Source organism: Amblyraja radiata, chromosome 21 (genome assembly GCF_010909765.2).
Source record: "Amblyraja radiata isolate CabotCenter1 chromosome 21, sAmbRad1.1.pri, whole genome shotgun sequence".
In the NCBI taxonomy this organism is placed as follows: domain Eukaryota; kingdom Metazoa; phylum Chordata; class Chondrichthyes; order Rajiformes; family Rajidae; genus Amblyraja; species Amblyraja radiata.
The window spans coordinates 5,277,656-5,349,744 of record NC_045976.1 but is presented as its reverse complement, the minus strand read 5'-3'; the positions used below and the strand labels follow the sequence as shown (position 1 = coordinate 5,349,744).

Genomic DNA, 72,089 nt, shown 5'->3' with positions numbered 1-72,089 from the left:
CTTTCGGCCCATCACGCTCATGGTAGCTCGCAGTGGGACAACCCAGCCAATCTCTCGTCCTTTGCCCTGATCTTGTCCGGTTCTCTTGACCCTTGGGTACAAATCTGGAAAATGGAGTTTCATGTGGGGAAGTGTCAGCTCACGCATTTCGGCTGGAGGAATCTAAAGGCAGATTATAATCGAAATGGAGAGAGAATGGAAGTGAATGACGTTCAGAGTTATAGTGACCAAATCTCAAAAAGCTAGCAGGCAAGTCCAATGTTAGTCATAGTGTGTGCAAACAGGCCCTTCTGCCCAACTTGCCCACACCAGCCAACATGTCCCAGCTACACTAGTCCCACCTGCCCACGTTTGGCCCATATCCCTCCAAACCTGTCCTAGCCATGTGCCTGGCTAACTGTTTCTTAAACGTTGGGATAGTCCCAGCCTAAACTACCTCCTCCAGCAGCTTGTTCCATACACCCACCACTCTTTGTGTAAAAGAGTTACCGTCAGATTCCTATTAAATCGTTTCCTCTTCACCTTAAACCTATGTTGATGGAGAGGAGGATGTATCGGGACCATTGGATACAGTAGACAAGGTTGGAGGAGGTGCTGGAGAACCTCTCTCTCCGTTAGGCCCCTGAACGGTGAGAGAGGAAGTGTTGGGGGCAGGTGTTGTACCTCTTCTGGTTTAGTTTATTATAGAAATACAGCGCGGAAACAGGCCCTTGGCCCCATGCCAACCAGCGATCCCCATACACTAGCGCTAACCTACACACTAGGGACAATTTACAATTTATACCAAAGCCAATTAACCGACAAACTCCTACATCTCTCGAGTGTGGGAAGAAAACGGAGAAAACCCTTCTGGTCACAGGGAAAATGTACAAACTCCGTACAGACAGCACCCGTGGTCAGGATCAAACCGGGTCTCTGGTGCTGTACCGCCACCGTGTTTGCAGGGGAAGTGAACGGGGACTGGTGGCGGGAAGAAGGTGAAGGATGTGCGATCTAAGAAGTGGTCCTTGCAGAAAGGGGAAGATGGGGAGGTTGTGTGGTCACCTCCCCACATTCCCACCCACCCAACCATATCCACACTCTTTCTCCATTCATCATTCACCACATAACGCATGTAACGCGGAGTAGACTTGATCGGCCGAATGGCCTAATTCTACTATGTTTTATGACCTTATGACATAACCACCTCCGCACGATCTCCACCACGCAACTGCATCCACATGGACCTCCCCTGCGTGGATTTAAAGCAGTGGTAAAAAAGGGAGAATCTGATGGTACAATGTACCACTCCCCCTCCCCTCCCATCCCCCGCCCCCCCGGCCTCAACTCCCCCAGCGCAACTGTAACCCAACACTCCCCATCCCTTCAACTAACTCCCCAACCTCTTCACCTCTCTACCTCCCACCACCCAAGCATCTACTTCACCCTTTCATCCCACTCCATCTTACACACCTCAATATCAACTGCCCAGCGTTCACCACTTGCCCCTCCCCATAGTTTATAAGTGATACGAGCTGAATTAGGCCATTCGACCCATCAAGTCTACTCCGCCATTCAATCATGGCTGATCTATCTTTCCCTCTCAACCCCATTCTCCTGCCTTTCTCTATAACCCCCAGCACCCATACTAATCAAGAATCTGTCAATCTCGATAAAGATACCCATTGACGGCCTCCACAGCCTTCTGTGGCAATGAATTCCACAGATTCACCACCCTCTGACTAGAGAAATTCTTCCTCATCTCCTTTCTAAAGGTATGTCCTTTAATTCTGAGGCTATGGCCTCTGGTCCTAGACTCTCCCACGAGTGGAAACATCCTATCCACATTCAATCTATCCAGGCCTTTCACTGTTCGGTAAGTTTCAATGTGGTCCTCCCTTCATCCTTCTAAACTCCAGCGAGTACAGGCCCAGTGTCATCAAATGCTCATCATGTTAAGACGATCATTCCCGGGATCATTCTCGTAAACCTCCTCTCGACCCTCACCAATGTCAGCACATTCTTCCTCAGATATGGGGCCCAAAACAGCTCACAATACTCCAAATGCGTTCTGACCAGTGCCTGATGAAGCTTCAGCATTACATCCCTATTTTTATATTATAGAGTCTTAGAGCCTTACAGCACAGAAACAGACCCTTCGGCCCAACCTGCCCAACCTGCCCCATCTACACTGGTCCCATATCACTCTAAACCTGTCCTATTCATATACCTGTCTAAATATTTCAATAGTACCAGCCTCAACTACCTCCTCTGGCAGTTCATTCCATACACCCACCACCCTTTGTGTGAAAAGTTACCCCTTAGGTTCTGAATAAATCTTTCCCCGTTCACCTTAAACCTGTGTCCTCTGGTTCTTGATTCCCTTACTCTGGGCAAGGGACTCTGTGCATCCACCCAATATATTCCTCTCATGATTTTATATACTTCTATAAGATCACCCATCATCCTCCTGCACTCCAGGGAATAGAGTCCCAGCCTGCTCAACCTCCGCCCGTAGCTCAGATCCTCGATTCCTGGCAACATCCTTGTAAAGGATCTACTTTCTATCACCCAAGAGCTTGCTTTGCCCACACAAGCAAAAGCCCAGCCCCTGGACCTTGCAGGACTGTCTGATTGTGGCTGCTTCTCAAATCTGCATTACTGCTCGCCCAATAATTCAAATCAATAAATTTATAGAAAATGCTGGGATTTTAGATTTAGGATTCAATTTGTTCCAATCACATTAAAAATGATCAGTGGTTTGCAACATTGATTCCACGATACATTTCCACCTGTAACATTGACTGAAATGTGTAAAGATTCATGTTTTATTAAGGATTAGCTCAAATAGAACACCAGCGCACAAATAAACAGGCCTTTGCTCACAATGCCTTTTAGGGAATAAAAGGACAATGGCAGAATCAGCGAATAGGGAATCAAATGAGGAGAGCATCTTCACCAGGTCTAAAGATTCCTTCCACCCAGGTGTTCCAAGGTAGTGAGGCTCCAAATGAAGTGCTGGCTGTAACGTGTTGTTGCACACCTGGATCTCCACAAAGTCTTGGATAAAGTGGTCGGCACGGTGGCGCAGCGGTAGAGCTGCTGCCTTACAGCGCCAGAGACCCGGGTTCGATCCTGACTACGGTGTTGTCTGTACGGAGTTTGTACGTTCTCTCCGTGACCTGCGTGGGTTTTCTCTGGGTGCATCGGTTTGCTCCCACATTCCAAAGACGTAAAGGTTTGTAGGCTAATTGGCCGGTAAAAATTGTAAATTGTCCGTAGTGTGTGTAGGATAGTGCTAGCGTACGTAGTGCTCGCTGGTTGGTGCAGACTCGGTGGGATGAAGGGCCCGCTTCCGCACTGTATCTCCAAAACTAAATGTTCAACATGAAAATACAAAGTTGTCAAAAAAACAAAATAAACTGAGCAGAAGAAACTGGATGGATGAGGGAGGGCACCAGAGAGCATTGTTGGACTAGGACCCTTACAGGGGAAAATGTCCCACATCCACCACTGTGGATTGAGAAATGAGATACATGTTGGTCAGAATCAAGGACAAGTGATGCCCAGGTCCTAGTAGATTCTAAGCTGGATCTAGGTTTGGAATTCAGGCGTCCAAATACTTGATTAGTACTGGGTGTCAGGGGTTGTGGGAAGAAGACAGGAGAATTGGGTTAGGAGGGCGAAATAGAGCAGTCATGATTGAATGGCGGAGTAGTCCTGATGGGCTGAATGGTGCACGGTGGCGCAGTGGTAAGCTGCTGCCTTACAACGTCAGAGACCCAGGTTCCATCCTGACTATGGGTGCTGTCTGTATGGCGTTTGTACGTACACCCCGTGACTGTGTGGGTTTTCTCCGGGTGCTCCGGTTTCCTCCCACACTCCAAAGTACAGGTTTGTAGGTTAATTGGCTTCTGGAAATTGTACATTGTCCCTAGTGTGTGTAGGATAGAGTTAGTGAGCGGGGATCACTGGTCGGCACGGACTCGGTGGGCTGAATGGCCTGTTTTCACGGTGTATCTATCTCTAAACTAAACTAAACTATTTCTTCTTTCTTGCTCTGGGGTGGAAGGTCTGCATTCCACCATCATTTTTTAAAGGTTTTGATCACATTTATCTCCCACGCAGCCATGTCTTGTTGAATGAGGATTAACAAGGCCGATGATTATTGTGGGGCGTGAGCTAGTTTGTAGAGTTGCATGTACGGCTGTACAGTTTGCCACACCTGTAAACAGAAAGCACAGTGGATCATAGTTCAAACAACATTGAGAATCACTTGTGAATCACTTTGCTCACTATCTGACTATGGGACAGAGCTGATGGAGTAAAACATTGGTATACGCCGCACCCATAAATTCATAAGTCTTAGTAGTAGAATTAGACCATTCGGCCCATCGAGTGTACCCCACCATTCAATCATGGCTGATCTATCTTTCACTCTCAACCCCGTTATCCTGCCTTCTCCCCATAACCCCTAACACCCGTAATAATCAAGAGTCATGGGTGTTTAATTGGCAAATACACTAGGAATTGAACAATAACATTCTAACTTGCTGCAGCTTTATAGGTACATTTACTGTTGGTTTGTTTTTATTTGTATGTGTGTATGCATTTGTATACATATGTGTGGGTGCATATGTATATCAGTATATATACTGTATGTACTGTGTGTGTGTGTGTGTGTGTGTGTGTGTGTGTGTGTGTGTGTGTGTGTGTGTGTGTGTGTGTGTATCCATATAATTCACTTCCTGTCTGCGTTGTATATTGGTTTTAGAAAAAATCAATATACAACGCTACCCAGTATCACTGTGATTGTTAGCCATCTTACTCAGTCCTCCCCCACTAAGCCAGCCCCGAGAATTTTTCCTATTGATGAAAAATAAATAAGTTATGAGTGTTTAAAAAACCTTGAGCTCAGCTGATTGGTCCTCTCGCCTGCCAATCACTGTGATGAAGGTAACGCCCCTTCCGGGGGGGGGAAGGGGGGGGGGGGGCAAGACTATAAAACCACGGATGCCTGGATGTCAGTCAGTCACTCTGCAAGATCGCGAGGGAGAGGCCACAACTGTCATTCTAAGCTGTGAATCAACTGAACTGCTCAAAATAGGACGTACATGATAAATGGTAGGGAATTGAAGAATACAGTTGAACAGAGGGATCTGGGAATAACCGTGCATAGTTCCTTGAAGGTGGAATCTCATATAGATAGGGTGGTAAAGAAAGCTTTTGGGATGCTAGCCTTTATAAATCAGAGCATTGAGTATAGAAGCTGGGATGTAATGTTAAAATTGTACAAGGCATTGGTGAGACCAAATCTGGAGTATGGTGTACAATTTTGGTCGTCCAATTATAGGAAGGATGTCAACAAAATAGAGAGAGTACAGAGGAGATTTACTAGAATGTTGCCTGGGTTTCAACAACTAAGTTACAGAGATAGGTTGAATAAGTTGGGTCTTTATTCTCTGGAGCGCAGAAGGTTAAGGGGGGACTTGATAGAGGTCTTTAAAATGATGAGAGGGATAGACAGAGTTGATGTGGACAAGCTTTTCCCTTTGAGAATAGGGAAGATTCAAACAAGAGGACATGACTTCAGAATTAAGGGACAGAAGTTTAAGGGTAACATGAGTGGGAACTTCTTTACTCAGAGTGGTAGCGGTGTGGAATGAGCTTCCAGTGGAAGTGGTGGCGGCAGGTTCGTTGGTATCATTTAAAAATAAATTGGATAGGCATATGGATGAGAAGGGAATGGAGGGTTATGGTATGAGTGCAGGCAGGTGGGACTAAGGGAAAAAAGTTGTTCGACACGGACTTGTAGGGCCGAGATGGCCTGTTTCCGTGCTGTAATTATTATATGGTTATATGGTTGTTATATAAGTAATTATTTTTCTCTTTTCCCCATTCAGGGAGCTCCAAGAAAATCTAGTCCGTTCCCATTCAGCTGGTATGTCCACTCCGTCAACGTTCTGCGGACTCTCCCACCGTTTAGTATGCTGTCACATTGCCTCAGTTATTTGCTGCTCTCTGTCCCCCAGGTGTGGGCAAACCCCTCTCACCGCAGAGATGCCGGATGCTGCTGGCTCTCAGGATCAATGTCCTCGCCAAGGGTTACAGTGGAATCTCCTTGGAGACCCTCAACCAAATGATCCAGGCCTTCAATGGTAAGGCATGTTTTTACTTTCCTAGGCTAGAGTACATCAATTAACATAGAAACATAGAAAATAGGTGCAGGAGTTGGCAATTTGGCCCTTTGAGCCAGCACCACTATTCATGGCTGATCATCCAAAATCCGTATCCCGTTCCTGCTTTTTCCCCATATCCCTTGATTCCGTAAGCCCGAAGAGCTATGTCTAACTCTCTTGAAAACCTATACTGGTTATGTATTTATGTTTGAGAAGGAACTGCAGATGCTGGAAAATCGAAGGTAGACAAAAGTGCTGGAGAAACTCAGCAGGTGAGGAGCGAAGGAAATAGCAACGTTTCGAGTCGAAACCCTTCCTCAGACTTGAAATGGGCAACGTTTTGGGTCGAAATACAGATAAAAGACTATGGATTTACTTGATCTATTCCCCTCTTGGTCGTATACACCTCTATAAGATCACCCCGCATCCTTCTGCACTACAAGGAATAGAGTCCTTGCCTGCTCAACCTCTCCCTATAGCTCAGGCACTCGAGTTCCGGCAACATCCTCGCAAATCCTCTCTGCGCTCATTCAAGCTTAACAACATCTTTCATATACCAGGGTGACTAAAACTGAGCACAATACTCCAAATGTATTGGAGCCTCACCAATATACAGTAACCCAACACGAACCCAGACTCCAGGGTTAGTTTCCAGCATACGGGATGAAGCTGTTCCTATGGGGGTATTTCAGCTCCGAGTAACTGGTGTTGATAGTACACAATGTTAGCACAGCCTCACTGACACTGCATGCACCCTGTGTCTCAGCGGTGGCTCAAAGCCCAGCAATGGACTGCATTCACGTGTGTAAATCTGAAAATAGTAACAGCCACTTGATTGAATTTACTTTAATGTAACGTTTAGTAACATTAAATGTAACTAAAGTAGCGTTTAGTATTGGATAGACACAAAGAGCTGGAGTAACTCAGCAGGACAGGCAGCATTTCTGGAGAGACAGAATGGGTGACGTTTCGGGCTGAGACCCTTCCTCAGCATTCCTCTCCAGAAATGCTGCCTGTCCCGCTGAGCAAACCAGCATCTGCAGTTCAATAGACAATAGACAATAGGTGCAGGAGTAGGCCATTTGGCCCTTCGAGCCAGCACCACCATTTAATGTGATCATGGCAGATCATCCCCAATCAGTACCCCGTTCCTGCCTTCTCCCCATATCCCCTGACTCCGCTATGTTTAAGAGCCCTATCTAGCTCTCTCTTGAAAGCATCCAGGGAACCGGCCTCCACCGCCCTCTGAGGCAGAGAATTCCCTCCAACACGTTTAGTATTGGATGTTTGCTTTAGTTTAGTTTGAAGATACAGTGCGGAAACAGGCCCTTCGGTCCACGCGGACCAGCGATCCCCGTACACTAGCACTATCCTACACACCAGGGACAATTTACAATTATGCCAAGCCAATTAGCCGACAAACCTGTACATCTTTGGAGCGTGGGAAGAAAATGGAGCTCCTGGAGAAAACCCACGAGGTCACGGGGAGAACGTACAAACTCCGTACAGACAGCACCTGTAGTCAGGATTGAACCTGGGTCTCTGGCGCTGTGAGGCAGCGACTCTACCGCTGTGTCACCATGCTGGTGTTGCGTAATAGAGCTATGTGCATCGTGTTGATTGGGGCTGCAGCACCTAGAATGTATTTTAGTTTAGTTTATTGTCAGGTGTACCGAGGTACAATTAAAATCTATTTGTAGTGTGCTATCCAGTCAGCGGAAAGACAATACATGATTACAATCGAGCCATCCACAGTGTACAGATACATGATAAAGGGAATAACGTTTGGTGCGAGATAAAGTCCAGTAAAGTCCAATTACTGATAGTCCAAGAGTCTCCAATGAGGTAGATAGTAGCTCAGGACCATCTAGTTGTTGACAGGGTGTTCAATTGTTTAATAACAGCTGGGAAGAGACTGTCCCTGAATCTGGATGTGTGCATTTCACATTTCTGTACCTCTTGCCTGATGGGAGAGGGGAGAAGAGGGAGAAGAGGGCGAGACTCATCCTTGATTATGCTACTGGCCTTGCCGAGGCAGCGTGAGGTGTAAATGGAATCAACGGAGGTTGGTTTATGTGATGGTCTGGGCTGCGTCCACAATTCTCTGCAATTTCTTGCAGTCTTGGCTGGAGCTGTTCCCAGACCATGCAGTGTGCATCCCGATAAAATGCTTTCCACGGCGCATCTGTAGAAGTTGGTGAGAGTTGTTCGGGACATGTCGAACTTCCTAAACCTTCCAAGGAAGTAGAGGTGTTGTTGGTGTGCTTTCTTGGCCATTACTTTGAGATGGGCAGCCCTGGACAGGTTGCTATAGACAATAGACAATAGGTGCAGGAGTAGGCCATTCGGCCCTTCGAGCCAGCACCGCCATTCAACATGATCATGGCTGATCATCCATAATCAGTACCCATTGGTGGAAGTAGAAGCATTGGTGTGCTTTCTTAGCCATTGCTTCAATATGGGTGGCCCTGGACAGGTTGCTGGTGGAACTAGTGCTAGTTGGTGTATTTCCTTGACCAATGCATCTATATGGGGAGTCCAGGAGCCAGGGTCCATGTTGCCTTGGGCAGGAGGCCAGCTGCCTAGCTGTGTATGAAGTACTTGCTCCCTCTACATTGGGCTAAGTGCCAATGTAGCCCAATGCACAGGGGCCCTCTCAATGCAGGCAGCCTGCTGCCTTCACACAACCGAGGGTTGATGCTGGGACATTAGAGCAAAACTCCCACTAGTTGGGTTAGCCAGAGGCAGTAGTTGAGGTAGGTACAACAACAACATTCATAAGGCACTTGGACAGCTACATGGATAGGAGAGGTTGCGAAAGATTTGCAGGGATTTGGGCAAAACACAGGCAAATGCAACTAGCTTAGATGGGTGATCTGGGTCGGCACGGATGAGTTGGGCCGAAGGGCCTGTTTCTGTTCCCTGTGGCTCTATAATGGCTATCAGCCACTGAGGCCCCACCACAGTGTGCGAGGATGGTAAAAAAAAACCAGTGTGCTCAGCACGAACTCGATGGGCTGAAGGGCCTGTTTCTGCACTGTGTCTCTAAACTAATCACAGACTCTCCGGGCTGTCTTTGTGATTGAATGAGAATGCTTTTAACATGTCAACCGTAATGTTAAGGAAATATCAATAAAGTAACAAATATTGTTAAAGGAATTAAAAGCAATAAAAAAAGTTAAATGCACATCACACTCAAAAACCATCGCAGACATTTAAATAATTGAAGAAAGCACCAGTCCCGTTTTTATCAGCAGCCCTTGTTCCAGTTGGGAAGATGGAGCACCTGGGGGAAGCCCATGCAGCCACAGGGAGAACATGCAAACTCCACACCGGCAGGATTGAACCCCTATAGAGCAACAGGGATGGAATGCTGAGACTCTATAAGGCACTGGTCAGGCCACATTTGGAGTACTATGAGTCATTTTGGGCCCTGTATCTGAGGAAGGATGTGCTGGCTCTGGAGAGGGTCCAGAGGAGGTTTACAAGAATGATCCCAGCAATTAGTGGGTTAGCATATGATGAGCGTTTGACAGCACTGGGCCTCTATTCTCTGGAGTTTAGAAGAATGAGGGGGGGACCTCATTGAAAATGGCAGAATAATCAACTTTAGGCTGTGCACGCTGTACGCAAGAAGACAGAATAATGAATGGCAGAGATAGAGTGGATGTGGAAAGGATGTTTCCACTGGTGGAAGAGTCTAGGACTGAGGTCATGGCCTCAGAAATAAGGCACTCTTTTAGAAAGGGGGTGAGGGGGAATGTTTTTAGTCAGAGGGTAGTTAATCTGTGGAGCATTGCCACAGAGGGCTGTGGAGGCCAAGTCAGTGGATATTTTAAGAGATAGACAAATTCTTGATTAGAACGGGTGTCAAGGGTTATGGGGAGAAGGCAGGAAAATGGGATTAGGAGGCAGAGATCAGCCATGATTGAATGACGGAGTAGACTCGATGGGCTGAATGGTCTAATTCAACTTCTATAACTTGTGAATTTGTGAACCCGGGTCTCCGGCAGTGAGTTTATTTGCAAAAATATCATGCTGCTGTTTGACTATCTCTGATTGGACTTTATCTTGCACTCAGCATTATTCATGTTATTTCCCTGTATCATGTATCTGCACACTGTGGATGGTTCGATAGTAATCATGTCTTGTCTTTCTGCTGACTCGTCAGCACGCAACAAACAGCTTTTCACTGTACCTCGGCACACGTGACAAAAACTGAACTCGAACTCGAAACACAAGAAAAATATGGTATTGAAATAGACACAATCTTTAAAAGTAATTGGATAAATGTGTCCAGTCCAAATGTATACTGCTGGCAGATACACAATGCAGGAGTTGCTCAGCGGCACAGGCAGCATCTTTGGAAAGAAGGAATGGGTGACGTTTCTTCAGACTAATAGTACGTCCTTTTATTCTGAGACTATGGCCTCTGGTCCTAGACTTTCCCACTAGAAACATAGAGACATAGAAAATAGGTGCAGGAGTAGGCCATTCGGCCCTTCGAGCCTGCACAGCCATTCAATATGATCATGGCTGATCATCCAAATCAATATCCCATACCTGCCTTCTCTCCATACCCCCTGATCCCTTTAGACACAAGGACCACATCTAACTCCCTCTTAAATCCAGTCAATGTGTGTCCCAGATAGAACAATGAAGTCCTTACTTGCTGCAGCACAACAGAATATGTAAACATACTACACTGTAAACAATATGATAAACGAGAGAAAAAAATCAACGTCACACACACACACACACACACACACACACACACACACACACACACAAAACAGACAATAATAGTGCAATAATAATAATAATGATAATAATAATAGTCTGTGGCAGTTCAGAGCTTATATGAGGTTGTGGCGTTTAATAGCTTGATGGCTGTAGGGAAGAAGCTGTTCCTGAACCTGGACGTTACAGTTTTCAGGCTCCAGTACCTTCTTCCCGATGGCAGTGGTGACATGAGAGTGTGGCCAGGATGGTGTGGGTCTGATGATGCTGGCTGCCTTTTTGAGGGAGCAACTTCGATAGATCCCTTTGATGGTGGAGAGCCGGTGATGGACTGGGCAGTGGTCACACCATTTTGCAGTCTTTTCCGCTCTTGGACGTTCAAGTTGCCGAACCAGGCCACGATGCAACCGGTCAGCAAGCTCTCTACTGTACACCTGCAGAAGTTCAAGAGAATCCTCTTCGACATACCGAATCTCCGTAATCTTCTCAGGAAGCAGAGGCTGCTTTCTTTATAATTGCATCGATGTGCTGGGACCAGGACAGATCTTTGGAAATATGTATGCCCAGGAATTTGAAGTTTTTGACACTCCAGGATTGTGGGTCCGGATCCTTCCTCTTCCAAAGTCCACAATCAGTCCGTTGGTTTTACTGCTATTGAGAGCCAGGTTATTGTGCTGGCACCATTTGGTCAATCGGTCGATCTCACTTCTATACTATGACTCATCGCATCTGTAATTCTTCCTACAACAGTGGTGTCATCGGCAAACTTGGTGATGGAGTTCGCACTATATCCGGCGACACAGTCATGGGTACAGAGTGAGTGGAGCAGGGGGCTGAGCTCGCAGTTCATTTATCATTCAAGCTGAATGATAAATGAAAGCTCACACTTCAGTACCATGTCCCTGCTACAACATAGCTTTAAGTCACCTGGGAAAATTCTTGACTCATTTCCCATGGCAGCTGATTGATACTCTTCCTAAATGTGATATCAGTAACAGGATCGGTCTGAGTCAGCATGGATTTACGGAGGGAAAATCATGCGTAACTAATCTTCTAGAATTTTCTGAGGATGTAACCAGGAAAAAGGACAAGGGAGAGCCAATGGATGTCGTGTGCCTGGACAGAAAGCATTTGATGTCCCACATCGGAGATTAGTGGGGAAAATTAGAGCACATGGTATTGGGGCTAGGATACTGACGGATAGGAAATTGGTCGGCAGACAGGAAAGAAAGAGAAGGGATTAACGGGTCCCTTTCAGAATGGCAGGTGGTGACTAGTGGGGTATCGCAAGGCTCGGTGCTGGGACCGCAGCTATTTACAATATACATTAATGATTTAAATGACGAGATTAAAAGTATCATAACAAATTTGCAGATGTCACAAAGCTGGGTGGTAGTGTGAACTGTGAGAAGGATGCTATGAGGATGCAGGGTGACTTGGACAGGTTGGGTGAGCGGTCAGATGCATGGCAGATACAGTTTAATGTGAATAAAGCATGCAGGCGCAGCAGGCAGTGAAGAAAGCGAATGGTATGTTAGCATTCATAGCAAAGGTATTTGAGTATAGGAGCAGGGAGGTTCTACTGCAGTTGTACAGGGCCTTGGTGAGACCACACTTGGAGTATTGCATACAGTTTTGGTCTCCAAATCTGAGGAAGAACATTATTGCCATAGAGGGAGTGCAGAGAATGTTCACCAGACTGATTCCTGGGATGTCAGGACTTTCATATGAAGAAAGACTGGATAGACTCGGCTTGTACTCGCTGGAATTTAGGAGATTGAGGGGGGATCTTATAGAAACTTACAAAATTCTTAAGGGGTTGGACAGGCTAGACGCAGGAAGATTGTTCCCGATGTTGCGGAAGTCCAGGACAAGGGGTCACAGCTTAAGGATAGAGGGGAAATCCTTTAGGACCGAGATGAGAAAAACATTTTTCACACAGAGAGTGGTGAATCTCTGGAACTCTCTGCCACAGAAGGAAGTTGAGGCCAGTCCATTGGCTATATTTAAGAGGTAGTTAGATGTGGCCCTTGTGGCTAAAGGGATCAGGGGGTATGGAGAGAAGGCAGGTACGGGATACTGAGTTGGATGATCAGCCATGATCATATTGAATGGCGGTGCAGGCTCGAAGGGCCGAATGGCCAACTCCTGCACCTATTATCTATGTTGCTATGTTTCTATTACCACACGTGGAGTATTGTGTGCAGCTTTGGTCTCCAAATTTTAGGAAGGACATTCTTGCTATTGAGGTAGGTTCACCAGATTAATTCCTGCGATGGCGGGACTGTCATATGCTGAGAGAATGGAGCGGCTGGCTTGTATACTCTGGAATTTAGAAGGATGAGAGTCCAGAAGGGAGTCCAGAACCAGGGGCCACAATTTAAGAATAAGGGGCAAGCCATTTAGAACAGAGATAAGGAAAAACTGTTTCACACAGAGGGTTGTGAATCTGTGGAATTCTCTGCCTCAGAAGGCAGCGGAGGCCAATTCTCTGGATGCTTTCAAGAGAGTTGGATAGAGCTCTTAAAGATAGTGGAGTCAGGGGATATGGTGAGAAGGTAGGAACGGGGTATTGATTGTGGATGATCAGCCATGATCATATTGAATGGCGGTGCTGGCTCGAAGGGCCGAATGGCCTACTTCTGCCCTTATTGTCTATTGTCTATCATGTACTTTGGCATAAAAGCATTTGTTGATTTCTGTCCAGTTTCACAAATTGATTTACTTTTTCCCACCTCTCAACTGATGAACTGTTATTTTAATCTTACAACTCCTTAATAAGTAAATGCAGAATGCATTCAAATACTCAGCAGGTAAGTGTGCAGAATGGGCTTGTGCATTGACATAAAACTGCTCCAAAGTAGATGGCAGATGCACGATGGCGCAGCGGTAGAGTTGCTGCCTTCCAGCACCAGAGATCTGTGTTCCATCCTACCTACCTGTGCTGTCTGTATGTAGTTTGTACGTTCTCCCAGTGACCTGTGAGGGTTTTCCCCGGGAGCTCCGGTTTCCTCCCACTCACCAAAGACGTACAGGTTTGTAGTCTAATTGGCTTCGGTAAAAATTGTAAATTGACCCTGGTGTGTAGGATAGTACTAATGTATGGGAATCGCTGGTCGGCGCAGACTCGGTTGGCATTCTGCATTGTGTCTCTAAACTAAACTAAATTAAATCTGCGGTGGTCTATAGGTTTATTTTGAGTGATTTTGCTTATTCCTCCCTATTCAGTCCATTTACTTGGATGGAAGTAGCTTAACGACACAACAACTTGTCCAGCTTGGCAAGGGGACCTACAAAATCAAGGTGAGATATTGACTGTCACTTCAAGTGATACTTAAATGTGTTACACAAAATAGACACAAAGTGCTGGAGTAACTCAACGGGTCAGGCAGCATCTCTGGAGAAAAGAAAATAGGTGACGTTTTGAGGGGGGGAGGGGAGCTGGGGATGGGGGAGAGGGGAGCTAGGAGTGGGGGGGGAGGGGAGCTGGGGAGCTGGGGATGGGGGGGTGGTGGAACTGGAGGCGAGGAAAGGCCAGAACAAATCAGGGCTGGCGACAGATGACCTCAGGAAGGGTAGAGCCCACAATGGCCCATTGTTGGCTGGGGAAGAGGTGATAACAAGACGGATACAAGGATGCGAACAATGGAACTAGCAGGACGACTAGGGTGGGGGAGGGACCGGAGAGAGAGGGAATGCAAGGGTTACTTGAAGTTAGAGAAATCAATGTTCATCCCGCTGGGTTGTCAGCTGTCCGGGCTGGCGGAATAATGCACCGTGGGTTTTTCTTTCAGCTTGCCACTGATGTTGAAAGAAGGGTCAACAAATCACGGGACCTGGTGGAAAGAATCGTCAAGGAAGGGCAAGGTCATATCTTATTTGATCTCAAAGTCTGTTTGAAATTAATTTAAATAATATCAAGTAAATTATGTAACTTTGAAATGCATGTGTCTATCCCACAAATAACACCTTGCAATTGCAAATATTTTTGCCTTCTAGTTGTTTACGGAATAAACACGGGCTTTGGGAGGTTTGCCCGGACAGTTATTGCCCCAGATAAACTCGTGTGAGTATAATCTAACGTGACACTGTGCTGTGAGACTATCTGTCACACTCGTGTGTGTGTGTGTGTGTGTGTGTGTGTGTGTGTGTGTGTGTGTGTGTGTGTGTGTTCTAATGTGACACTGTACTGTGAGACTATAGGGCCTGTCCCACTTGGGCGTCATTTGCACGTCACGCAGATGGCGCGCGAGGATTTTGTACATCCCCAAATCCTGGGGCGCCGCGCGTGACCGCATATCACTCCCTATGTCACCACGCACCATGCGCTTGTAATGGATGCCGTGCGCGCATCCCGTGCGTCGTGCGTTGTGACGCGTAAATGAAGTCGTGTAAATGACGTGCAAATGACGCCCAAGAGGGACAGGCCCTTATCTGTCACACTCGTGTATGTGTGTGTGTGTATTCTAACATGGCACTGCACTGTGAGACTATCTGTCACACGTGTGTGTGTGTGTGTGTGTGTGTGTTCTAATGTCACACTTTTTTTTAACCAAAAATAATTGTAATGAATTATTTACAAAAATGATATGTACAATACGAAACAATACAAACAAACCCACCACCACAATACAAAGTAAAACAGATATTTTTAAATACTGAATATTAAATAACTATTTTACACTCCTTGTTAAGGATACATTCCACCCCCCGCGGTGCCCAGCGGTCCCGGAAATCCCCCGTGATCACCGCAAAGTCCCTCTCTAGTACCACCCGGGCACGGGCGTAACCCCGGAAAAGGGGCTGGGCAGCTCGCTTGGGTAGAGCCCTCCACCGCCTGGCGCCGTGACTCGCGGATGGCCAGCTTGGCCAGGCCCAGGAGCAACCCGACCAGGACATCTTCACCCCTACACTCTCCCCTACGCACAGGGTGTCCAAAGATGAGGATGGTGGGTGTGAAGTGCAGCCAAAAGGCAAGGAGCAGCTCCTTTAGGTATTGGAACAGGAGCAAACTGTGTCACACTTGTGTGAGTATATTGTACTGTGACACTACACTGTGACTATCTGTCACACTCTTCCTGACTTGCTGCTTTCTTTATACAGGGAGCTCCAGGAGAATATTATACACTCCACTGCTGTAGGTATGTGAAAGAATGCCTTTTGCTATTTTATGTTCACAGGTCATAGGAGCAGAATTAGGCCATTTCTCCCTTTTTCCCCCTTTCCCCATTTCCCCCTTTCTCTTCGAATCCTCCGCCCTTCTCCCCTCCGAATTGCAAACTTGCTTCCAAGATGGCGCCCGACCCGTGCGACTGTTTGCGCGCAAGTCACAGAAGCAGGTCTACAATCACGTATTACAATAGCTCCACACTGTTAAATCGCTACTCCTTTAGACACTGTAAATGGATCGATAGTAATTATCAAATCTACTCTGCCATTCAATCATGGCTGATCTATCTTTCCCTCTCAACCCCACTCCTGCCTTCTCCCCATACACCCTGACACCGATAGATGGGACATGTTGGGCGACGTAGGCAAGTTGGACTGAAGGGCCTGTTTCCACGTTGAATGACTCTATGACTCTATTAAGGGCCTGTCCCACTGTATGAGGTAATTCAAGAGCTCTCCCGAGTTTAAGAAAAAATCAAACTCATGGTAAGCACGTAGAATGTACATAGCGGGTACGTCGGAGCTCGGGACGCCTCTTAGTGGCTCGTAACGCTAACGGCAGGTACTCGGGAAACGCGGTAAGCTCGTGAAGACTCAAGAAGATTTTTCAACATGTTGAAAAATGTCCACGAGAGCCCCGAGTACCTACGAGCGGCTATTACCGTAATTCTCCGAGTTTGAATCAGGGGAAACTCGGGAGAACTCTTGAATTGGCTCCTACAGTGGGACAGGCCCTTAACCGAAAGAACGCATTCTATCTCTGTACACCTCCCTGAACACAGTAGTTCTGACATGAGAAAAATCTCTGCTGGAATGCCTGATCATACATCCTGCCTCAAATTGCTGTGTACTCTATCCCAAAGTTTACTTTGCAATAGAGCAACTCCTCCCATCTCCCTGGGCCTCCTTTCAGATTTGCTCACTGATTATATATTATTTCTAAGGATTAGCTTTCAATTTACCCCCTCCGCAAAAGCCAACCTCAACCCTCTAAAACCCGGGCCTTCTTCTCCAAAACCACCTGTTCCACCCCTCTGTATCCACAGGCTTTCTCCTCCAATGCCACACGGCCCACCGCTACATAACCATTGAGTGGTTATCATATTGGATAGAGTGGATGTGGAGAGGATGTTTCCACTAGTGAGAAAGTCTAGTACTAGAGGTCATAGCCTCAGAATTTAAGGAAGGAGATGAGGAGGAATTTCTTTAGTCAGATGGAGATGAATCTGGAATTCTTTCCCACAGAAGGCAGTGGAGGCCAAGTCAATGGATATTTTTAGGGCAGAGATATGGATTCTTGATTAGTGCGGGTGTAAGGGGTTACGGGGAGAATGGGGTGAGGAGGGAGAGTTAGATCAGCCATGATTGAATGGCGGAGCAGACTTGATGGGCCGAATGGCCTAATTTTTCTCCTATCATTTACGTCCCCTCTGAACATATCCTTTCTCCGGTGTCTCCCCTCTGAACCCTCACTCACTCACCGAGAAACCTGGCCCTTCCCGACCAAACCCCTGGCCTCTTCCCTTCAAATGCCCCACCTCCCAGATCCTCCCTCACGAAACCCCCACCTCTCCCATCTGAAGCCGCCAGCCTCTCTCCTCCTGTCCCCACTCCTCCAAACCCCCAACCCCTCTCCTCCTGTCCCCCCTCCTCCAAACCACCAGACCACCCATCTGTGACCACGAACCCTCCCTCTGATGCCCCGGCCCCAACCCATCAAACACTCCTGGTCCTTCTCCAGAACCCATGGTCCCCTCCCCAAATGCCCAGATGCACCACTTTGGGCATGAACCCCCAGCCTCTCCCTTCTGAGCTCCCCCTCCCCCCCACTCTGAAACTCCGAGCCTATCTCCTGCTCCCCCCCACCCCTCAGAACCATGGGCCCCTCCCCTTTGAACCTCGACCTCTCCCCTCTGAACTCTCTCTCCCTACCTTGCATAACCTTGCCCTTCGCTCCGGACTCCCCTATCCTTCCTCTCCACCTCCTTGCAGCCAAAACACCGACCCCCCCCTCCCCGATGAACTCCTCCAACAGGGACACCCCTGTCCCTTCTTCCAAAACCCTTACCCCTGTCCTCTTTGAATCCTCCGCCCCTCTCCCCTCCGAATCGCAAACATGCTTCCAAGATGGCGCCCAACACAGGCGACTATCTGCGTGAATTCACAGAAGCAGATGTACAATCGCGTATTACAATCGCTCCACACATTCTTAAATCTCTGCTCCTACAGACACTGTAAATGGATCTACTGTAATCATGTTTTGTCTTTCCGCTGACTGGTTAGCACGCCACAAAAGCCTTTCACCGTGCGTAGGTACATGTGAGAACAAACCAAACTAAATTAAACCCACTCCTCCGCATGCCCGGTTCCTTGCCTCTGTAGCCCCCAACACCCACCCCGTTCCTGTAAACCCCGGCATCTCTGGGAAACAGTAGATAAGTGGCCGAGTGCTTCTTCTGCAGGTGTGGGCAAACCCCTCTCTCCAGAGAGATGCCGGATGCTGCTGGCTCTCAGGATCAATGTCCTCGCCAAGGGTTACAGTGGAATCTCCTTGGAGACCCTCAACCAAATGATCCAGGCCTTCAATGGTAACGTTGCCTTTTATACTTTGCTTTGAAACTTTTCTTTAGACTCTAGAGATACAGCACGGCAACAGGCCCTTCCGCGACCTCCCAATACCCCATACACTAGCACTACCCTACACACACTAGGGACAAGTTACAGAAGCCAATTAACCTACAAACCTGTACGTCTTTGGAGTGTGGGAGGAAACCAGAGAACGTACAAATCCTTTAGACTTTACTTTAGACTTTAGAGATACAGCATGGAGACAGGCCCTTCAGCACACCAAGGCCATGCCGACCAGCGATCCCCGTACACTAACACAATCCTACACGCTAGGGGCTAGTTAGAGAAGCCAATTAACCTACAAACCTGTACGTCTTTGGAGTGTGGAAGGAAACCAGACCACGTGGAGAAAATGCATGCAGATCACGAGGAGAATGTACAAACGCCGTAGTCAGGATCGAACCCGGGTCTCTGGCGCTGTAAGACAGCATCTCTATCACAATGCCACTATTCCGCCCCATTGTCTTCATATTTATATAACAGAGTAGATTATGTTTTGCTGGGCTGTAATCTTAAGGGCCTGTCCCACTTGCGTGTCATTTGCACGTCATTTACGCGTCACGATGCACGACGCGGGCGTCGTGACACGCATGTGATGCGCGCATGGTGCGCGTTACGCTCGCATGGTGCGCGGTGACGTAGGCAGTGACGTGCGGTCGCGAGCGGCGCCCCACGATTTTGGAATTCACAAAACCTTTGCGCGCCACCTGCGTGAAACGTAAATGACGCCCAAGTGGGACAGGCCCTTTACTCTCTTTTATTGTGCTTTCTGCAGCTTCCTGCCTGTCCTTCGTGCCAGAGAAGGGAACTGTTGGGGCCAGTGGAGATCTCGCTCCTCTGGCTCACCTTGCCCTCGGACTGATGGGTGAAGGGAAAATGTGGTCGCCAAAAAGCGGCTGGGCTGACGCTAAGGATGTGAGTTCTCTTGGTTTTCTATGACGTCTAGTTACTGTATTGTGGGTACACTTTGATTAGCAACTAGATTTTAAACCATAAGCCAAATGTACAGTGTTGGACCACACGCAGTGTTCTATAACTCCGAGTATCTGCGCAATGGTTCAACGATACAACCCTGATATGTGGATGGCACGGTGGCGCAGCGGTAGAGATGCTGCCTCACAGCACCATAGACCCAGGTTCAATCCTGACTATGGGTGCTGTCTGAGTTTTTGCATTCTCCCCGTGACCTGCGTGGGTTTTGTTTCCGGGTGCTCCGGTTTCCTCCCACACTCCAAAGACGTACAGGTTTACAGGCTAATTGGCTTCAGTAAAATTGTAAATTGTCCCTCGTGTGTAGAATAGTGTTCGTGTACGATTCTGCGCTGTATCTCTAAAATAGATGCAAATACGGCTGAGTACGATACTATTGAATATATCGACATTATGAATGTATGAAGAGTTTTTTTGCACTGTTATTGTTTTATATATACATTTTTTTAAATCCTGAATTAAGTTTATTTTTGAAAAAAAATGGTGCTCAGAGAATCCAATGAGATTTGGTGATACCTTGTGTTTAAGAAGGAACTGCAGATGCTGGAAAATCGAAGGTAGACAAAAATGCTGGAGAAACTCAGCGGGTGCAGCAGCATCTATGGAGCGAAGGAGATAGGCAACGTTTCGGGCCGAAACCCTTGGGTTCCGAAACATTGCCTATCTCCTTCGCTCCATAGATGCTGCTGCACCTGCTGTGTTTCTCCAGCATTTTTGTGTACCTTTGGTGATACCTTGTTGTTTTGTGATCCGGTGATATTAGGTGATACCATGAGATTCAGTAATCTCTGAGGTTTGAAGTTTGATTATATACATTTAGTTTACCCTCCAAGACTGTGATTCAGTACATGTGGATAATGGAACAGACTGCCGTTAAAATGATTCTATCTTGTACCATCAGGTTTTACAAGCTCATGGGCTCCATCCGATTTCACTGAAACCTAAAGAGGTAATAAAGCAGGCTTCTACCGATAATTTGTGTAATAACCGTCACAGAAGGTTGTGGAGGCTGTCAATAGATATTTTTCAGATGGAGATTGATAGATTCTTGATTAAGTACGGGTGTCAGGGGTTATGGGGAGAAGGCAGGAGACTGGGGTTGAAGGGGAAAGATAGATCAGCCATGATTGAATGGTGGAGTAGACTTATAACCATATAACCATATAACAATTACAGCATGGAAACAGGCCATCTCGGCCCTTCTAGTCCGTGCCGAATACTTATTCTCCCCTCGTCTCATCTACCTGCACTCAGACCATAACCCTCCATTCCTTTCCCGTCCATATACCTATCCAATTTATTTTTAAATTATAAAATCGAACCTGCCCACCACTTCCACTGGAAGTTCATTCCACACAGCTACCACTCTCTGAGTAAAGAAATTCCCCCTCAAGTTACCCCTAAACTTCTGTCCCTTAATTCTCAAATCATGTCCTCTTGTTTGAATCTTCCCTACTCTCAATGGAAAAAGCTTATCCACGTCAATTCTGTCTATCCCTCTCATCATTTTAAAGACCTCTATCAAGTCCCCCCTTAACCTTCTGCGCTCCAAAGAATAAAGACCTAACTTGTTCAACCTTTCTCTGTAACTTAGTTGCTGAAACTCAGGCAACATTCTAGTAAATCTCCTCTGTACTCTCCCTATTTTGATGGGTCGAATGTCCTAATTCTGCTCCTATAGCATATGAACCTTTGATTTTATGAACTAATCAACACACATATTTTTTAAACATTGCCAGTACATAGTATTACAATTGGTTACTATATCTATAAAAAAATCTATATTTTCAGTGACTTTTCTTTGAAATGCTGTTTACTCACGGATATAACTTGAGAGACATCTATGTAAAGGGTGGCACAGTGGCTCAGCTTGGTCGAGCTGCTGCCTCACAGCTCCTGGGACCTGGGTTCGGAACTGACCTCAGTGGAGGTCAGCGTGGAATTTGCACCTTCTCCCTGTGACTGCGTGGGTTTCCTCTGGGTGCTCTGGTTTCCTGCAACATCCCAAAGATGTGCAGGTTTGTAGCTTAATTGGCCTCTGTAAATTGTCCTTAGCGTCTAGGTAGTGAATGAGAAAGTGGGATAGCAACGAAACTGTGTGAACGGGTGATCAATGGTCAGCATGGACTCTGTGGGACAAAGGTGCAGGAACGAACTGCAGATGCTGGTTTAAATCGAAGGTAGACACAAAATGCTGGAGTAATCTCTGCAGAGAAGGAATGGGTGACGTTTCGGGTCGAGTCCCTTCTTAAGTCTCGACCTGAAATGTCACCCATTCCTTCCCTCCAGAAATGCTGCCTGTCCCACTGAATTACTCCTGCATTTTGTGTCTACCTGTAGGAGGAACAGCCTGTTCTCAAGCTGTATCTCTAAACTAAAAGTTGGATTACTTAGAACTAATGTGGATGGGCGATCGATGGTTAATGTGGACTCTGCAGTCGAAGGGCCTGTTTCCAAGCTGTATCTCGCATCAAAAAGAAACGAAACTCAACTAAACCATTATTTACATCTTGTATTTTACAACATTGTTTAATGATTGAAGCAAATTGAAAGAATAAAGATCTAGAAAAGGTAGACAAAAGTGCTGGAGAAACTCAGCGGGTGCAGCAGCATCTATGGACTCGGACTCGGACACCTCCTCCTACTTACCCCTGGACCATGACCCCACAGACCAGCACCAGGCCACTATCTCTAGCACCATCACTGACTTCATCAACTCCTGCTCCCTGCCCTCCCGAAACGTTGCCTATTTCTTTCGCTCCATAGATGCTGCTGCACCCGCAGAGTTTCTCCAGCACTTTTGTCTACCTTTTACTTTATTGTCATATGTGACAAGTCACAGTGAAATTCTTTGTTTGAGTATCTAAGGTATGCAAATAGTCGCTACATAAAGGGCACGGACAAAGTTACAATATGCCCTCCTTTGTTATCCCCCCCCCCCCCCCTCCCCCTCCCACCTGCATGTCCAATGCATGTTGTTATGATTTTACATCAAACTCTTCGGTGCCCAGGGGCTGTCGCTGATCAACGGGACACAGATGATCACGTCGCTGGGCGCTGAGGCAGTGGAGCGAGCCGTGGCCATCGCCCGCCAGGCGGACATCATCGCCGCACTCACGCTGGAGGTTCTCAAAGGCACCACCAGAGCCTTCGACAGCGGTGAGTGACCAGCGCGGAGCCCACACAGACTGTCCTGCAGAACCCGAGGCTCCTTCTCCCACTGACCGTCCACCCTCTGTAACGCCTTCTTTACACGTAGACTCAATCGCGTAGGCCCCAACCCTAACGAGGAGAGTTAACGGCTCTAATTACCGAAAAGGCATGAAATATGAAATGGCCCTCAATGCACTGACAGGCATTAAATACTGTATGATCTTGAAACATTGCGAGTGAAAGTGGTGCGGCAGTAGATTTGCCGCCATACAACGCCAGAGTCTCGGGTTCAATCCTGACTACGGGTGCTGTCTGTACGGTGTTTGTTCATTCTCCCCGTGACCTACATGGGTTTTTTGTTTCACCTACTGCTTTTACTTTTGATGGGGCAACAGAGAGCAATACGATCAACATAGAACATATAAAGAACATAGAACTGTACAGCACAGGAACATGCCCTACAGCCCAACATGTCTGTGCAGAACATGATGCCAAGACCAACTCCTATCTACCTGCACAAATCCATAAGCCTCCATTCCCTGCACATCCATCCATGCGCCTATCCAGGTCTCTTCTGTCACACAGAAGGATGCGGAGGCCAAGTTAATGGATATTTTTTAAAGGGCTTGTCCCACTTGGCCGTCATTTGCACATCACGCAGACGGCGCGCCAAGATTTTGTACGTCACAAAAACCTGCGACGCCGCACGCAGCCGCGCGTCACTGCCTATGTCATCGGGCACCATGCGGCCGTAATGCGCACCATGCGATCATCACGTGTGTGTCACATCGCGCGCCCTGCGTCGTGACGCGTAAATTATGTCGCGTAATTTACACGCAAATGACCGCCAAGTGGGACAGGCCCTTAAGGCAGAGATAGATAGTTCTTGATTAGTACTGGTGTCGGGGGATATGGGGAGAAGGCAGGAGAATGTGGAAAGATAGATCAGCCATGATTGAATGGCAGAGTGGACTTGATGGGTCGAAATGCCTCATTCTGACCCTATCACTTATGAACTCTTAAATGCCACGATTGTATCTGCCTCCTCCACAACTTCCAGCAGTGCATTCCAGCCACCCACCACACTCTGTGTAAAAATCTTGCCCTGACAATCCTATAGGACATAGAACAGTACAGCTCAGGAACAGGCCCTTCGGCCCACAATGTTGGTGCTGAACGTGATGTCAAGTTAAACTGATCGCATCTGCCTACACATGATCCACATCCCTCTATTCCCTGTACTTCCATATGCCTATCTAAAAGCCTCTTAAACACCACTGTGGTACCAACCTTCACCACCAGCCTTGGCAACACATGCCAGGCCTGCACCGCTCCCTGTAAAAAACTTGCCCCCACACATCTCCATTAAATATTCCCCCTCTCACCTTATAGCTACGCCCCCTAGTGTTAGACATTTCCAAGTCGTTCCATGATGTCCCAGAAAAAGCAATTCAAGTCTATCCAACCTCCCCCTGTAGCTAAAACCCTCTAATCCAGGCATCATTCTGATAAACCTCCTCTGCACCCTCTCCATAAGCCTCCACATCTTTCCTGTAATGGGGCCACCAGAACTGCAAGCAATACTCCAAATCATCTTCATCTCCTTTAAACGTTGCCCATCTATCTTAAAGCTATGCTCTCTCTGAGAAAATGGTTCCGACTGTCTACCCTCTCAATGCTTCTCATAATTCTGTATACTTCTATCAGCTCTTCCCTCGACCTCCAGTATTGCAGAGAAAACAATCCAAGTCTGTCCAACCTCACCCTCGAGCAGAAACAGTCTAATCCAGGCATCATTCTGTACCCTCTCCACAGTTTTCACATTCTTCCTGTACTGGGGCGACCAAGAACTGCACGCTATGCTCCAAATGTATCCAAAGCAATGTCTTATAAAGCTGCATTACGACTTGTGTGTGTATATATACAGTGGCGTGCAAAAGTATTCATACCCCTTGAACTTTTCCACATTTTGTCACGTTACAACCACAAACGTAAATGTATTTTATTGGGATTTTATGTGATAGACCAACACAAAGTGGCGCATAATTGTGAAGTGGAAGGAAAATGATACATGGTTTTCAAATTTTTTTACAAATAAAAAACTGAAAAGTGTGGCGTGCAAAAGTATTCAGCCCCCCTGAGTCAATACTTTGTAGAACCACCTTTCGCTGCAATTACAGCTGCAAGTCTTTTGGGGTATGTCTCTACCAGCTTTGCACATCTAGAGACTGAAATTTTTGCCCATTCTTCTTTGCAAAATAGCTCAAGTTCAGTCAGATTGGATGGAGAGCGTCTGTGAACAGCAATTTTCAAGTCTTGCCAGAGATTCTCAATTGGATTTAGGTCTGGACTTTGACTGGGCCATTCTAACACATGAATATGCTTTGATCTAAACTATTCCATTGTAGCTCTGGCTGTATGTTTAGGGTCGTTGTCCTGCTGGAAGGTGAACCTCCACCCCAGTCTCAAGTCTTTTGCAGACTCTAACAGGTTTTCTTCCAAGATTGTCCTGTATTTGGCTCCATCCATCTTCCCATCAACTCTGACCAGCTTCCCTGTCCCTGCTGAAGAAAAGCATCCCCACAGCATGATGCTGCCACCACCATGTTTCACAGTGGGGATGGTGTGTTCAGGGTGATGTGCAGTGTTTTCCGCCACACATAGCGTTTTGCATTTAGGCCAAAAACTTCTATTTTGGTCTCATCTGACCAGAACACCTTCCTCCACATGTTTGCTGTGTCCCCCACATGGCTTGTGGCAAACTGCAAACGGGACTTCTTATGGCTTTTTTTCAACAATGGCTTTCTTCTTGCCACTCTTCCATAAAGGCCCGATTTGTGGAGTGCACGACTAATAGTTGTCCTGTGGACAGATTCTCCCACCTGAGCTGTGGATCTCTGCAGCTCCTCCAGAGTTACCATGGGCCTCTTGGCTGCTTCTCTGATCAATGCTCTCCTTGCCCGGCCTGTCAGTTTAGGTGGACGGCCATGTCTTGGTAGGTTTGCAGTTGTGCCATACTCTTTCCATTTTCGGATGATGGATTGAACAGTGCTCCGTGAGATGTTCAAAGCTTGGGATATTTTTTTATAACCTAACCCTGCTTTAAACTTCTCCACAACTTTATCCCTGACCTGTCTGGTGTGGTGTGTTCCTTGGGCTTCATGATACTGTTTGTTCACTAATGTTCTCTAACAAACCTCTGAGGCCTTCACAGAATAGCTGTATTTATACTGAGATTAGATTACACACAAGTGGACTCTATTTACTAGCGTTTTGCATCTATTTACTAATTAGGTAACTTCTGAAGGCAATTGGATTTTATTTAGGGGTATCAGAGTAAAGGGGGCTGAATACTTTTGCACGCCACACTTTTCAGTTTTTTATTTGTAAAAAAATTTGAAAACCATGTATCATTTTCCTTCCACTTCACAATTATGCGCCACTTTGTGTTGGTCCATCACATAAAATCCCAATAAAATACATTTACGTTTGTGGTTGTAACGTGACAAAATGTGGAAAAGTTCAAGGGGTATGAATACTTTTGCAAGCCACTGTAGATGTATATACACACATAAAGACAAACAAACAAACAAAATCAGTGCAAAGAGATAAAACCAATACTCCCAAGTCTATGGTAGACAAAAATGCTGGAGAAACTCAGCGGGTGCAGCAGCATCTATGGAGCGAAGGAAATAGGCAACGTTTCGTCCCGAAACGTTGCACCCACTGAGTTTCCCCAGCATTTTTGTCTACCTTCGATTTTCCGGCATCTGCAGTTCCTTCTTAAACAACTCCCAAGTCTATGTAGTTTAGAGTTTATTGGAGGATGTAGCGTTTAATAGTCTGATGGCTGTTGGACGTTACAGTTTTCAGGCTCTTCTTCCCGACGGCAGGAGTGAAATGAGAGTGTGGCCAGGGTGGTGTGGGTCTCTGATGATGCTGCCTGCCTTTTTGGGGCAGTGACTCCTGTAAATCCATTCGATGGTGGGGAGGTCAGAACCCGTGATGGACTGGGCAGTGGTCACCACAAGGAATCTATACTGAATGTGTTAAACATAATTATAAGCCTCAGCAAATTACAAGAGATTATTTATTAATTATAGAGTATTATAATTCTAGGGTATAATAGGGTATACCCTAATTATAGGGTAGATGGTCAGAACCTTTCTTCCAGGATAGAGAAGGTTATAGGATGTATCATTAAGCCCAAAGGGGCAGGAAGGAGGGGTGGGGGGGTTTACCTACCTCCGTGGAGCTGTGGACCTACCTCCGTGGAGCTGGCCAGCTTGGAGCGTGGAGAGCTGCGGGGGCGAGCTGCTGCGACCCGACTCCGGTGGATGGTGACACCGGGAGCTCGCGGGTCCCCGGTGGGAGACTGCTTTGCGGGGCACCGGCAACGGCGACTTCTCCCGCCCGAATTGCGGGGTTGAGAGTGACCTGGAGGGGGGCCTTACATCGCCCGGCGCGGCTGTAAATTGCCGAGGACTTGCTAGCGCCCGCCGGGGGCTCCAACATCAAGACCCGGGGCAGGGCCCTACATCGCCCGGCGTGGCTTTGAGTGGCCGCGGACTTGCTGGCGCCCGCCGGGGGCTTTGACCTCGAGGAGCGGGTGGGCGTGTGGAGGGAGGATGTGGGAGAGGAGGGTCTGTGGGGGAGGACGGAGCGGGAGATGGGATTGGGGACAGAGTGGAGCTGGGTAGGGGAGGTTGGGGATGAGTCTGCATTTGAGCGTTGTTGGGGAGTGGGCGATGTTTCAGGGTGGAGAATGGCTGAGGGCGGACACTATTTGGGGAGGAGGGTCTTCAGTTGGGGGTGGGCCGTGGTTGTGGGTGAGCAGAGGTGGGTGGGTGGGTCTGGTAGGGGACACAGTTGGGAGGTGGACAGTATTTGATGGGACGGGTCTATGGTTGGACATTACTGGGGGAGTGGAACAGGATTTGGGGGGTGGGTCTGGCTGGGAACAGTGGTCTGGGGATGGACTAGTGTCTGCGAGTGGGCAGTGATGGTGGGTGGGTCTGGGGGGTAGTCAGTATTTAGGGATGGCTTTATGAGTGAGCGGGGGTGGGTGGCTCGGTCTGAGGTTGGACATTATTCAGGGCCGGGCATTATTTGTGGGTGGGTCTGGGGTGGGACATGGTTGGGGTCGGGACGTATTTGGGGAGTGGGCAGTATTGGCGGGTGTGTCTGGGAGGGTGGGCACTGGGCAGTGATGGAGGTGGGTGGGGAGAGTTTGTGGGTGGGATGGGGGCAGGACAGTGGATGGACATCGCTGGGGGTTGGATAGTAGTTGTGTGTGGGGGGAGGTGGGGTGTGGACATTGTACGCTGTGGGCTGGGAGGTGGGTCTGTGGACGGGGCCGCTGTGGACTCGGGGCCAGAGGTAGGAGCGGCCGAGGGCTGGCGGGCGGCGGCACCATGTCCCGCTACACGGTGCATGTCCGCGACGAGTGGCTGCTGGTGCCGAGCAGGGACGGCGCGGCCAGCGTGGACTGGCTGGGCCGGGAGGCGCTGCGCCGCTACGCCAAGAACAAGCCGGGCTACGGCTGCCTGAGCGAGGAAGCCGCCTTCACCGTGCGTCGGTGCCAGGGGCTGGCGCTGCTCGACCCTCACGACGCCCTGGCAGAAGTCCTGGAGAATAACGACTTTGTGGAAGTGGGTGAGTAAGGAGGGACCCATCCTCGCCCGCAGCCCCCATTGGCCTTTATACATCAGAGCATTGAATATAAAAGTTGGGATGTAATGTTAAAATTGTACAAGGCATTGGAGAGGCCAATTCTGGAATATGGGGTACAATTCTGGTCGCCAAATTATAGGAAGGATGTCAACAAAATAGAGAGAGTACAGAGGAGATTTACTAGAATGTTGCCTGGGTTTCAACACCTAAGTTACAGAGAAAGGTTGAACAAGTTAGGTCTTTAATCTTTGGAGCGCAGAAGGTTAAGGGGGGACTTGATAGAGGTCTTTAAAATGATGAGAGGGATAGACAGAGTTGACGTGGATAAGCTTTTTCCATTGAGAGTAGGGAAGATTCAAACAAGAGGACATGATTTGAGAATTAAGGGACAAAAGTTTAGGGGTAACATGAGGGGGAACTTCTTTACTCAGAGAGTGGTAGCTGTGTGGAATGAGCTTCCAGTGGAAGTGGTGGAGGCGGGTTCGATTTTATCATTTAAAAATAAATTGGATAGGTATATGGACGGGAAAGGAATGGAGGGTTATGGTCTGAGTGCAGGTAGATGGGACTAGGTGAGAGTAAGTGTTCGGCACGGACTAGAAGGGCCGAGATGGCCTGTTTCCGTGCTGTAATTGTTATATGGTTATAACCTGCACCTTGTCTCCCCCCAGTGCTGGAGGATGATGCCGTGTCCCCGGACTTCAGCCAGTGGATGCCCGAACACCGGTATCCTTGAGCAGCAGGGGGCCGGGGGGCCACACTCCGGCCATGGGTGGGCACTAGCCCGGGGTCCGGGGACTGGGCTCCGTGACACGGGCAGGGTGGGTGGGAGGTCGCGGTGTGAGATGTGGGCCAGTCCAGTGCGGGCGGCAGGGCAGGGACTGTCTGACTGGCTTTACTGGGCTAAAGTCCATCGCCGAAGATAGACCCCGAAATGCTGCTGTAACCCAGCGGGTCAGGCAGCATCTCAGGGGAGAAGGCATGGGTGGCGTTTCGCCTCGAGACCCTTCTTTAGACTGAGTCAGGGGAGAGGGAGACACAGAGATATGGAAGGCTGCGGTGTGAAAACGAGAGATCAAAGGGGACAATGTAAGGGATCAAAGGGGACAAAACGAGAGGTCAAGGGAAATGTAGAATGGTTGATTGTTAACTAGGGGGAGGTCACAATGGGGAGACTCACGAAGTAACATTCAATCAGGAGGACAGTAAAACTAGTCAGAGAACTGGGATGGGGAGAGAGGGAAAGCAAGGGTTACCTGAAGTTAGAGAGGTCAATATTCATTCCACATGGGGTGTGAGCTGCCCAAGTGGAATATCACAAAGCGCCATTGTGTCGAGACACGTCATCAGCCAGAGGGAGGGGAGAGGGAGACTCGAGGTGTGATGAGGTACAAGGCAATCACTGTCCCTGTGTGTACAGGAGAGAGGGTATGGGGCAGAAGTGTGGGTGAGTACGTCTGTCTTTGGGGGGTCGTGGGGTGGGGGGAATGGAGGAGCTTGGTGGTTGTGGCTAAGATTGGGGAAACACAGGCCAGGCTCATATGTTCTAGGAGCAGAATTAAGCCATTCGGCCCATCTACTCCATTCATTCATGGCTGATCTACCTTACCCTCTCAGCCCTGTTTTCCTGGGTTCTGAATGGAGATTGAGTGACATTCTCCTAACTTTTCCCCATCACCTTTGAGACCCTAAATCTGCCAATCTCAGCTTTATAAATGTGTCGTCAGTGAGATTAGTTTAGATTTAAAATACAGCGCGGCAACAGGCCCTTCAGCCCATCAAGTCCATGCCTAACAGTGATCCCCGCGCACAAACACTATCCTAACACACACTATAGGGACGATTTGTAATGATACCAAGATACTCAACCTACAAACATGTACGCCTTTGGACTGTGGGAGTAAACAGGAGCACCCTGGGGAAAACGTATAAACTCCACACAGACAGCACCCGTACCCGGGTCTCAAGGCAGCAATATACCACTCACGTCGCTGCATTCAAGTGCTCACATTCACGTCGCCACGTGGAGCAGTGTGATTTATGGTTGGGGTACCACCCTCCCCCAGGGCCCCCCAGTAGGGGTGGGCGGGCCTCATCTGAAAGATGCTCACCTGGATTTTTTTTTTTTTTTTTTTTGAAAATATTTTTTATTGGAGATAGGTACATAACCAAATTACATCATTACAGTCTTACATTTTTAAATTGATAATATTGTCAATTATTATTACATTGTCTCCAATACTTTTTGCCTTTTTTTTTTTTTTTAAACTAGATAGAACTAAAGAGATAGATGAAGTAAAGAAAGAAAAGAAAGAGAAAAAAACAAAAAAAACAAAAAAAAAAAGAAAAAAGGTAGTTAAAGAAGAATGGAAAAATTTATTAAAATAAAAAAGACTTCATTCGAGATATATTCGTACATTTCAGAGTATAGTATTTCATCCATTCTTTAGCCCGCGTGCTAGTCAGGTTCCTGTGCTGAACCATTCTGACCCTTTAAGTAATCAATAAAAGGAGACCATGTTCCAACGAATAATTCCTGTTTGTCCAACAGGGAAAATCTGATTCTTTCCACGTTTAAGGTCTCCGTCATTTCTATAATCCACATTTTGATTGTGGGGGCCGTAGGTCCTTTCCAAAATTTTAGAATTAATTTTTTTCCTGTTATTAAACTATAATCAATAAAGTTTCTTTGTGTTGTTCTAAGTGTTTGATTTAATTCTAATATTCCGAGTATTATTAATTTTGGATCTGGGTCCAATTGTGTGCTGGTTACTTTAGATATTATACTAAAAATATTTACCCAGAATTTTTTAATTTTTATACAGTTTGCAAACATATGAGATAATGTAGCTTCTAAATGTTGACATTTATCACATATAGGTGAGATATGTTGAAAAATTTTATGTAGTTTTGTTTTTGAATAATGTAACCTATGTATTACTTTAAATTGTATTAGAGAATGTCTGGCGTTTAGTGAACACTGATGTATGTGTTGCAAACTTTCTTCCCAAGTATCTTTCGTTATTACTTGATTTAATTCTTTTTCCCATGTTTGTCTGTGTAAGTCCGTCGAGGGAATGTCACTGTCTAATAAGATATTGTATATATAAGATATTAATTTTTCTGTATTAGGATGTTTGTTCCAACATTCATCAAGAATTTCTGAATTTCTAATTCGAAAATTTTGGGAGTTCGATTTTACATAATCTCTAAGTTGAAGATATCTGAAATAATCATTTCCTCGAAGTCCATAAGTCTGTTGCAATTCCTGAAATGTCAGAAAAGTGCCTTCCTTGTAAAGTTGTCCCATATTTTTAATTCCATAATTCTTCCATTGTGTAAAACCCCCGTCCAACCATGAAGGCTTAAACAAAGGATTATTCACAATTGGAAGAAAAAGTGATAAATTATCTAATTTTAATGTCTTTTTTAATTGTTTCCAGATTCGTATAGCACTAAATATTATAGGGTTTTCCCTCACCTGGATTTTGTACCGTTCTATACTGGAGTCAATATTTGCATATCTTTGGACTGTAAACAAAAATCTTCAACAGAACGAAAATACCTTAACCAGATGCACACCCAGGTCTTCCATCTACCGGGAGCCCGATGAGGTAAATGCTCCATAGCTGTGATTTACTTTATCTGTACCTTCCTGCTTCAGTGCTCTTTTCAAAACACACTGGGTTTAGTTTAGTTTATTGTCACGTGTATAGGTACAGTGAAACGTTTTGTGGCATGCTAACCAGTCAGCGGAAAGACAATACATGATTACAATCGAGCCATTTACAGTGTACAGATACATGATAAAGGGAATAATGTGAAAAACATTTAGTGTAAACTCCGATCAAAGGAAGTCCAAGGTAGATAGTAGTTCAGGTCTGCTCTCTGGTTATTGATGGGATGGTTCAGTTGCCTGATAACAGCTGGGAAGAAACTGCCCCTGAATGTGGAGGTGTGCGTTTTCACACTTCTCTGCGCAGTTCACAAGCAGTTTCCATCAGTGATGTAGCGGCTATGTTTGGGTGCGAGTGGTCTAGTAAAGTGGAGTTTCCTGGCTAATCAGAGTCCAACATCAACCTCTGGCAGACACAAAATGCTGGGGTAACTCAGTGGGACAGGCAGAGAAGGAATGGCTGATTCCACCTATTCATTCTCTCCAGAGATGATGTCTGTCCCGCTGAGTTACCCCAGCATTTTGTGTCTATCTTTGGTGTAAACCAGCATCTGCAGTTCGCTCCGACACTACTACTATCACCAAGAAATGTTTTACCATGGGAATTCCAGGGAGATTAGCTGTGGGGGGGAGGGGGGGGGGGGGAGATGGATTTAAGGAATAAAAACTAATGGGAGGAATTCATGGTTGGGGTTAAGGAGAGATGGCCAAGTTGCTCAAAGCATTGGACCTTGAGAAGGTTCCTTAAGGCAGTGAGACATCAGGAAAGGGAACTCTAAAAAGGTTTAAAAAAAAGGTAAAAAAGGTGTTTCAAAAGGGTAGCCAGAGACATTTAACTGGAGAGTCTCAATATGGGAGGGGGTTGTGAGGTTTGGAGGTGGTGTCTTCAGAGAATGGCTTGAGGTTCAATGTATTGGGGACCAGGAGCCAAGACTTGGTCAGGTAGGACGTGTGATCTCAGTGAGGCTTGGAGTGGGACCAGTACTGGGAAGCAGAAGACAGACGCAAAGTGCTGGAATAACTCAGTGGGTCAGGCAGCATATCTGGAGAAAAAAAGGGATGGGTGACGTTTCGGGTTGGCACCCTTCTTCCGAAATAGAAACATAGAAAATAGGTGCAGGAGTAGGCCATTCAGCACTTCGAGCCAACACTGCCATTCAATATGATCATGGCTGATCATCCAAAATCAGTACACCATTCCTGCTTGCTCCCCACATCCCTTGATTCCGTTAGCCCTAAGAGCTATATCTAACTCTTGAAAACATCCAGTGAATTGGCCTCCACTGCCTTCTGAGGCAGAGAATTCCACAGATTCACAACTCTCTGGGTGAAAAAGTTTTTCCTCATCTCAGTCTCAAATGGCCTACCCCTTATTCTTACCCCTGGTTCTGGACTCCCCCAACATCGGGACCATTTTTGCTGCATCAATCCCTGTCCAATCCTTTAAGAATTTTATATGTTTCTATAAGATCTCCTCTCATCCTTCTAAATTCCAGTGAATATAAGCCCAGTCGATCCATTCTCAGACAGCCACCCATCCTTTTTCTCCAGAGATCCTACTGACCTGCTGAGTTACTCCAGCATTTTGTGTCTATCTTTGGTATATACCAGCACTTGCAGTTCCTATCTACCCAACAGGAAGCAGGATTTTGTACAAATTTATGAAGGATATTGGATGACTTGAGAATGGTCGAAACACGGGTCTGACTGTTTAATTTAGTTTTAGTTTAGAGAAAGCGTGGAAACAGGCCCTTTGGCCCACCGAGACCGCTCCGACCAGTGTCCACCTGTACACTAGTTCTATCCGACACACTAGGGGCAATTTACAGAAGTACATTAACCTAGAAATCTGTGCGTCTTTGGAGTGTGGGAGGAAACTGGAGCACCTGGAGAAAACCCACGCGGTCACAGGGAGAAGGTACAAACTCCGTACAGGCAGCACCCATAATCAGGATTGAACCCGGGTCTCTGGCGCTGTAAGGCAGCAACTCTACCGCTGCGCCACCATGCCGACAGCTTCATAAATGTGGGTCTGAGAGTGAGCTGGGAGGTTATGAAATGGATGAAGATAACTTTTGAGGTTTGAACTTCACACGGTTTTAGTGGGAGCAGCTGGGCAGAGAAGGTTGGCTTTATTGGGCTAAAGTCCATCCCTTCCAAACACATCCGTCATGTGCTGGGGACAGGCACTATCTTGCTCTTCAAGGACAAATATTGTTGTAAACTGTAAGATCACAGAGACGAGCAAAACAGAAACGGGTGATTTTGACACAAGTTGCCCAAACCATCCATCCATCCAACAAAGTACCTCCGTCCCTCCCCCACTCTAGTCATCGTACTAGTTTCACTGTCGCCCTGTTGAGTTTCACTGTCTGTATCACTCGTTATCATCTAGCCCACAGCCAACACTGGACCATTGTGGGCTCTACCTGTCTTGATCATCGTTGCTTTTTGCATATCTCTCGTTCATTTGTTCAGGTGCCTTCTATATCTCTTGTTTTCCCCCCATCCTGACGCTGAGTGTGAAGAAGGGGCTCCACATCACCTGGTCCTTTTCTTCAGAGATTCCGACTGACCCGCTGAGTTACTCCGGCTTTTTGTGCCTCTACAAGGTTCTGGCACGTTTGTGTACTGGATCAACAATTCAGACCCATCTTCAGACTGAGATTGAGGGGAGAGGGAAACTATAGGTATGAAAAGGTACAAACAGCAAATGAAGGAAAGATATCAAAAGAGCAAGAGAAAGCCTGCAACGATGATCCAGGAACGGTGGTCCGCAACTTTGTGCCTTAACCTCCTGGACCACCTTGGACCTTTGCAAAGCCTTACCAAAGTCCATAGACAACAGACATGGGTGCAGGAGTAGGCCATTTGGCCATTCGAGCCAGCACCGTCATTCAATGTGATCATGGCTGATCATCCCCAATCAGTACCCCGTTCCTGCCTTCTCCCCATATCCCCTGACTCCGCTATTTTCAAGAGCCCTATCTAGCTCTCTCTTGAAAGCATCCAGAGAACCTGCCTCCACCGCCCTCTGAAGCAGAGAATTCCACAGACTCACAACTCTCTGTGAGAAAAAGTGTTTCCTCGTCTCCATTCTAAATGGCTTACTCCTTATTCTTAAACTGTGGCCCCTGGTCTGGACTCCCCCAACATCGGGAACATGTTTCCTGCCTCTAGCGTGTCCAAGGCCTGAACTGTAAGGCCCTTTGGCCCACCGAGTCCATGCCGACCAGCGATCCCCGCATACTGCCGCTATCCTACACACTAGAGACAATTTACAATCTTTACCCTCTCATCCTTCTAAACTCCAGAGTGTACAAGCCCAGCTGCTCCATTCTCTCAGCATATGACAGTCCTGCCATCCCGGGAATTAACCTTGTAAACCTTCTAAGTCCATGCAAACCATTACACCACTCTGCCTTCATCAATTGTTTTGGTTGCCTCCTCAATAAACTCAAACCTCGGTTTGTAAGATATTATTTCCCTTGCATAATCCATTGCTGATAAATCAGTCCCTGTCTTTCCAGGTGAACACAAATTGTATCCTTCTCCTAGAACTTGCCCACTTATGTAAGACTTACTGGCCTGTTGTTTCCATGCTCGTAGGTTTCAATGCATCGTAGGTTTAAGGTGATGGGGGGGGGGGAGATATTTAATAGGAACCTGAGGAGCTACTTTATTTACACAAAGGGTGGTGGGTGTACGGAACAAGCTGCCAGAGGAGGTAGTTGAAGATAGACACAAAAAGCTGGAGTAACTCAGCGGGACCGCCAGCATATCTGGACAGACGGAACGGGTGACGTTTCTGGTCGAGACCCTTCTTCAGACTGAAAGTCACGGGAAAGGAAAACGAGAGATGTATACAAAAAGCTGCTGGAGAAGGTAGTTGAGGCAGGTACTATCACAACATTCAAAAAAATATTTGGGCCCTACATGGATAGGATAGGTTAAGAGGGATATGGGCCAAATGCAGGCAGGTGGGACTAGTGTAGATTGGGCATGCGAGTTGGCACGGGCAAGATGGGATGAAGGGCCTGTTTCCACACTGTATGACTCTTTGACTGTCTTATCCCTGCTGCCTTTTTTGAACAAGGGGACTAAATTAGATATTCTCTAATCTTTGGTACCTCACCCGTGGCTAATGGAGGCGCAAAAAACTCCATCAGAGTCATTGTGATTTCCTCCATTGCTTTCCTTGGCATCCTGGGATAGATCCCATTAGACTGGAGATTCATCCATCCTAATGTGCACCATAATAGTTACTCTATCCTGATACAGACCTGCGGGTGAATATTATATGTCCCTCCCTTAAACCTGAAACAGAAACAGTGACTGCTGGAGCTTTAGTTTTAGTTTTAGAGATACAGCACGGTAACAGGCCCTTTGGCCCACCGAGTCCATGCCGACCAGCGATCCCCGCATACTGCCGCTATCCTACACACTAGAGACAATTTACAATCTTTACCGAAGACCGGAGTCATTGCTTTAAATGTGTTATTACACTCTTTCCGCATTTTAATAGAAGGTTGAAAACACCTCCAGATTCAGGGACAGTTTCTTCCCAGCTGTTGTCAGGCAACTGAATCTCATCCTACTACAGCCAGAGACGTCCCAAACTACCATCTACCTCATTGGTGACCCTCGGATTATCCTTGATCGGACTGGCTTTACCTTGCACTAAATGTTCCCTTATCATTTATCTGCACACTGTAAATGGCTCGATTGTATTTCAATTTGGAAAGTTCACTGAAGGTCGTACGTCAACCCGATATGAAAGTTAGTCGCTGATGTACTTCGTGCTAACCCAACAATCTAAAGGAAAATGCAATCTTTCAGTGTATTTATTTAGATGGAAATCATTTAACGATAGAAGAACTAGTTCGTTTGGGAAAAGGACTTTACAAGATCAAGGTGAGTTCACAATATCTCCCTGTTGCTTTTCTATAACCACACAGTCACTATTAACCTGCGATGTGCGTTTGTCGGCACTGCGCCTGTATTTGCTGGAGTTTACAAGAATCAGGGGGTACTGCATTGAAACGAACAGGAAAGCAAAAGTCTTCGATAGAGTGGATGTGGAGAGGATGTTTCCACTAGTGGGAGAGTCTGGGACTAGAGGTCGTAGCCTCAAAATTAAATTCCTTTTAGGAAGGAGATGAGGAGAAGTGTCTTTAGTCAGAGGGTGGTGAATCTATGGAATTCATTGCCACAGAAGTCTGTGGAGGCCAAGTCAGTGGATATATTTAAGGCGGAGATAGATAGAAAGCAAGAGAATCAGCCATGATTGAATAGCAGAGTAGACTTAATGGGCCGAATGGCCTAATTCTACTCCTATCACCTATGACCCATGATCTTATGAAGACTGACAGCATTTGATGTGTCCTCTACCACAGATCTCTGCAGAAGCTGAAGACAAAATCAAACAGTCAAGAACACTTCTGGAAAATATTGTGAAAGAAAATAAAGGTGGGTTGAATGGAAAAGAATGACAAGTGCAGAAACTGTATGTCAGTACTGTACTTCCCCATACTGTCGGATTATAAGCAGTATCCGACTCAGTTTAGTTTAATTAGGAGATGCAGTGTGGAAATAGGCCCATCTGCCCACCAAATCTGCACAGACCAGAGATCCCCGTAACACTAACACAAACCCACAACCTGTATGTCTTTGGAATCTGGTAGGAATCTGGAGCACCCGGGGAAATTGCCCGCGGTCACAAGGAGAATGTGCAAACTCCGTACAGACACCATCCGTGGTCAGGATCGAATCGGGTCTCTGGAGCTGTAAGGCAGCAACTCTACCGCTGCACCACCGTGCCGTGCCGCCCGTAATGATGATGGTAGTAGACCCATCATTATAATATGAGTCCCCCTGGAAGTTGGGAATGTGTATCTCACTCTTTACATTCCCGACCAACTTCAGTAAGCTGACATTTCCTCCTCACCGCCCTCCCCCCCCACAAGTCCGTGATCGCAGGGCACAGCCAACAATGTAAAGAGGGGGAAATATCTTTGCACTTTTCTCTCTTTCAGTTGTGTACGGAATAACAACTGGCTTTGGGAAATTTGCCCGGATTGTTATCCCGCATAATAAGCTCAAGTAAGTTATTCCTGAAAAATCAGAGACTTTTCTCATTAATTCCCCGTAGTTTGTTAAGATCTACTTCATGTCTGAACATTCTTTTGATTGATTGATACTTTATTATCGCATGTGACATATCGCCGTTTATTCCTTTGTTTTAGATAACATACACAAGGTATGCAAAGAGTCGCCACCTATAGGGCACCGACACAGTTACAAAGTGTTGATCATGGTCCCCAATGGTCCCTTAGTTGTTTTCTGCGCCCCCTTCCCCCACATCGGCCATTCCCCACTGCAGCCAGTGTAACGTGTATCTGTCAACAGACTATTGGGGTTGGTGCAGTGTGAATTTTACCCCCAATCTCTGCTATGATGAGGGTTTGGTAGCAAGTTGGCAGGGCTCACCACTGACGTTGGAGACAGCTATCCACAAGATTAAACACCTTTACATTTGGGTTCTCAGCCTCATTACGCACTTCCATAACCTAACGTTCCAAGCCCGACCTCGTGTGGAACGTTTCTCCCTCCACCACTCTGCCTATTCCTTTGTTGGCAGTTCTCACCTCAGACCATGAACCCATTCCGGCAACTCCAGAATCCACAGCCTTTAGACTTTAAAGATACAACATGGAAACAGGCCCTTTCCGCCCAGCGATCCACCATACACTAGCACACTAGGGACAATTTACAATCTTTAACAAAGCCAATTAACCTACAAACCTGTAAGTCTTTGGAATGTGGGAGGAAACTGGAGCCCCTGGATAAAACCCACTCAGGTCATAGGGAGAATGTACAAACTCCGTACAGACAGCACCCGTGGTCAGGATCGAACCTGGGTCTCTGGCGCTGCAGTTACTCCACTGCTGCTCCACCGTGCCACCTATTTTTGCTTCAATTGAGGCTGATCGGCCTTGGGGGCATTTGCTGCTCAATCTATTTATTCTCCCTGGTATCATAGAGTCATACAGCATGGAAACAGACCCTTCAGCCCAACTTGCTCACGTCGATCAACATGCCCCACCCACACTAGTCCCATCTGCCTGCTGTTGTCCACATCCCTCTAAACCTACCCTATCCATGTACCAGTATAAATGTTTCTTAAATGTTGTGATAGTCCCAGCCTCAACTACCTCCTCTGGCAGATCGTTCCATACACCCACCACCCTTTGTGTGTAAATGTTACCGCTCAGATTCCCAATAAATCTTTTGCCCCTCTCCTTAAACCCATGTCCACTGGTCCTCGATTTCCTTACTCTGGCTAAAAGACTCTGTGCATCTACCCAATCTATTCCTCTCATGATTTTCCACACATCTTTAAGATCACCCCTCAGTCTCCTGCGCTCCAAGGAATAGAGTCCCAGCCTCCTCAACCTCTCCCTATAGATGTCCCTTGAATGGCAGAGTAGACTTGATGGGCCGAATGGCCTAATTCTGCTGCTTTCACTTAAGAACATTGATCAAAGTGTACAAAAAACTTACCGGTGCATTAAATTGCAACGTTCTCCAAAACACATTCTGTAAATGTGCTGGATGGTTTGGAGTTTGTAAAATGTGTGCAGGATAGTTTTTTGCAGCAATACACAGAGGTACCTACTAGAGGAGGGGCAGTGCTGGACCTCCTGTTAGGAAATGAGACGGGACAGGTGGCGGAGGTATGCGTTGGGGAGCACTTCGGGTCCAGTGATCACAATACCATTAGTTTCAATATAATTATGGAGAGGGTCAAAACTGGACCTAGGGTTGAGATTTTTGATTGGAGAAAGGCTAACTTTGATGAGATGCGAGATGATTTAAAAGGAGGGAACTGCGACATTCTGTTTTATGGGAAAGATGGAGAAGAGAAATGGAGGACATTTAAAGGGGAAATTTTAAGAGTACAGAATCTTTATGTTCCTGTTCGGTTGAAAGGAAACAGTAAAAATTGGAAAGAGCCCTGGTTTTCAAGGGAAATTGGACATCTTGTTCGGAAAAAGAGGGAGATCTACAATAATTATAGGCAGCATGAAGTAAATGAGGTGCTTGAGGAGTATAAGGAATGTAAAAAGAATCTTAAGAAAGAAATTAGAAAAGCTAAAAGAAGATATGAGGTTGCTTTGGCAAGTAAGGTGAAAGTAAATCGAAAGGGTTTCTACAGCTATATTAATAGCAAAAGGATAACGAGGGATAAAATTGGTCCATTGGAGAGACAGAGTGGACAGCTATCTGCAGAGCCAAAAGAGATGGGGGAGATATTGAACAATTTCTTTTCTTCGGTATTCACCAAGGAGAAGGATATTGAATTATGTGAGGTAAGGAAACTAGTAGAGTAGCTATGGATACTATGAGTTTCAAAGTAAAAGAAGTACTGACACTTTTGAAAAATATAAAAGTGGATAAGTCTCCAGGTCCTGACAGGATATTCCCTAGGACATTGAGGGAAGTTAGTGTAGAAATAGCCGGGGCTATGACAGAAATATTTCAAATGTCATTAGAAACGGGAATAGTCCCCGAGGATTGGCGTACTGCGCATGTTGTTCCATTGTTTAAAAAGGGTTCTAAGAGTAAACCTAGCAATTATAGACCTGTTAGTTTGACTTCAGTGGTGGGCAAATTAATGGAAAAGATACTTAGAGATAATATATATAAGCATCTGGATAAACAGGGTCTGATTAGGAACAGTCAATATGGATTTGTGCCTGGAAGGTCATGTTTGACTAATCTTCTTGAATTTTGTGAAGAGGTTACTAGGGAAATTGACGAGGGTAAAGCAGTGGATGTTGTCTATATGGACTTTAGTAAGGCCTTTGACAAGGTTCCTCATGGAAGGTTGGTTAAGAAGGTTCAACTGTTGGGTATAAATGCAGGAATAGCAAGATGGATTCAATAGTGGCTGAATGGGAGAAGCCAGAGGGGAATGGTGGAGGGCTGTTTGTCGGGTTGGAGGCAGGTGAGTAGTGGGGTGCCTCAGGGATCTGTGTGTTGGGTCCACTGTTGTTTGTCAGGTACATCAATGATCTGGATGAAGGGGTGGCAAATTGGATTAGTAAGTATGCAGATGATACCAAGATAGGGGGCGTTGTGGATAATGAAGAGGATTTCCAAAGTCTACAGAGTGATTTAGGCCATTTGGAAGAATGGGCTGAAAGATGGCAGATGGAGTTTAATGCTGATAAATGTGAGGTGCTACACCTTGGCAGGACAAATCAAAATAGGACGTACATGGTAAATGGTAGGGAATTGAAGAATACAGTTGAACAGAGGGATCTGGGAATAACCGTGCATAGTTCCTTGAAGGTGGAATCTCATATAGATAGGGTGGTAAAGAAAGCTTTTGGTATGCTAGCCTTCATAAATCAGAGCATTGAGTATAGAAGCTGGGATGTAATGTTAAAATTGTACAAGGCATTGGTGAGACCAAATCTGGAGTATGGTGTACAATTTTGGTCGCCCAAATTATAGGAAGGATGTCAACAAAATAGAGAGAGTACAGAGGAGATTTACTAGAATGTTGCCTGGGTTTCAACAACTAAGTTACAGAGATAGGTTGAATAAGTTGGGTCTTTATTCTCTGGAGCGCAGAAGGTTAAGGGGGGACTTGATAGAGGTCTTTAAAATGATGAGAGGGATAGACAGAGTTGATGTGGACAAGCTTTTCCCTTTGAGAATAGTGAAGATTCAAACAAGAGGACATGACTTCAGAATTAAGGGACAGAAGTTTAAGGGTAACATGAGGGGGAACTTCTTTACTCAGAGTGGTAGCGGTGTGGAATGAGCTTCCAGTGGAAGTGGTGGCGGCAGGTTCGTTGGTATCATTTAAAAATAAATTGGATAGGCATATGGATGAGAAGGGAATGGAGGGTTATGGTATGAGTGCAGGCAGGTGGGACTAAGGGAAAAAAGTTGTTCGACACGGACTTGTAGGACCGAGATGGCCTGTTTCCGTGCTGTAATTATTATATGGTTATATGGTTGTTATATAAGTAATTATTTTTCTCTTTTCCCCATTCAGGGAGCTCCAAGAAAATCTAGTCCGTTCCCATTCAGCTGGTATGTCCACTCCGTCAACGTTCTGCGGACTCTCCCACCGTTTAGTATGCTGTCACATTGCCTCAGTTATTTGCTGCTCTCTGTCCCCCAGGTGTGGGCAAACCCCTCTCACCGCAGAGATGCCGGATGCTGCTGGCTCTCAGGATCGATGTCCTCGCCAAGGGTTACAGTGGAATCTCCTTGGAGACCCTCAACCAAATGATCCAGGCCTTCAATGGTAAGGCATGTTTTTACTTTCCTAGGCTAGAGTACATCAATTAACATAGAAACATAGAAAATAGGTGCAGGAGTTGGCAATTTGGCCCTTTGAGCCAGCACCACTATTCATGGCTGATCATCCAAAATCAGTATCCCGTTCCTGCTTTTTCCCCATATCCCTTGATTCCGTAAGCCCGAAGAGCTATGTCTAACTCTCTTGAAAACCTATACTGGTTATGTATTTATGTTTGAGAAGGAACTGCAGATGCTGGAAAATCGAAGGTAGACAAAAGTGCTGGAGAAACTCAGCAGGTGAGGAGCGAAGGAAATAGCAACGTTTCGAGTCGAAACCCTTCCTCAGACTTGAAATGGGCAACGTTTTGGGTCGAAATACAGATAAAAGACTATGGATTTACTTGATCTATTCCCCTCTTGGTCGTATACACCTCTATAAGATCACCCCGCATCCTTCTGCACTACAAGGAATAGAGTCCTTGCCTGCTCAACCTCTTCCTATAGCTCAGGCACTCGAGTTCCGGCAACATCCTCGCAAATCCTCTCTGCGCTCATTCAAGCTTAACAACATCTTTCATATACCAGGGTGACTAAAACTGAGCACAATACTCCAAATGTATTGGAGCCTCACCAATATACAGTAACCCAACACGAACCCAGACTCCAGGGTTAGTTTCCAGCATACGGGATGAAGTTGTTCCTATGGGGGTATTTCAGCTCCGAGTAACTGGTGTTGATAGTACACAATGTTAGCACAGCCTCACTGACACTGCATGCACCCTGTGTCTCAGCGGTGGCTCAAAGCCCAGCAATGGACTGCATTCACGTGTGTAAATCTGAAAATAGTAACTGCCACTTGATTGAATTTACTTTAATGTAACGTTTAGTAACATTAAATGTAACTAAAGTAGCGTTTAGTATTGGATAGACACAAAGAGCTGGAGTAACTCAGCAGGACAGGCAGCATTTCTGGAGAGACAGAATGGGTGACGTTTCGGGCTGAGACCCTTCCTCAGCATTCCTCTCCAGAAATGCTGCCTGTCCCGCTGAGCAAACCAGCATCTGCAGTTCAATAGACAATAGACAATAGGTGCAGGAGTAGGCCATTCGGCCCTTCGAGCCAGCACCGCCATTCAACATGATCATGGCTGATCATCCATAATCAGTACCCATTGGTGGAAGTAGAAGCATTGGTGTGCTTTCTTAGCCATTGCTTCAATATGGGTGGCCCTGGACAGGTTGCTGGTGGAACTAGTGCTAGTTGGTGTATTTCCTTGACCAATGCATCTATATGGGGAGTCCAGGAGCCAGGGTCCATGTTGCCTCGGGCAGGAGGCCAGCTGCCTAGCTGTGTATGAAGTACTTGCTCCCTCTACATTGGGCTAAGTGCCAATGTAGCCCAATGCACAGGGGCCCTCTCAATGCAGGCAGCCTGCTGCCTTCACACAACCGAGGGTTGATGCTGGGACATTAGAGCAAAACTCCCACTAGTTGGGTTAGCCAGAGGCAGTAGCTGAGGTAGGTACAACAACAACATTCATAAGGCACTTGGACAGCTACATGGATAGGAAAGGTTGGGAAAGATTTGCAGGGATTTGGGCAAAACACAGGCAAATGCAACTAGCTTAGATGGGTGATCTGGGTCAGCACGGATGAGTTGGGCCGAAGGGCCTGTTTCTGTTCCCTGTGGCTCTATAATGGCTATCAGCCACTGAGGCCCCACCACAGTGTGCGAGGATGGTAAAAAAAAACCAGTGTGCTCAGCACGGACTCGATGGGCTGAAGGGCCTGTTTCTGCACTGTGTCTCTAAACTAATCACAGACTCTCCGGGCTGTCTTTGTGATTGAATGAGAATGCTTTTAACATGTCAACCGTAATGTTAAGGAAATATCAATAAAGTAACAAATATTGTTAAAGGAATTAAAAGCAATAAAAAAAGTTAAATGCACATCACACTCAAAAACCATCGCAGACATTTAAATAATTGAAGAAAGCACCAGTCCCGTTTTTATCAGCAGCCCTTGTTCCAGTTGGGAAGATGGAGCACCTGGGGGAAGCCCATGCAGCCACAGGGAGAACATGCAAACTCCACACCGGCAGGATTGAACCCCTATAGAGCAACAGGGATGGAATGCTGAGACTCTATAAGGCACTGGTCAGGCCACATTTGGAGTACTATGAGTCATTTTGGGCCCTGTATCTGAGGAAGGATGTGCTGGCTCTGGAGAGGGTCCAGAGGAGGTTTACAAGAATGATCCCAGCAATTAGTGGGTTAGCATATGATGAGCGTTTGACAGCACTGGGCCTCTATTCGCTGGAGTTTAGAAGAATGAGGGGGGGACCTCATTGAAAATGGCAGAATAATCAACTTTAGGCTGTGCACGCTGTACGCAAGAAGACAGAATAATGAATGGCAGAGATAGAGTGGATGTGGAAAGGATGTTTCCACTGGTGGAAGAGTCTAGGACTGAGGTCATGGCCTCAGAAATACCACTCTTTTAGAAAGGGGGTGAGGGGGAATGTTTTTAGTCAGAGGGTAGTTAATCTGTGGAGCATTGCCACAGAGGGCTGTGGAGGCCAAGTCAGTGGATATTTTAAGAGATAGACAAATTCTTGATTAGAACGGGTGTCAAGGGTTATGGGGAGAAGGCAGGAAAATGGGATTAGGAGGCAGAGATCAGCCATGATTGAATGACGGAGTAGACTCGATGGGCTGAATGGTCTAATTCAACTTCTATAACTTGTGAATTTGTGAACCCGGGTCTCCGGCAGTGAGTTTATTTGCAAAAATATCATGCTGCTGTTTGACTATCTCTGATTGGACTTTATCTTGCACTCAGCATTATTCATGTTATTTCCCTGTATCATGTATCTGCACACTGTGGATGGTTCGATAGTAATCATGTCTTGTCTTTCTGCTGACTCGTCAGCACGCAACAAACAGCTTTTCACTGTACCTCGGCACACGTGACAAAAACTAAACTCGAACTCGAAACACAAGAAAAATATGGTATTGAAATAGACACAATCTTTAAAAGTACAGGTGCACAACCTTTTATCCGAAAGCCTTGGGACCAGACACTTTTCGTAATTCAGAATTTGTCGGTCTTCGGAATGGAAATTTTTTAGCGTAGATTTTAATGGCTGGCTCAGTGGTAGAGTGCTCGGCTCATATCCGCAAGGTCGCGAGTTTGCGCCTTGATCCCGGCAGTAAACTCGGTCGCGAATTTGAGTCTTCAATGTAGTTTTTTCTTGCAGAATAAATGTTTGTATGAAATGCAGTGTAGGAGAGGTGTACTGACTGTGTGGGCAGAACTTTGGAAGTGATTGCGCACCAGTCTAAAACGCCGCTGTGTCTCCCTGTCCCTGGGGTAGCAGGGGGCGATCAAACAGCACAATACCCCCCTCCCCCTCCAACTCCAGAGGAATCCGCTCCCCGATGGGCCGCTACGGCGACAAGTGGCAGTTTGCCCACAGCCCGAGCTGCGCCCCCTCATCCGCCACCCCAAGAACAAGACGTACCTTGCACACCGTCAGCTTCTGCCCCTACGTGTTCCTCTGGAGTTGGAGCGGGGCTGGGCTGGAGTTGCTGCTGGCTGTGCGTCTCTGGGATCTCCGTGCTTGCAGTGGGCCTGGGGGTCGGTGTCCCGTTGGTCCTGACGTCTCCGGCCACCCCCGTGGACTGGGAACTGCCCTTGCCCCCTCCCTCTGCAACTGCAAACAACCCCACTCTCCTGCAAGGGCGGTACAGTTCCCGGAGGATGGCAGGTGGCCGGAGACGTCAGGACCAACAGGAACCCGCTCCCCGATGGGCCCCTACAACGCCCCGAGCTGCGCCCCGTCATCCGCAACCCAGGTTCCTTTGTAGTTGGAGCGGGGCTGGGCTGCTGTTGGCTGAGGGTCTCTGGGATCTCCGTGCTTGCAGTGGGCCTGGGGGTCGGTGTCCCGATGAGGGGGCGCAGCTCGGGGAACGGCTTCTGGTGGTCCTGACGTCTCCGGCCAGTTTGCAGTTTTCCTCTGGAGTTGGAACGGGGCTGGGCTGCTGTTGGCTGTGGGTCTCTGGGATCTCCGTGCTTGCAGTGGGCCTGGGGGTCGTTGTCCCGTTGGTCCTGACGTCTCCGGTGACAGTGCAAAGCCCCCGCGCCAGTGCAATGGGCGGGGAGCTGGAGAGGGGAGGGAAGGGGTCACACACATGGCCGGGAAGCAGAGGGGTGTAGGTGGGGTGATACTGAAGGGAGCGACAATCTGCTGCTGCCTGCCCCGCTGAGTTAAAAAGTTCCCACGCAAGACTCACGAAACACTGTGTATCGTGAGTCTACCGTGGGAACTTTTTAACTCAGCGGACAGGCAGCAGCATATTGTCAATTATTAACCCTCCCGCGCAATATACCCTCACCTTCTCTTTTATGAATGGGGATTTAGTTCCCCTTTCTTCGAGGACCGACCGGAGGTTCTGCTGTCACCTCTGCGGGCCGCCCTCGGTGAACGTTTTCAAGGACCTTTCTTCAAGGACCGAAAAAATGGCCGCTATTCGGAGGTTTTCGTTATTTGGATCTTCGGATAAAAGGTTGTGCACCTGTAATTGGATAAATGTGTCCAGTCCAACTGTATACTGCTGGCAGATACACAATGCAGGAGTTGCTCAGCGGCACAGGCAGCATCTTTGGAAAGAAGGAATGGGTGACGTTTCTTCAGACTAATAGTACGTCCTTTTATTCTGAGACTATGGCCTCTGGTCCTAGACTTTCCCACTAGAAACATAGAGACATAGAAAATAGGTGCAGGAGTAGGCCATTTGGCCCTTCGAGCCTGCACCGCCATTCAATATGATCATGGCTGATCATCCAAATCAATATCCCATACCTGCCTTCTCTCCATACCCCCTGATCCCTTTAGACACAAGGACCACATCTAACTCCCTCTTAAATCCAGCCAATCCCAGATAGAACAATGAAGTCCTTACTTGCTGCAGCACAACAGAATATGTAAACATACTACACTGTAAACAATATGATAAACGAGAGAAAAAAATCAACGTCACACACACACACACACACACACACACACACACACACACACACACACACACACACACACACACAAAACAGGCAATAATAGTGCAATAATAATAATAATGATAATAATAATAGTCTGTGGCAGTTCAGAGCTTATATGAGGTTGTGGCGTTTAATAGCTTGATGGCTGTAGGGAAGAAGCTGTTCCTGAACCTGGACGTTACAGTTTTCAGGCTCCTGTACCTTCTTCCCGATGGCAGTGGTGACATGAGAGTGTGGCCAGGATGGTGTGGGTCTGATGATGCTGGCTGCCTTTTTGAGGGAGCAACTTCGATAGATCCCTTTGATGGTGGAGAGCCGGTGATGGACTGGGCAGTGGTCACACCATTTTGCAGTCTTTTCCGCTCTTGGACGTTCAAGTTGCCGTACCAGGCCACGATGCAACCGGTCAGCAAGCTCTCTACTGTACACCTGCAGAAGTTCAAGAGAATCCTCTTCGACATACCGAATCTCCGTAATCTTCTCAGGAAGTAGAGGCTGCTTTCTTTATAATTGCATCGATGTGCTGGGACCAGGACAGATCTTTAGAAATATGTATGCCCAGGAATTTGAAGTTTTTGACACTCCAGGATTGTGGGTCCGGATCCTTCCTCTTCCAAAGTCCACAATCAGTCCGTTGGTTTTACTGCTATTGAGAGCCAGGTTATTGTGCTGGCACCATTTGGTCAATCGGTCGATCTCACTTCTATACTATGACTCATCGCATCTGTAATTCTTCCTACAACAGTGGTGTCATCGGCAAACTTGGTGATGGAGTTCGCACTATATCCGGCGACACAGTCATGGGTACAGAGTGAGTGGAGCAGGGGGCTGAGCTCGCAGTTCATTTATCATTCAAGCTGAATGATAAATGAAAGCTCACACTTCAGTACCATGTCCCTGCTACAACATAGCTTTAAGTCACCTGGAAAAATTCTTGACTCATTTCCCATGGCAGCTGATTGATACTCTTCCTAAATGTGATATCAGTAACAGGATCGGTCTGAGTCAGCATGGATTTACGGAGGGAAAATCATGCGTAACTAATCTTCTAGAATTTTCTGAGGATGTAACCAGGAAAAAGGACAAGGGAGAGCCAATGGATGTCGTGTGCCTGGACAGAAAGCATTTGATGTCCCACATCGGAGATTAGTGGGCAAAATTAGAGCACATGGTATTGGGGCTAGGATACTGACGGATAGGAAATTGGTCGGCAGACAGGAAAGAAAGAGAAGGGATTAACGGGTCCCTTTCAGAATGGCAGGTGGTGACTAGTGGGGTATCGCAAGGCTCGGTGCTGGGACCGCAGCTATTTACAATATACATTAATGATTTAAATGACGAGATTAAAAGTATCATAACAAATTTGCAGATGTCACAAAGCTGGGTGGTAGTGTGAACTGTGAGGAGGATGCTATGAGGATGCAGGGTGACTTGGACAGGTTGGGTGAGCGGTCAGATGCATGGCAGATACAGTTTAATGTGAATAAAGCATGCAGGCGCAGCAGGCAGTGAAGAAAGCGAATGGTATGTTAGCATTCATAGCAAAGGTATTTGAGTATAGGAGCAGGGAGGTTCTACTGCAGTTGTACAGGGCCTTGGTGAGACCACACTTGGAGTATTGCATACAGTTTTGGTCTCCAAATCTGAGGAAGAACATTATTGCCATAGAGGGAGTGCAGAGAATGTTCACCAGACTGATTCCTGGGATGTCAGGACTTTCATATGAAGAAAGACTGGATAGACTCGGCTTGTACTCGCTGGAATTTAGGAGATTGAGGGGGGATCTTATAGAAACTTACAAAATTCTTAAGGGGTTGGACAGGCTAGACGCAGGAAGATTGTTCCCGATGTTGCGGAAGTCCAGGACAAGGGGTCACATCTTAAGGATAGAGGGGAAATCCTTTAGGACCGAGATGAGAAAAACATTTTTCACACAGAGAGTGGTGAATCTCTGGAACTCTCTGCCACAGAAGGAAGTTGAGGCCAGTCCATTGGCTATATTTAAGAGGGAGTTAGATGTGGCCCTTGTGGCTAAAGGGATCAGGGGGTATGGAGAGAAGGCAGGTACGGGATACTGAGTTGGATGATCAGCCATGATCATATTGAATGGCGGTGCAGGCTCGAAGGGCCGAATGGCCAACTCCTGCACCTATTTTCTATGTTGCTATGTTTCTATTACCACACGTGGAGTATTGTGTGCAGCTTTGGTCTCCAAATTTTAGGAAGGACATTCTTGCTATTGAGGTAGGTTCACCAGATTAATTCCTGCGATGGCGGGACTGTCATATGCTGAGAGAATGGAGCGGCTGGCTTGTATACTCTGGAATTTAGAAGGATGAGAGTCCAGAAGGGAGTCCAGAACCAGGGGCCACAATTTAAGAATAAGGGGCAAGCCATTTAGAACAGAGATAAGGAAAAACTGTTTCACACAGAGGGTTGTGAATCTGTGGAATTCTCTGCCTCAGAAGGCAGCGGAGGCCAATTCTCTGGATGCTTTCAAGAGAGTTGGATAGAGCTCTTAAAGATAGTGGAGTCAGGGGATATGGTGAGAAGGTAGGAACGGGGTATTGATTGTGGATGATCAGCCATGATCATATTGAATGGCGGTGCTGGCTCGAAGGGCCGAATGGCCTACTTCTGCCCATATTGTCTATTGTCTATCATGTACTTTGGCATAAAAGCATTTGTTCATTTCTGTCCAGTTTCACAAATTGATTTACTTTTTCCCACCTCTCAACTGATGAACTGTTATTTTAATCTTACAACTCCTTAATAAGTAAATGCAGAATGCATTCAAATACTCAGCAGGTAAGTGTGCAGAATGGGCTTGTGCATTGACATAAAACTGCTCCAAAGTAGATGGCAGATGCACGATGGCGCAGTGGTAGAGTTGCTGCCTTCCAGCACCAGAGATCTGTGTTCCATCCTACCTACCTGTGCTGTCTGTATGTAGTTTGTACGTTCTCCCAGTGACCTGTGAGGGTTTTCCCCGGGAGCTCCGGTTTCCTCCCACTCACCAAAGACGTACAGGTTTGTAGTCTAATTGGCTTCGGTAAAAATTGTAAATTGACCCTGGTGTGTAGGATAGTACTAATGTATGGGAATCGCTGGTACATACAAAAATGATATGTACAATATGAAACAATACAAACAAACCCACCACCATAATACAAAGTAAAACAGATATTTTTAAATACTGAATATTAAATAACTATTTTACACTCCTTGTTAAGGATACATTCCACCCCCCGCGGTGCCCAGCAGTCCCGGAAATCCCCCGTGATCACCGCAAAGTCCCTCTCTAGTACCACCCGGGCACGGGCGTAACCCTGGAAAAGGGGCTGGGCAGCTCGCTTGGGTAGAGCCCTCCACCGCCTGGCGCCGTGACTCGCGGATGGCCAGCTTGGCCAGGCCCAGGAGCAACCCGACCAGGACATCTTCACCCCTACACTCTCCCCTACGCACAGGGTGTCCAAAGATGAGGATGGTGGGTGTGAAGTGCAGCCAAAAGGCAAGGAGCAGCTCCTTTAGGTATTGGAACAGGAGCAAACTGTGTCACACTTGTGTGAGTATATTGTACTGTGACACTACACTGTGACTATCTGTCACACTCTTCCTGACTTGCTGCTTTCTTTATACAGGGAGCTCCAGGAGAATATTATACACTCCACTGCTGTAGGTATGTGAAAGAATGCCTTTTGCTATTTTATGTTCACAGGTCATAGGAGCAGAATTAGGCCATTTCTCCCTTTTTCCCCCTTTCCCCATTTCCCCCTTTCTCTTCGAATCCTCCGCCCTTCTCCCCTCCGAATTGCAAACTTGCTTCCAAGATGGCGCCCGACCCGTGCGACTGTTTGCGCGCAAGTCACAGAAGCAGGTCTACAATTACGTATTACAATAGCTCCACACTGTTAAATCGCTACTCCTTTAGACACTGTAAATGGATCGATAGTAATTATCAAATCTACTCTGCCATTCAATCATGGCTGATCTATCTTTCCCTCTCAACCCCACTCCTGCCTTCTCCCCATAAACCCTGACACCGATAGATGGGACATGTTGGGCGACGTAGGCAAGTTGGACTGAAGGGCCTGTTTCCACGTTGAATGACTCTATGACTCTATTAAGGGCCTGTCCCACTGTATGAGGTAATTCAAGAGCTCTCCCGAGTTTAAGAAAAAATCAAACTCATGGTAAGCACGTAGAATGTACATAGCGGGTACGTCGGAGCTCGGGACGCCTCTTAGTGGCTCGTAACGCTAACGGCAGGTACTCGGGAAATGCGGTAAGCTCGTGAAGACTCAAGAAGATTTTTCAACATGTTGAAAAATGTCCACGAGAGCCCCGAGTACCTACGAGCGGCTATTACCGTAATTCTCCGAGTTTGCATCAGGGGAAACTCGGGAGAACTCTTGAATTGGCTCCTACAGTGGGACAGGCCCTTAACCGAAAGAACGCATTCTATCTCTGTACACCTCCCTGAACACAGTAGTTCTGACATGAGAAAAATCTCTGCTGGAATGCCTGATCATACATCCTGCCTCAAATTGCTGTGTACTCTATCCCAAAGTTTACTTTGCAATAGAGCAACTCCTCCCATCTCCCTGGGCCTCCTTTCAGATTTGCTCACTGATTATATATTATTTCTAAGGATTAGCTTTCAATTTACCCCCTCCGCAAAAGCCAACCTCAACCCTCTAAAACCCGGGCCTTCTTCTCCAAAACCACCTGTTCCACCCCTCTGTATCCACAGGCTTTCTCCTCCAATGCCACACGGCCCACCGCTACATAACCATTGAGTGGTTATCATATTGGATAGAGTGGATGTGGAGAGGATGTTTCCACTAGTGAGAAAGTCTAGTACTAGAGGTCATAGCCTCAGAATTTAAGGAAGGAGATGAGGAGGAATTTCTTTAGTCAGATGGAGATGAATCTGGAATTCTTTCCCACAGAAGGCAGTGGAGGCCAAGTCAATGGATATTTTTAGGGCAGAGATATGGATTCTTGATTAGTGCGGGTGTAAGGGGTTACGGGGAGAATGGGGTGAGGAGGGAGAGTTAGATCAGCCATGATTGAATGGCGGAGCAGACTTGATGGGCCGAATGGCCTAATTTTTCTCCTATCATTTACGTCCCCTCTGAACATATCCTTTCTCCGGTGTCTCCCCTCTGAACCCTCACTCACTCACCGAGAAACCTGGCCCTTCCCGACCAAACCCCTGGCCTCTGCCCTTCAAATGCCCCACCTCCCAGATCCTCCCTCACGAAACCCCCACCTCTCCCATCTGAAGCCGCCAGCCTCTCTCCTCCTGTCCCCACTCCTCCAAACCCCCAACCCCTCTCCTCCTGTCCCCCCTCCTCCAAACCACCAGACCACCCATCTGTGACCACGAACCCTCCCTCTGATGCCCCGGCCCCAACCCATCAAACACTCCTGGTCCTTCTCCAGAACCCATGGTCCCCTCCCCAAATGCCCAGATGCACCACTTTGGGCATGAACCCCCAGCCTCTCCCTTCTGAGCTCCCCCTCCCCCCCACTCTGAAACTCCGAGCCTATTTCCTGCTCCCCCCCACCCCTCAGAACCATGGGCCCCTCCCCTTTGAACCTCGACCTCTCCCCTCTGAACTCTCTCTCCCTACCTTGCATAACCTTGCCCTTTGCTCCGGACTCCCCTATCCATCCTCTCCACCTCCTTGCAGCCAAAACACCGACCCCCCCCCCCTCCCCGATGAACTCCTCCAACAGGGACACCCCTGTCCCTTCTTCCAAAACCCTTACCCCTGTCCTCTTTGAATCCTCCGCCCCTCTCCCCTCCGAATCGCAAACATGCTTCCAAGATGGCGCCCAACACAGGCGACTATCTGCGTGAATTCACAGAAGCAGATGTACAATCGCGTATTACAATCGCTCCACACATTCTTAAATCTCTGCTCCTACAGACACTGTAAATGGATCTACTGTAATCATGTTTTGTCTTTCCGCTGACTGGTTAGCACGCCACAAAAGCCTTTCACCGTGCGTAGGTACATGTGAGAACAAACCAAACTAAATTAAACCCACTCCTCCGCACGCCCGGTTCCTTGCCTCTGTAGCCCCCAACACCCACCCTGTTCCTGTAAACCCCGGCATCTCTGGGAAACAGTAGATAAGTGGCCGAGTGCTTCTTCTGCAGGTGTGGGCAAACCCCTCTCTCCAGAGAGATGCCGGATGCTGCTGGCTCTCAGGATCAATGTCCTCGCCAAGGGTTACAGTGGAATCTCCTTGGAGACCCTCAACCAAATGATCCAGGCCTTCAATGGTAACGTTGCCTTTTATACTTTGCTTTGAAACTTTTCTTTAGACTCTAGAGATACAGCACGGCAACAGGCCCTTCCGCGACCTCCCAATACCCCATACACTAGCACTACCCTACACACACTAGGGACAAGTTACAGAAGCCAATTAACCTACAAACCTGTACGTCTTTGGAGTGTGGGAGGAAACCAGAGAACGTACAAATCCTTTAGACTTTACTTTAGACTTTAGAGATACAGCATGGAGACAGGCCCTTCAGCACACCAAGGCCATACCGACCAGCGATCCCCGTACACTAACACAATCCTACACACACTGGGGACAAGTTACAGAAGCCAATTAACCTACAAACCTGTACGTCTTTGGAGTGTGGAAGGAAACCAGACCACGCGGAGAAAATGCATGCAGGTCACGAGGAGAATGTACAAACGCCGTAGTCAGGATCGAACCCGGGTCACTGGCGCTGTAAGGCAGCATCTCTATCACAATGCCACTATTCCGCCCCATTGTCTTCATATTTATATAACAGAGTAGATTATGTTTTGCTGGGCTGTAATCTTAAGGGCCAGTCCCACTTGCGTGTCATTTGCACGTAATTTACGCGTCACGATGCACGACGCGGGCGTCGTGACACGCACGTGATGCGCGCATGGTGCGCGTTACGCTCGCATGGTGCGCGGTGACGTAGGCAGTGACGTGCGGTCGCGAGCGGCGCCCCAGGATTTTGGAATTCACAAAACCTTTGCGCGCCATCTGCGTGAAACGTAAATGACGCCCAAGTGGGACAGGCCCTTTACACTCTTTTATTGTGCTTTCTGCAGCTTCCTGCCTGTCCTTCGTGCCAGAGAAGGGAACTGTTGGGGCCAGTGGAGATCTCGCTCCTCTGGCTCACCTTGCCCTCGGACTGATGGGTGAAGGGAAAATGTGGTCGCCAAAAAGCGGCTGGGCTGACGCTAAGGATGTGAGTTCTCTTGGTTTTCTATGACGTCTAGTTACTGTATTGTGGGTACACTTTGATTAGCAACTAGATTTTAAACCATAAGCCAAATGTACAGTGTTGGACCACACGCAGTGTTCTATAACTCCGAGTATCTGCGCAATGGTTCAACGATACAACCCTGATATGTGGATGGCACGGTGGCGCAGCGATAGAGATTCTGCCTCACAGCACCATAGACCCAGGTTCAATCCTGACTATGGGTGCTGTCTGAGTTTTTGCATTCTCCCCGTGACCTGCGTGGGTTTTGTTTCCGGGTGCTCCGGTTTCCTCCCACACTCCAAAGACGTACAGGTTTACAGGCTAATTGGCTTCAGTAAAATTGTAAATTGTCCCTCGTGTGTAGAATAGTGTTCGTGTACGATTCTGCGCTGTATCTCTAAAATAGATGCAAATACGGCTGAGTACGATACTATTGAATATATCGACATTATGAATGTATGAAGAGTTTTTTTGCACTGTTATTGTTTTATATATACATTTTTTTAAATCCTGAATTAAGTTTATTTTTGAAAAAAAATGGTGCTCAGAGAATCCAATGAGATTTGGTGATACCTTGTGTTTAAGAAGGAACTGCAGATGCTGGAAAATCGAAGGTAGACAAAAATGCTGGAGAAACTCAGCGGGTGCAGCAGCATCTATGGAGCGAAGGAGATAGGCAATGTTTCGGGCCGAAACCCTTGGGTTCCGAAACATTGCCTTTCTCCTTCGCTCCATAGATGCTGCTGCACCTGCTGTGTTTCTCCAGCATTTTTGTGTACCTTTGGTGATACCTTGTTGTTTTGTGATCCGGTGATATTAGGTGATACCATGAGATTCAGTAATCTCTGAGGTTTGAAGTTTGATTATATACATTTGGTTTACCCTCCAAGACTGTGATTCAGTACATGTGGATAATGGAACAGACTGCCGTTAAAATGATTCTATCTTGTACCATCAGGTTTTACAAGCTCATGGGCTCCATCCGATTTCACTGAAACCTAAAGAGGTAATAAAGCAGGCTTCTACCGATAATTTGTGTAATAACCGTCACAGAAGGTTGTGGAGGCTGTCAATAGATATTTTTCAGATGGAGATTGATAGATTCTTGATTAAGTACGGGTGTCAGGGGTTATGGGGAGAAGGCAGGAGACTGGGGTTGAAGGGGAAAGATAGATCAGCCATGATTGAATGGCGGAGTAGACTTATAACCATATAACCATATAACAATTACAGCATGGAAACAGGCCATCTCGGCCCTTCTAGTCCGTGCCGAATACTTATTCTCCCCTCGTCTCATCTACCTGCACTCAGACCATAACCCTCCATTCCTTTCCCGTCCATATACCTATCCAATTTATTTTTAAATTATAAAATCGAACCTGCCCACCACTTCCACTGGAAGTTCATTCCACACCGCTACCACTCTCTGAGTAAAGAAATTCCCCCTCAAGTTACCCCTAAACTTCTGTCCCTTAATTCTCAAATCATGTCCTCTTGTTTGAATCTTCCCTACTCTCAATGGAAAAAGCTTATCCACGTCAATTCTGTCTATCCCTCTCATCATTTTAAAGACCTCTATCAAGTCCCCCCTTAACCTTCTGCGCTCCAAAGAATAAAGACCTAACTTGTTCAACCTTTCTCTGTAACTTAGTTGCTGAAACTCAGGCAACATTCTAGTAAATCTCCTCTGTACTCTCCCTATTTTGATGGGTCGAATGTCCTAATTCTGCTCCTATAGCATATGAACCTTTGATTTTATGAACTAATCAACACACATATTTTTTAAACATTGCCAGTACATAGTATTACAATTGGTTACTATATCTATAAAAAAATCTATATTTTCAGTGACTTTTCTTTGAAATGCTGTTTACTCACGGATATAACTTGAGAGACATCTATGTAAAGGGTGGCACAGTGGCTCAGCTTGGTCGAGCTGCTGCCTCACAGCTCCTGGGACCTGGGTTCGGAACTGACCTCAGTGGAGGTCAGCGTGGAATTTGCACCTTCTCCCTGTGACTGCGTGGGTTTCCTCTGGGTGCTCTGGTTTCCTGCAACATCCCAAAGATGTGCAGGTTTGTAGCTTAATTGGCCTCTGTAAATTGTCCTTAGCGTCTAGGTAGTGAATGAGAAAGTGGGATAGCAACGAAACTGTGTGAACGGGTGATCAATGGTCAGCATGGACTCTGGGACAAAGGTGCAGGAACGAACTGCAGATGCTGGTTTAAATCGAAGGTAGACACAAAATGCTGGAGTAATCTCTGCAGAGAAGGAATGGGTGATGTTTCGGGTCGAGTCCCTTCTTAAGTCTCGACCTGAAATGTCACCCATTCCTTCCCTCCAGAAATGCTGCCTGTCCCACTGAATTACTCCTGCATTTTGTGTCTACCTGTAGGAGGAACAGCCTGTTCTCAAGCTGTATCTCTAAACTAAAAGTTGGATTACTTAGAACTAATGTGGATGGGCGATCGATGGTTAATGTGGACTCTGCAGTCGAAGGGCCTGTTTCCAAGCTGTATCTCGCATCAAAAAGAAACGAAACTCAACTAAACCATTATTTACATCTTGTATTTTACAACATTGTTTAATGATTGAAGCAAATTGAAAGAATAAAGATCTAGAAAAGGTAGACAAAAGTGCTGGAGAAACTCAGCGGGTGCAGCAGCATCTATGGACTCTGACTCGGACACCTCCTCCTACTTACCCCTGGACCATGACCCCACAGACCAGCACCAGGCCACTATCTCTAGCACCGTCACTGACTTCATCAACTCCTGCTCCCTGCCCTCCCGAAACGTTGCCTATTTCTTTCGCTCCATAGATGCTGCTGCACCCGCAGAGTTTCTCCAGCACTTTTGTCTACCTTTTACTTTATTGTCATATGTGACAAGTCACAGTAAAATTCTTTGTTTGAGTATCTAAGGTATGCAAATAGTCGCTACATAAAGGGCACGGACAAAGTTACAATATGCCCTCCTTTGTTCCCCCCCCCCCCCCCCCCTCCCCCTCCCACCTGCATGTCCAATGCATGTTGTTATGATTTTACATCAAACTCTTCGGTGCCCAGGGGCTGTCGCTGATCAACGGGACACAGATGATCACGTCGCTGGGCGCTGAGGCAGTGGAGCGAGCCGTGGCCATCGCCCGCCAGGCGGACATCATCGCCGCACTCACGCTGGAGGTTCTCAAAGGCACCACCAGAGCCTTCGTCAGCGGTGAGTGACCAGCGCGGAGCCCACACAGACTGTCCTGCAGAACCCGAGGCTCCTTCTCCCACTGACCGTCCACCCTCTGTAACGCCTTCTTTACACGTAGACTCAATCGCGTAGGCCCCAACCCTAACGAGGAGAGTTAACGGCTCTAATTACCGAAAAGGCATGAAATATGAAATGGCCCTCAATGCACTGACAGGCATTAAATACTGTATGATCTTGAAATATTGCGAGTGAAAGTGGTGCGGCAGTAGATTTGCCGCCATACAACGCCAGAGTCTCGGTTTCAATCCTTGACTACGGGTGCTGTCTGTACGGTGTTTGTTCATTCTCCCCGTGACCTACATGGGTTTTTTGTTTCACCTACTGCTTTTACTTTTGATGGGGCAACAGAGAGCAATACGATCAACATAGAACATATAAAGAACACAGAAGAATGCGGAGGCCAAGTTAATGGATAATTTTTAAAGGGCTTGTCCCACTTGGCCGTCATTTGCACGTCACGCAGACGGCGCGCCAAGATTTTGTACGTCACTAAAACCTGCGACGCCGCATGCAGCCGCGCATCACTGCCTATGTCATCGGGCACCATGCGGCCGTAATGCGCACCATGCGCTCATCACGTGTGTGTCACATCGCGCGCCCTGCGTCGTGACGCGTAAATTATGTCGCGTAATTTACACGCAAATGACCGCCAAGTGGGACAGGCCCTTAAGGCAGAGATAGATAGTTTCTTGATTAGTACTGGTGTCGGGGGATATGGGGAGAAGGCAGGAGAATGTGCAAAGATAGATCAGCCATGATTGAATGGCAGAGTGGACTTGATGGGTCGAAATGCCTCATTCTGACCCTATCACTTATGAACTCTTAAATGCCACGATTGTATCTGCCTCCTCCACAACTTCCAGCAGTGCATTCCAGCCATCCACCACACTCTGTGTAAAAATCTTGCCCTGACAATCCTATAGGACATAGAACAGTACAGCTCAGGAACGGGCCCTTCGGCCCACAATGTTGGTGCTGAACGTGATGTCAAGTTAAACTGATCGCATCTGCCTACACATGATCCACATCCCTCTATTCCCTGTACTTCCATATGCCTATCTAAAAGCCTCTTAAACACCACTGTGGTACCAACCTTCACCACCAGCCTTGGCAACACATGCCAGGCCTGCACCGCTCCCTGTAAAAAACTTGCCCCCACACATCTCCATTAAATATTCCCCCTCTCACCTTATAGCTACGCCCTCTAGTGTTAGACATTTTCAAGTCGTTCCATGATGTCCCAGAAAAAGCAATTCAAGTCTATCCAACCTCCCCCTGTAGCTAAAACCCTCTAATCCAGGCATCATTCTGATAAACCTCCTCTGCACCCTCTCCAAAGCCTCCACATCTTTCCTGTAATGGGGCCACCAGAACTGCAAGCAATACTCCAAATCATCTTCATCTCCTTTAAACGTTGCCAATCTATCTTAAAGCTATGCTCTCTCTGAGAAAATGGTTCCGACTGTCTACCCTCTCAATGCTTCTCATAATTCTGTATACTTCTATCAGCTCTTCCCTCGACCTCCAGTATTGCAGAGAAAACAATCCAAGTCTGTCCAACCTCACCCTCGAGCAGAAACAGTCTAATCCAGGCATCATTCTGTACCCTCTCCACAGTTTTCACATTCTTCCTGTACTGGGGCGACCAAGAACTGCACGCTATGCTCTAAATGTATCCAAAGCAATGTCTTATAAAGCTGCATTACGACTTGTGTGTGTATATATACAGTGGCGTGCGAAAGTATTCATACCCCTTGAACTTTTCCACATTTTGTCACGTTACAACCACAAACGTAAATGTATTTTATTGGGATTTTATGTGATAGACCAACACAAAGTGGCGCATAATTGTGAAGTGGAAGGAAAATGATACATGGTTTTCAAATTTTTTTACAAATAAAAAACTTAACAGTGTGGTGTGCAAAAGTATTCAGCCCCCCTGAGTCAATACTTTGTAGAACCACCTTTCGCTGCAATTACAGCTGCAAGTCTTTTGGGGTATGTCTCTACCAGCTTTGCACATCTAGAGACTGAAATTTTTGCCCATTCTTCTTTGCAAAATAGCTCAAGTTCAGTCAGATTGGATGGAGAGCGTCTGTGAACAGCAATTTTCAAGTCTTGCCAGAGATTCTCAATTGGATTTAGGTCTGGACTTTGACTGGGCCATTCTAACACATGAATATGCTTTGATCTAAACCATTCCATTGTAGCTCTGGCTGTATGTTTAGGGTCGTTGTCCTGCTGGAAGGTGAACCTCCGCCCCAGTCTCAAGTCTTTTGCAGACTCTAGCAGGTTTTCTTCCAAGATTGTCCTGTATTTGGCTCCATCCATCTTCCCATCAACTCTGACCAGCTTCCCTGTCCCTGCTGAAGAAAAGCATCCCCACAGCATGATGCTGCCACCACCATGTTTCACAGTGGGGATGGTGTGTTCAGGGTGATGTGCAGTGTTTTCCGCCACACATAGCGTTTTGCATTTAGGCCAAAAACTTCAATTTTGGTCTCATCTGACCAGAGCACCTTCCTCCACATGTTTGCTGTGTCCCCCACATGGCTTGTGGCAAACTGCAAACGGGACTTCTTATGGCTTTTTTTCAACAATGGCTTTCTTCTTGCCACTCTTCCATAAAGGCCCGATTTGTGGAGTGCACGACTAATAGTTGTCCTGTGGACAGATTCTCCCACCTGAGCTGTGGATCTCTGCAGCTCCTCCAGAGTTACCATGGGCCTCTTGGCTGCTTCTCTGATCAACGCTCTCCTTGCCCGGCCTGTCAGTTTAGGTGGACGGCCATGTCTTGGTAGGTTTGCAGTTGTGCCATACTCTTTCCATTTTCGGATGATGGATTGAACAGTGCTCTGTGAGATGTTCAAAGCTTGGGATATTTTTTTATAACCTAACCCTGCTTTAAACTTCTCCACAACTTTATCCCTGACCTATCTGGTGTGGTGTGTTCCTTGGGCTTCATGATGCTGTTTGTTCACTAATGTTCTCTAACAAACCTCTGAGGCCTTCACAGAACAGCTGTATTTATACTGAGATTAGATTACACACAAGTGGACTCTATTTACTAGCGTTTTGCATCTATTTACTAATTAGGTGACTTCTGAAGGCAATTGTTTGCACTGGATTTTATTTAGGGGTATCAGAGTAAAGGGGGCTGAATACTTTTACACGCCACACTTTTCAGTTTTTTATATGTAAAAAAATTTGAAAACCATGTATCATTTTCCTTCCACTTCACAATTATGCGCCACTTTGTGTTGGTCCATCACATAAAATCCCAATAAAATACATTTACGTTTGTGGTTGCAACGTGACAAAATGTGGAAAAGTTCAAGTGGTATGAATACTTTTGCAAGCCACTGTAAATGTATATACACACATAAAGACAAACAAACAAACAAAATCAGTGCAAAGAGATAAAACCAATACTCCCAAGTCTATGGTAGACAAAAATGCTGGAGAAACTCAGCGGGTGCAGCAGCATCTATGGAGCGAAGGAAATAGGCAACGTTTCGTCCCGAAACGTTGCACCCACTGAGTTTCCCCAGCATTTTTGTCTACCTTCGATTTTCCGGCATCTGCAGTTCCTTCTTAAACAACTCCCAAGTCTATGTAGTTTAGAGTTTATTGGAGGATGTAGCGTTTAATAGTCTGATGGCTGTTGGACGTTACAGTTTTCAGGCTCTTCTTCCCGACGGCAGGAGTGAAATGAGAGTGCGGCCAGGGTGGTGTGGGTCTCTGATGATGCTGCCTGCCTTTTTGGGGCAGTGACTCCTGTAAATCCATTCGATGGTGGGGAGGTCAGAACCCGTGATGGACTGGGCAGTGGTCACCACAAGGAATCTATACTGAATGTGTTAAACATAATTATAAGCCTCAGCAAATTACAAGAGATTATTTATTAATTATAGAGTATTATAATTCTAGGGTATAATAGGGTATACCCTAATTATAGGGTAGAGGGTCAGAACCTTTCTTCCAGGATAGAGAAGGTTATAGGATGTATCATTAAGCCCAAAGGGGCAGGAAGGAGGGGTGGGGGGGTTTATAGGAGATTTGTTTTTAAAGGGGCAATTTGTTTATACACACAGTGGTGCGTACGTGGAACGTGGTGGTGGAGGTCGATAAGCTTGTGGCGTTTAAGAAGCTTTTAGATTAGGCACATGTATATGCAGGGAATAGAGGGATATGGATCACTAGAGAGGAGATTTAGACTTTGGAGAAACAGGCCCTTTGGCGCTGACCAGCGATCACCCCGCACACTACACACTTGGGGGACAATTCACATTTGCCAATTAACCTACAAACTTGCACGTTATTGGAGTGTGGGAGGAAACAGGAGAATCCAGAGAAAACCCACACAGTCAGAAGCGAGAACATACAAATTCCAGACAAACAAGCACCTGTAGTCAGGATCGAACCCCGGTCTCTGGTGCTCTAAGGCGGCAGCTCTACTGCTGCGCCACCGTGCCGCCTCTCCGGTTGGCCGGGGTGGTTGAGCCAGATATGCCAGCATCCGACACCAGTTTTCCCCAGGCTGCTGAATTTCACAGAGCACTTGTGGAATCGGACACAGACTTATCCTCGTCGCTGTTCCCCAGGCTGCTGGTCTACTCGACTCAACACGGTACATCAGGCCTATGGAGTCATAGAGTCAAACAGCATAGAAACAGGTTCTTCAGCCCAACTTGCCCATACTGGCCAACATGTCCCATCTACACTAGTCCCACCTGCCTGAGTTTGACCCATTTACCTCTAAACCTGTTCTATCCATGTACCTGTCTAATTACTTCTTAAATGTTGTGATAGTCAATGCATCAACTACCTCCTCCGGCACTCGTTCCATACACCCACCATCATTTGTGTAAAAAAGTTACCCCTCATGCTCTTTTCCCCTTCACCTTAAACCTATGTCCTCTGGTCCTCGATTCCCCTCCTCTGGGCAAGAGATATTGTGTGTCTACCCGATCTATTCCTCTCATGATTTTATACACCTCTATAAGATCACCCAAAATCCTTCTGCGCTCCAGGGAATAGAGACCCAGCCTACTCATCTCTCCCTATAGCTCAGACCCTCGAGTCCTGGCAACAACTATATAAATCTTCTCTGCACCCTTTCCAGCTTGACAACATCTTTCCTGTAACATGGTGCCCAGAACTGAATACAATACTCTAAATGCGGCCTCACCAATGTCTTATACAACTGCAACATGACCTCCCAACTTGTATACTTGTATACTCAATAGTCTGACTGATGAAGGCCAATGTGCCAAAAGCCTTTTTGACTACCCTACCTACCTGTGCCACCACTGGCAAGGGACAATATACCTGCACTCCTAGATCCCTCTGCTCTACAACACTCCCCAGAGCCCTACCATTCACTTTGGAAAGAAAGGTTGGTCTAGTTTAAGACTTGTCTGTGGCCCTGTATGTTAAACAGATGTCCACAAGCTGAGACCACACCAAGGACAGATGGACGTAGCTGCTCGATTGAGGTCACTCTTGGACTCCGACGTTCATGCATCTGAGATAGCAGGTGAGTCACCTTCTGATTGACAGTAATTAATTTAGTTTATTGTCACGTACTGAAGTACAGTGAAAAGCTTTTGTTGCGTGCTATCCAGTCAGTGGAAAGACTATACATGATTACAATGGAGCCATTTACAGTGTATAGATACATGATAAGGGAATAACGTTTAGTGCAAGGTAAAGCCAGCAAAGTCCGGTCAAGAATAGTCTGAGGGTCACCAATGAGGTTGATAGTAGTTCAGGACCGCTCTCTAGTAGTAGTAGGATGGTTCTGTAGCCTGATAACAGCTGGGAAGAAACTGTCACTGATTGTGGAGGTGTGCGTTTTCACACTTCTATACCTTTTTCTATAGCTGTATCAATTGCTCTGCACCCTGGACCCAATCCAATAACAAGAAAATATTTATGTTAAAAAAAACGTACAGGTAACAGATTCCCTTTGATTTGTAACTGTGGACCTTTCACAGGGAGCCACAGGTTGTGTGATCGTGTTCAGGATGCCTACACCCTCCGGTGCTGTCCGCAGGTGAGTGTCACCGAGCGCCATGTACCACAGGTCCATTTATGACTCCATCGACTCATAAGTTCATGTTTATTAGTTTTGTATTTAATTTAGTTTAGAGATACAGCGTGGAAACAGGCCCTTCGGCCCACCGAGTTCTCACCGATCCTAGTATATTCACACCATCCGACACACACACACACACACACTAGGGACAATTTACATTGATACCGAGCCAATTAACCTTTGGAGTGTGGGAGGAAACCGGAGATCCCGGAGAAAACCCACGCGTTCACGGGGAGAACGTACAAAATCCGTACAGACAGTTCCCGTAGTCAGGATCAAACCTGGGTCTCTGTCGCTGTAAGGCAGCAACTCTACCGCTATGTTGCTGTTAGAGGAGAACTATTAAGCCATTCGGCCCATCAACGGGCAAAGTTTGTACATTCTCTCTTTGGCCACGTGGGTTTTCTCTGGGTTCCTGTGCTGCACTTCCTATCTTCTATGATCCGGTTTCCTCCCACACCTCAAAGGTGTACAGGATTGTAGGTTATTTGGCTTCGGTAAGTTGATAAATTGTCCCAAGTGTGTGTAGGATAGTGTTAGTGTACGGGGTGATCGCTGGTCGGCATTGGCTCGATGGGGGGGAAGTGCATGTTTCCATGCTGTCCCTAAAGTCTGAAGTAAGGTCTAAAGACAGCAACCCTAAGACTTTTGCCTCCATCACAGTGAGGAGGTGCTTGGTGAACTCACTGTGGTGGATGTTAATTTGTGTTTATTGTGTGTTGTTTATTATTACATGTATGGCTGCAGGCAACGACATTTCGTTCAGACCGAAAGGTCTGAATGACAAATAAAGGATTCAAATTCAATTCAATTCAATAAAGTCTACGCCGCCATTCAGTCAAGGCTCATCTATTTTTCCCTCTCAACCCCATTCTCCTGCCTTCTTCCCATTATCTCTGACACCCGTACTAATCAAAAGTCTGTCAATCCCCGCCTAAAAAAGATCCATTGACTTGGCCTCCACAGCCATCTGTGGACTATTACCACAGTGATCTTGTCACCACGACTATTCCTGTTTAAAACTATTCTCACAGATTTGTTACAGTGGCACGGTGGAGTCTGTACTCACATACTGCATAAACACGTGGTACTTCAACTGTAACTGCTCAGACAGGAAGTCTCTGCAGAGGGTAGTGAGGGGGAGCAGAGAGGATCATTGGCGTCTCCCTACCCTCGGTACAAGAAATGTTCCAGAGCCGCTGCCTGAAAAAAGCACTGAGCATAGCAAAGGACAAACTGCACGCCCTCCACTCACACCTGGATCTCCTGCCACCAGGCAAGAGATACCGTAGCATCAAAGCCCGGACAACCAGACTGCTAAACAGCTTCCTTCCACAGGCTGTGAGGCTGCTAAACAGTCACTCCACCTGATTCTGCTGCTTTGCACTGACAATTTAATAACTCTGGCACTGGCCACTTAAATCAGCTGCCCTGGACAATTTATGACTGTTTTTACTGTATTTTAATGTTGATGTTTTACCTGCTTTTTAACTATTTGTACTGTTTTATCAGGGACTGGATTGTTTTTATTGTTTTTATTATGTGTGAAATGTTTTAGTTTTGTGTGCGATGCTCCGGTATTCCCTGGGAAACGTCTTCTCATTTTGCACTGTACAATTGTTGCTTTGCAAGATGATAATAAAGGTAGATTGATTGATTGATTGTTGCTGGGACTGGCAGGCTCGAGTTGTGAAACTGGATGTTGGGCTTGTTTCCCTGCAGGGAATGGAGGGATATGGATCATGTGCAGACTGGGGAGATTAATTTAGCTTGGCATCATGTTCAGCATGGACATTATGGGCCGAAGGGCCTGTTCCTGTGCTGCACTTACTATCTTCTATGTTCTATGCTGTGAAAGAGGGTGAGGGATGTTTATATGATCATGAGAGGCAATGGTAAGATGGATGGTCACAGTATTTTTGTCAGGGTAGAGCTGTCTAAAAATGCGGGGAACAGGGAACAGGGGCAGCACGGTGGTGCAGCGGTAGAGTTGCTGCCTCACAGCCCCAGAGACCTGGGTTCAATCCTGACTAAGGGTGCTGTCTGTACAGAGTTTGTACATTCTCCCCGTGACCTTGTGGGTTTTCTCCGGGTGCTCCGGTTTCCTCCCACACTCCAGAGATGTACAGGTTTATAAGTTAATTGTTTAGTTAATTGCCTTTGATAAGATTCTAAATTACCCCAAGTGAAAAGCATAGTGCTAGTGTATGAGGTGATCGCTGGTCAGCAAGGACTCGGTGGGCAAAGGGCCTGTTTCCGCGCCATATCTCCAAAGACAAAAGTTTAAGGTGAGGTGGGAAAGATTGAAAGGGGTTCTGAGGGTCAGGTTTTTAACATAGAACATGGAACGAGCTGCCAGAGGGAGTGGCAGCAGAGGGTACATTTACAACATTTGGCAATGTGGTCAGCATGGAGGAGTTGGGCCGAAGGGCCTGTTTCCACAGTGTGTTACACTATGACTCCGTGTTACACACCTCCTAACCTGCCGATGCTCTCTTGCAGGTGCATGGGGTGGTAAACGACACGATTGCTTTTGTGAAGAATATTCTGGTGACTGAAATGAACAGTGTTACCGATAACCCTGTATCCTTCTATGAACCAGCGGTACAGAAGATAGACACATAATGCTGGAGTAACTCAGCGGCCCAGCCTGGTCCAGTCCGGCCCAGCCCGGCGCAGAGTCGGTGATGGGAATGGAAAGCGGAGAGTCTGATCCCGGCGGAGGAGAACGGCCAGTGACCAGCGCCCGCTGTGAGTCCCCATCGCACACACAGCTCCAGCCACTACTCATCTGCTCCCCCTCACTGGCTCCTGCCCCCCTCCCATGTGATACCAGCTCTCTCCCCCATGCCCAGACACCGCTCTCTCCCCACAACCCCACCCCCCCCGCCCACACACCCATCCACCCACACCCATCCCTCCCACAACCCCCCCGCCCACACACCCCTCTCCCCCCCAACCACCCCTGCCCACACACACACCACCCGACACACCCCCCCCGCCCACACAGCCACACCCACACACACGCACACACACACACACACCCCACACACACACCCCCGCCCACACACCCCTCTCCCTGCCCACACCAACCCCCTGCCCACACACACACACACACCTCCCACCCGCGCACCGCACACATCCCCTCCCCCTCACATCACACTTCCCTTCCCCCCCTCCCCTCCCACACATGAAGAGGAGGGGGAGAGAGTGCTGGGGGATGAGGGGAAATGAGCCGCGCCTGCACAAGTTAGGGGCTATGGGTGAGCGGTGGAATATTACGTTGGGGAATAGGTTGCGTTGGGGGACCAGGCCTCCTGTGTGACTGGGACCCACAAGAGTCCCACTTAGTCTCGTGTCTCTTAAACGTTGCAATAGTCCCTGCTTCATCTAATTCCTCCCGTAGTTCATTCCATACACTCACCATCCTTTGTGTAGAAAAAGTTACCCCTCAGGTTCCTCTTACATCTTTCACCCCTCACCTTAAACCTACCCGCTCTAATTCTCGATTCCCCTAATCTGGGCAAGAGACTGTGCGTTTACCCAATCTATTCCCACCAACTCATTTGTAATCTACCACGTTTGAATAAAAGTCAGTGCTCCAGATTTGTTGAATGTTGGCGTGTTCTTCCAGCTTTAGTTTCAATGAGAATCTGTTTGCATCCTTTAAAATACGAACAATTTTATTTCTTAATCAGTTTCCAGATTGTATTTGCAGAGAGAGGGGAGATTATTTCAGGTGGAAACTTCCATGGCGAATATCCTGCTAAAGTAAGTGATCAGTTTGCTAATCATCTGTCTCAGGATTTGTTTCTAAGAAATTCTAAGTAAAATTGGCAATAGGATAATGCAAGGGTATAGATGTGGTGGTGAGATGTCGTTTGAAATATTCTGTACAGGTATGGACTCCCTACTTCATGAGGAACCTACTTATCATAAAATCATAAGTGATAGGAGTAGAATTAGGCCATTCAGCCCATCAAGTCTACACCACCATTCAATCATGGCTGATCTATCTTTCTCTCCTAACCCCAGTCTTCTGCCTTCTCCCCATAACCAAGGAATTAGTAGTGAAATAACCGAGATTCTTGGTCTGAAGAAGGGTCCTGTCCCAAAACGTCACGTATTCCTTTTCTCCAGAGATGTTGCCTGATATGTCTATCTTCAGCATAAAACAGCATCTGTAGTTCCTTCCTACACAGCAGGTGGGTGGCACGGTGGCGCAGTGGTAGAGTTAAAATTGAATCTGAATCTGAGTTGCTGCCTTACAGCGTCAGAGACCTGGGTTCAATTCTAACTACGGATGCTGTGTGTTTAGAGTTTGAACGTTCTCCCCGTGACCTGTGTGGGTTTTCACCGGGTGTTCTAGTTTCCTCCCACACTCAAAAGGCATTCCGGTGTCTAAAGCACTTCCATTGACGACATCAGTGTAATTTCTAACTTGCCGTTTTGGGGGGTTTGATCTAATCGTCTGAAGAGGTTGCCTCAGACATTGCTGTAGAATAATTATGTGCAGGGCAGACTGACTCCTGCAGCTTGTCACCTTGAATTACCTGCAGGCTCTCGACTACCTGGCCATCGCGGTTCACGAGCTGGCTTCCATCAGCGAGAGGCGCATCGAGAGGCTGTGTAACCCGTCCCTGAGCGAACTGCCTGCCTTCCTGGTCAAAGAGGGTGGCCTGAACTGTGGCTTCATGGTGGCGCACTGCACTGCTGCTGCATTAGGTGCCAACTCTTCTTCACTGTAGACCTGTCACCATTATACATGTCATAAGTTCATGCTCATAAGTGATAGGAGCAGTATTAGGCCATTCAGCCCATCAAGTCAACTCCGACATTTAATCATGGCTGATCCATCTTTCCCTCGTAACCCCATTCTGCCCATAACCCCTGACACTTATACCAATCAAGAATCTATCAATCTCTGCCTTAAAAATATACATTGATATTTAGTATCAACATTAAATGCGGGGGCTCCAGTTTCCTCCCACACTCCAAAGACATACAGGTTTGTGGGTTAATTGCCTTTGGTAAGCTATAAAATTGTCCCAAGTGTGTGTAGGTTTGTGTATAACCCCAGTCAATAACCCTGTGTATAACCCCAGTCCAGGGCCGGATTTATGTATAAGCTAGACAAGCTTAAGCTTAGGGCCTCGAGATCTAGGGGGGCCGACTCACCCCGCTGCCTCACCGGACCCGTCGTACCTCGCCGCCCCACCGACCATCCGCCCACCGGGACTTCCTACTTTTTGCCCGCTGACCCTGGCCACTCCACCGCCCACCAGCAGCTCGCAGCCGTCGCCTTACTTGCAGCCTGGACTCAGCACCAGGCCTGAAGTTTCCACGCTACAGACTCCAACTCCCCCGGGTTTGACTGCGCTGGGTCCTAGTGCTAGTCCCCTATCCCAGGTAACCTCAGCGGCTGTTCCACTGGGTCTTCCCCATTCCCCTCAAACCATGTGACCCCAGTTATTCCCCACCCACACTACAGTCCTCATACCCCCCTACCCCCTGACCACCCACCACCCCTCCAGGTAAAGCATCGCCCGCTCTGCGGTGAATCCAAAATGTATTTTAAAACCAACTGTTTAATGACAACATACCATAGGATCTAAAAGTGTCACTGTCACTGTCGGGTAGTCATGGTCCTCTAGTCGTGGGGAGGGGGGGGGGGCTCACAAGTGAAATAGCTTAGGGCCTCTCTTCATCTAAATCCGGCCCTGCCCCAGTCGGTCCATTCGTTCATCATACGTCAGTCCCGCCATCCCGGGAATTAACCTGGTGAACCTACGCTGCACTCCCTCAATAGCAAGAATATCCTTCCTCGCACAAATACACGTGAAATAAAGCGATGAGAATTCCAGTAACGGAGTGACAACACATTGTATCTCCAGTGTCTGAGAACAAGGTTCTGTGCCACCCGTCATCAGTGGACTCGCTGTCCACCAGCGCTGCCACAGAGGACCACGTCTCCATGGGCGGATGGGCTGCCAGGAAAGCACTGATGGTCATCTAGCACGTCGAACAAGGTACGGAGAGATCGCCCGCTGCAGGAGAGAGGACGATCCCACTGAGACAATTAATGCACCGCCTCTTCTCAACTTAGACTCGGTTCAAGTTACTTGCTGTAATTCTGATGAGACCCAAATTCTTAATTTAACCTTACCCCACACTATTTGGTGGACGTACGTATGAACGGCAGAAATAAAAACAGAATATGATTAAAAAAACTCAACAGGTCAGGCAGCGTCGACGGAGAGAGAAACTGTCTCAGATGTGAAATGTTAACTGTTTCTCTTCACACCAATGCCACCTGAACTTTTCCACCATTTACTTCATACTTTTTATTTCTTATTTCCAGCGTCTGCATTTTTGATTGATTTTTATCGTAATGTCAGGTTTTGTTGATGGTTAGCCATTTGGCATCAGATCAGGCGAGACACAAAATGCTAGAGTAAAGGGCCTGTCCCACGAGCATGCGACTCCATGTGGCGAGCGCGACCTAACATGGTCGCTTGAGCAATACGGCCTCGCGGGGCCGGTCCCACTTCGATCGCTGGAGCTGTATGGAGTTGTGCGGGGCTGGTCCCGACACCGCGCGTGGCTCCGAAAAACTGACACTGTCCAAACATTCCGCGCGCAATGGCCTGTCAGCCCGTGATGGGCGTACGGAGTACGGAGCGTCTCAACGCCGTGTGCAGCGTCTCGACGCCGTACACAGTGTCTTGACGGCGTACGCCTAGCACGTGGCGTTGCGCGATGACGTCACCGCCCGGCGTGCCTATGCGTGATGATGTAATAGCCCGACGCAGTGCGACGTCCAAATTCAGTCGGCCCGCCTCCTGCCCAGCTGATTGGTGAGTATGATGTCGGGACCAGCCCTGCAGAACTCCAGACGGCTCCGCGGTTGGAAGTGGGACCGGCCCCGCAAGGCCGTACACCTCATGCTGGTGGGACAGGCCCTTAACTTAACGGGACAGGCAGCAGCTCTGGGGAGAAGGAATGGGTCAAGATCCTTCCTTCTTCAGTCTGAAGAGTTACTCTAGCATTTTGTGTCTATCTTCGGTGTAAACCAGCATCTGCAGTTCAATTCCTATACGGCAGATCAGGTTCATGTGGGAAATCTTTTCTTGCAGTGCTTGCTATCGAACTCCTCGCCGCCTGCCAAGGTCTTGAGTTTGTCCGTCCCCTACGTACAACACAACCTTTGGAGAGAGTCCACCAACTCGTCCGCTCACTGGTGAAGTAAGTTAGAACATAGAAAAATCAGGGCTAAGCCATTTAGAACGGAGATGAGGAAAAACTTTTTCACACAGAGAGTTGTGAGTCTGAGAAATTCTCTGCCTCAGAGGGCGGTGGAGGCAGGTTCTCTGGATGCTTTCAAGAGAGAGCTAGATAGGGCTCTTAAAGATAGCGGAGTCAGGGGATATGGAGAGAAGGCAGAAACGGGGTACTGATTGGGGTTCAATGCGATCATGGCTGATCATCCCCAATCAGTACCCCGTTCCTGCCTTCTCCCCATATCCTCTGACTCTGCTATTTTTAAGAGCCATTTAGATAGTAATCTGCCTTACTGTTTTTGCTACCAAAGTGGATAACCTCACATTTATCCGCATTAAACTTCATCTGCCATGCATCTGCCCACTCCCCCAACCTGTCCAAGTCACCCTGCATTCTCATTGCATCCTCCTCACAGTTCACACTGCCACCCAGCTTTGTGTCGTCTGCAAATTTGCATCGAATGGCAAAATCACATTGAATGGCAATACTGGCTCGAAGGGCCGAATGGCCTACTACTGCACCTATTGTCTATTGTCATTCGGCTCAAGTTGTAATGACGAACATCAATGCTTCAGTCACGTTAATCTTCATTAAGGAGAGCATCCCTCCA

At 47.1% G+C, this 72,089-nt stretch overlaps 1 pseudogene; it reads left to right on the top strand.

Moving 5' to 3' along the window:
* The first annotated feature begins 28,183 nt into the window (after window positions 1-28,183).
* LOC116985040 lies at window positions 28,184-71,447 on the top strand (annotated as a pseudogene).
* The last annotated feature ends 642 nt before the right edge of the window (window positions 71,448-72,089 follow it).